The 57,840-nt window shown below is 41.2% G+C and overlaps 3 protein-coding genes across 3 annotated transcripts in view; 1 reads left to right on the forward strand and 2 right to left on the reverse strand.

The window, feature by feature from the left end:
- Nucleotides 1-270: 270 nt before the first annotated feature.
- On the reverse strand, nt 271-30,778 carry LOC143299710 (formylglycine-generating enzyme-like). Its single transcript, XM_076613084.1, has 8 exons — nt 30,285-30,778; nt 29,736-29,810; nt 15,649-15,731; nt 12,980-13,102; nt 11,035-11,149; nt 7,361-7,477; nt 5,118-5,177; nt 271-2,123 (listed from the first exon to the last, which is right to left on the reverse strand). The coding sequence occupies exons 1-8, from the start codon at nt 30,702-30,704 to the stop codon at nt 1,989-1,991; spliced, it is 1,128 nt and encodes a 375-aa protein (XP_076469199.1). The 5' UTR covers nt 30,705-30,778; the 3' UTR covers nt 271-1,988.
- Nucleotides 30,779-31,051: 273 nt separating this feature from the next.
- Nucleotides 31,052-38,900, forward strand: LOC143299521 (U8 snoRNA-decapping enzyme-like). Its single transcript, XM_076612784.1, has 5 exons — nt 31,052-31,262; nt 32,663-32,944; nt 34,648-34,758; nt 35,899-36,054; nt 37,459-38,900. Exons 2-5 carry the CDS (start codon nt 32,738-32,740, stop codon nt 37,672-37,674), a joined length of 690 nt encoding a protein of 229 aa, XP_076468899.1. The 5' UTR covers nt 31,052-31,262; nt 32,663-32,737; the 3' UTR covers nt 37,675-38,900.
- A 4,189-nt stretch (nt 38,901-43,089) lies between these two features.
- LOC143299736 (urocanate hydratase-like) overlaps nt 43,090-57,840 on the reverse strand; it is a 32,499-nt gene continuing 17,748 nt past the window's right edge. The window contains 11 exon segments of the mRNA XM_076613119.1: nt 43,090-44,013; nt 44,015-44,101; nt 45,264-45,314; nt 46,477-46,525; nt 48,677-48,758; nt 50,347-50,446; nt 51,392-51,490; nt 53,986-54,056; nt 54,578-54,666; nt 55,565-55,673; nt 56,821-56,918. Coding sequence (XP_076469234.1) covers nt 43,951-44,013; nt 44,015-44,101; nt 45,264-45,314; nt 46,477-46,525; nt 48,677-48,758; nt 50,347-50,446; nt 51,392-51,490; nt 53,986-54,056; nt 54,578-54,666; nt 55,565-55,673; nt 56,821-56,918 — 898 coding nt within the window. The 3' untranslated portion in view covers nt 43,090-43,950.

Below are 57,840 nucleotides of genomic sequence, written 5' to 3' on the forward strand. Positions count from 1 at the left end.
ATGCGCTGTGTGGGGTGGGGTGGGGAGCTAAGAGACAGAGAGTAGCATAGAAAACAAAACAAGGAAAGCAGCTATGCACATGCTGTAAGAAAAGCCAAAAACCTGTTAACCCGATGCATTGATCAGGCCTTGTGTATCTATCCTGTAAGGATCTGGGACTGTGGATGTTGATGGTATTATTTCACTGCATGGAAGTACTTTTTTGTAGTTGCAGTGAGTCTGTGTAGTACCGTCAAGTTAATTGTTCAGAGGTGCATGTGTGTACAGATGTGTTTTTTTTAGTGTGCACACACAAGTTGTAACTATGATGATAATTTTAGATACATATTTATCAATTAATATATTGCACATTAAAAAATCTTTAAATCCCATACTCTGGGAACAAAAATGATTTGATAACAAAACCATACAATAAACTGTGTAGATGCTTTATATTACCACCACTACCCTCACACACACACACACTCTTACCAATACAGCAGTACACATACATTCTCCCCAACCCATCCACCCTCCCCGCCCCCCCCCCCCCCCCCACCTCCTCCCCAACACACACATGCACACACACACACACACACACACAGAGGTCACCAAAAAAACCTGTAAAACAAAACCCAGGACTCCAGCAGGTTTGGACTGATCACCTCTGTCCCCACATCCAATGGAATATCACTGCTCAGACAGACACAATCTAACCAGCACCTAACAAGCAACACCAGCATAAAAAGAGCGACAAACAAACCTAATTATTACCTTAGGTGCGAACATGATACATAGTCCACATCTGCTACTGACCAACAAAAAATGAATGAATATAAAAGGTTAAAAAGCAACAGAGTAAAAAATTCTCCCCTATCCTTTGAAACCATCATCCTAAAAAAATGCATGTTTTACACAAAAAAACGCTGATGAATACTGGAAGACTGGACACAACAATATTATTTACAGCAGTGTCCAAAGAAAAAAGAAAAAAAAGGGACTTTGTGTGAATATTTCACTTTAAGCAAACATATATCAAATTATGATATATGTATATACATTTTTAATAATTTGCGTCAAAAATATTATTTTCAAAACCTCCACTATCGAACCAACCTTCACTGGTTTGAAGCAGCAGTTATGGACTTGCTTCAGCATCTCAGTAACGAGACATCCGCAAGGTGACAAAATGTACCAACGATGCGATTTGCAATTTTACATGTCTGAATGCATGCTTGTTCACTTGTGTGCAAGTGATGTGTACAACAGTGGTGTTTCTTTGCTTGCAATACATGCAGGTTGTGTGAATGCAAGCGTACAATGATTTAATTACAAATGCATACGTGCACCAGTATACAGGTAACTGTAAAGATAATATGTCAAGAACTGTATTGTTTTTCAAGTTTGGGGGTGGGGGGGGGGGCTTTTCAGGTTTTTGTAGTTGGGCAGTCTGTGTGGTCAGTTGGATTTTTTTTTTGATTTTTTTTTTATTTTATAGCAACATTGACAAATGTCATGCAATCAACTATCTTAAATATTTTTTTAAAATTAAATTAAAAAAAGATGAGAAACTACCAACTGGAAATATAGTCTTTACCGATGGTGATGATTCTCCTTCGCTTAAAAAAAACAAACAACAAAACACCCCAAAAACCTAAACAAATACAACTGAAAATGATGCAATTCATGTCACCAATATACTGAAAAAAAACCCACCCAAAAACAACAACCCATGTCAATGGAGAATTAAACCAAGAGCCAATACAGGTAAAGCATCACAGGCAGTGTCTAGACAATCATTCTATATCTGATTACCAACAATAATGACAGAAACACATTCACCAACATGTCACTAATGTATATAATCAAAAGCACTTTGTACAAAAAAAGGACAAAAAAAAGACACAATAACAGCCTACAGCAGGCAGCAGGAATGTACCTTTCCATCCGTTCACTCATCAAAATAGCTACCGCTCAAGATAATAGAGAGGGGAGGGGCAAAAAAAAGTCTATAATTCATCTTTAGCGTTCTGTTCAAGATACTTGGGCAACTTGGTGGCGGCGCAGCGGAATCCAAGATTGGCGGCCGAACTGTCGGGGGTGTTCTGACTGCGGGCTGCACAGCGGTACCGGTAACAGTATTGCTGAGGAAAGAAAAGGGGTCGTTATAGATGAGTATGCTGGTGACTACTGGTATGGAATGAGTACGGATAATAATAGATATGTATATCGGTGACCATATTGCTGAGGAAAGAAAAGGCATTATAACAGATGTGCAGAACTGCTGTGTCAAGTAAAGGGATCGTTGTAAATGTGTATGTTAGTGACTGTGTTGGTAGGGAATGAGTAGGGATGGTAATAGATATGTATGTCGGTGACAATACTGCTGAGGAAAGAAAAGCCATTATAACAGATGTGCAGAACTGCTGTGGAAAGGAAAGGGGTCAATCATTATAGACGTGTATGCTAATGACAGTTTTGGTAGGGGATGAATAGGGATCAAAACATTCTTATCTTATCTGTCTATTATCTCTCTATTATAATCAATATGCAATATAGTAGGCTATGCTTATAATTATATTCAAAATAATGTTTCTTAATTCTTTCTGTTTTTACATTAAGAATACCAGTTATTACCTGCAGTGTGTGGATGTATGTATGAAACGGTGTATGTGATATTTTTTACTTTTGTGTCTTCATAATATTCGTAAAAGCTGTTGTTGACTTTTACGGTTATGGTCCCCATGTTGTTTACTTGTCTATGTTGTGATAATGCACCTGACCAAATTTCTCCAGTTGGAGATAATAAAGTTATTCTTATTCTTACACACACACACACACACACACACATATATATATATATATAAGGGATCATAATAGATGTGTTGTATTACTGGGAAAAAAGGGATCATAATAGATAACATGTTGGTACAGTATTGCTGGTAAAAGAGAAGGGATAATTATAGATGTGTGGTGTTGCTTGGGAAAGGAAAGGGATAATCATAGATGTGTGGTGTTGCTGGGGAAAGAAAAGGGATAATCATAGATGTGTGGTGTTGCTGGGGAAAGAAAAGGGATAATCACTGCTGGGAAAGAAAAGGGATAATCATGGATGTGTGGTGTTGCTGGGGAAAGAAAAGGGATAATCATAGATGTGTGGTGTTGCTGGGGAAAGGAAAGGGATAATCATAGATGTGTGGTGTTGCTGGGGAAAGAAAAGGGATAATCATAGATGTGTGGTGTTGCTGGGGAAAGGAAAGGGATAATCATGGATGTGTGGTATTGCTTGGGGAAAGAAAAGGGATAATCATGGATGTGTGGTATTGCTTGGGAAAGGAAAGGGATAATCATAGATGTGTGGTGTTGCTGGGGAAAGGAAAGGGATAATCATAGATGTGTGGTGTTGCTGGGGAAAGAAAAGGGATAATCATAGATGTGTGGTGTTGCTGGGGAAAGAAAAGGGATAATCATAGATGTGTGGTGTTGCTGGGGAAAGGAAAGGGATAATCATGGATGTGTGGTGTTGCTTGGGAAAGGAAAGGGATAATCATAGATGTGTGGTGTTGCTGGGTAAAGAAAAGAGATAATCATGGATGTGTACTGTTGCTGGGGAAAGGAAAGGGATAATCATAGATGTGTGGTGTTGCTGGGGAAAGAAAAGGGATAATCATAGATGTGTGGTGTTGCTGGGGAAAGAAAAAGGGATAATCATGGATGTGTGGTATTGCTGGGGAAAGAAAAGGGATAATCATGGATGTGTGGTGTTGCTGGGGAAAGAAAAGGGATAATCATGGATGTATGGTGTCTGGGGAAAGAAAAGGGATAATCATGGATGTGTGGTGTTGCTGGGGAAAGAAAAGGGATAATCATGGATGTGTGGTGTTGCTGGGGAAAGAAAAGGGATAATCATGGATGTGTGGTGTTGCTGGGGAAAGGAAAGGGATAATCATGGATGTATGGTGTCTGGGGAAAGAAAAGAGATAATCATGGATGTGTGGTGTTGCTGGGGAAAGAAAAGGGATAATCATGGATGTGTGGTGTTGCTGGGGAAAGGAAAGGGATAATCATGGATGTATGGTGTCTGGGGAAAGAAAAGGGATAATCATAGATGTGTGGTATTGCTTGGGGAAAGAAAAGGGATAATCATGGATGTGTGGTGTTGCTGGGGAAAGAAAAGGGATAATCATGGATGTGTGGTGTTGCTGGGGAAAGGAAAGGGATAATCATGGATGTGTGGTGTTGCTGGGGAAAGGAAAGGGATAATCATGGATGTGTGGTGTTGCTGGGGAAAGAAAAGGGATAATCATGGATGTGTGGCACTGCTTGGGGAAAGAAAAGGGATAATCATAGATGTGTGGTGTTGCTGGGGAAAGGAAAGGGATAATCATGGATGTGTGGCACTGCTGGGGAAAGAAAAAGGGAAAGGTGGGGGTGATAAAATTGCAAAAATCCACACCAAAAAAAGAAGAAAGGCTGAATAATAGCATACACGTTTTCTTTCTTCTCCAGAATACTGTGACCAATATTGTTGTGCTGCATACTGCATCTGTGTATGCTATTATTCAGCCTTTCTTTTGTGGTATGGATTTTTGCAATTTTATCACCCCCCATACCCCCACCTTTCATTCTTTAATATTCTGACACCAACAATCTTTTCAATCTTGCTTTTGCAATTTGTATCCCCCTCAAATCATGATAATGTTTTACAAAAACCTCATAATTGAAAGTTATATAGACATATTCATTTCAGTTAGCAGTTAATTCAGGGCATGCTTAAAATTAATGAATACTTATCAAATGCTTAACAATACAATTTTAAACATATTTTATTAACAAGTGGAGTCTATCTATAGAAATGAAAAGAAACTGTTTTGTGAAATGAATGCAAAGACATTTCTTTCAGTGATTGAAAAATCCCATCCTCAATGCCACACACTCACATAGCTATTACAATGTACAGTTACTGTGTGTGTGTGTGTGTGTGTGTGTGTGTGTGTGCATGTTTTGCTACTGATTTCATGTCAGTCATAAAAAAAAAAACCAACAAAAAACAAAGAAAAAAGGAAACTCCTCTTAGCACTGAGATCTTCTCATGGCGAATCAGTTACGTAAATGGTCATTCACATAACATCACTTACAATTGTGCACTGGTAAGAACCCCCTTTCTTGACTTTGTCCGTACCAGAGGCTGGTCCTTTCTGCACACAACCAGGAAAATACCATCAGGTAACTTTTAATTCAGATAATCAACAACTGTCAGCTAGGTTAATTCAGGAATTAGCTGAACAACCACTGTCAGATCAATTCATGAATCAGCTAAGAAACCACTAACTTATGCAGGGTTCGTCATTAACATTTTTTCACATGAGCGCCTGCGCTCTAGTTTCAGAATTTTGATGAGCGCAAACTGAAAACTAAGAGCGCACACTAAAAACCATCAGCCTTCCTTTTTGGGATCAAATATTTCAGCATTTTGATTTTGCACGGCCGCGAAATCGATCGTGCGCTCCACTTTTCTACTCTTCAAGTCTGAAGAGCGCTCTTTTGCATAGCCTCCCCTGATTCACTAGGCCTACTTCCGGATGAACTAACAAAACGTAAACAGACGGCTTTCAAACTTCGGTAAATGCAAAACGATCGCGCTTTTGACTCTTGTTTGTGATGGACAATGGAATAACAATTTAGATACAGTAGTGTATGCTTATGTCTTTTCAAAATCAAGAGCGCAAGCGCTCTGAGTCAAGGAATTTTCCAGAGCGCAATTTGTTTTTTCAGAGCGTTCCGCTCAGCGCTCCCGTTAGTGACGAACCCTGTTATGGATTAGCTAAGCAACTACCACCAGGCTGGGTTATAAATAAATATGGTGAGCAACCACTAACTAAGCTAGCATTAGGTTAATTTATAAACTAGCTGAGTAACACCATCAGGTTAACTTATAAACTAGTTAAGCAACCATTATAGATTAACTTATAAATAGCATTCACAACCATGAGAACTGAAGAATACTTCTTCAAAGAAAGGCTGTACATCTGTTGTTAAAACATTTCAATCAAACCACAAATTTTATGAGCAAGTTTAAAGGGATGTCTCTGGCATCTGTTGCGGAGCTTTTTAAGGAAAAAAAAATCAATAATTTTAACTGGATGGTCCTTTACAGTAATGTATGAAATGTACATGTCAATTAAGAATCTCTGTCTGTCTGTCTGTCTGTCTCTCTCTCTCACACGCACACACACACAAACACAACGAACCACACTGCACAGCACCGCACAGCACAGCACAGCACACACACACACACACACACACACAACTAAATATTCTGGACACCCTGCAACACTTTTCGTGCATGTCTTTGTGTGTGTGTGTGTGTGTGTGTGTGTGTGTGTGTGTATGTGCATGTGTCCCATGGATATCCTACAAAGATCCCACTATAAAGAATGATCAAACTGGAGATATTTTCAAGTCAAGAGAAAAAAGAAAGAAGCTGACATAAAGATCTGTATTTCTGACTGCATTTTCTTTGACTCAGTGTCAGGTTACAGTTGTAGATGGCCAGTTGAAGAGTTCAAGCAGATGCTGTCTGTTCTGAGCTATGAATGTAGGGTGTCTTGTAGACTGGAGTGCATGACATAAGCATTTAAGTTATTTCTATCAGGGGATGTGCTACACACATTCAAATCCCCCCCACCCCCACCCCAACACACACACACGTACACCACACACACTACATACAAAAAAAAAAGTAAATGGATCAGGGTTAGGGAAAGGAAACTTTCTGACAAGAATAAAGACATAATATTTGTTGTCTTGTACTCTTATCATAAAGCAGATAAAACAAGAAAGGCAAATTTTAACACACACATACACACCACACACAAGATATATATATAGATAGATAGACAGATAGACATATATAGATATGTATTTAGATATAGATGTATGTACTCACAGTTCAAGCATGTAGTCATACACATACACACACGCACAGCACAACCCCCCCCCCCCCCCATTCCCCCCACCCCTCCCGAATTAAAATCACTTCAATGAATAGATGCTAAATTAATGACCAACCAACACACACACACACACACACACACAAAGAAAACCAGAAACAGGGATGTTGCAACACACTCACACACTGTTCATACATGTAAGCCAACAATCAAATATCGGACTTGCTTCGCAATAACTGAGTTGAGTGTTATTCTGTTATACACCAGTATTATGTTGTACGCCAGATTTTACCGTTTTGCTTGTAATCTGCATGTATGTATGTATCACAGACTTCACCACACTTAATCTCTCTACTCAGATAATACAGGCATTCTGATTCTGATTCTGATTCTGAACACAGCATGAAGAAAGAGAAGTGCAGACTCACAGGGTTGTCCTGGAAGTCAGTGGTGTGCCTGGTGTCCCACCAGTCCTGGGTCCACTCCCACACGTTGCCGATGATGTTCTTCAGGCCGTACTTGTTCTGCTCGGGGAAGGTCGTCACCTGCAACGACACCACCACCACCACACATCACAAACATGTGATCCATCTGTTGTCTCTGTTACAGGCCTGCAAGGGCACAAGACGCACGACTGTTTTTTGTTTGTTTGTTTTTTTTGCGTTGTTTTCTTCTGTTGTTTTTTCTTGGGGGCAGGGGGGAGAGCAGGGGGGATAGGAGGGGCATGAGGGCATTGGAGGATTGCCTCTGGCTTGAAGATTCCCCTCCACCCTCCTCTTCCCCTTCCACCCCCCATCCCACCCCCCACTTCCCTTTGACACAATCATCATCTCAAGAAGAGAAAGAATGAAGTCTTTCTTTTTTCTTTTTCTTTTTTTTTGTTTTTGTTGCAGCAACCTTCGCTTCTGCTCTTTGTTTTGCCTGTCATCATATGTCAGCGGTCATTCTGGGTGACTCCACACCTTACTGGTGAGGGGGTTTTGGGGGGTGAGGGGTGGGAGGGTGAGAAATGGGTCGGCGGGTGGACTTGTTCAGCCTGAGTGGGAGAGGGGGGGCGGGGGGGACATTTTTCTGATAATGGTGGTGGTGGTGGCACAGTTTGTGTGTGTGAACAACATATTTTCAAGCCCAAAACAGATGGGTGGTTTGGCTGAATGGTTAGATCACTGGTTTTTGGCCCAAGATCAAGAGTTTTGGTGCACCTAGTGAGTTAAGGGGGTAGGTTTATTTTGATATCCCAAGTCAACATACATACAGACCTGCTAGTGCCTGAACCCCTTTTGTGTGCATAGGTATACAGAAGATCAAATACGTATGTCAAAGATCCTGTAATCTGTGTCAGAGTTTGGTGGGTTATTGAAACATGAACATACCAAGAATGGACACCCCCCAAAAAAAACAGAATATGGCTGCCTACATGGCAGAGTAAATGTGGCCATACGCATGAAAGTCCACTCATACACACAACTGAGTGGGAAGTGAAGCCTGTGAACAAAGAAAAAGAAGCCCCAAAGACATGGAACAGACTCCCTGACAACCTCACACACTCTGACTCCCTCTCCTCTTTTGGATATCACCTCAAAACTCATCTCTTCTCTCAGCAATTGGTTAGGCTGTGGTATATCCATCTAAACAGTATGCTACTATACATGTGGTATGCTCAACTCTGTGTGTGTGTGTGTGTGTGTGTGTGTGTGTCTGTGTCTGTGTGTGCAGGAGTTAAGCTCTTTGTTAAACATTCTTTGTTGGGTTGCATGCTGTTTGTCTTCAAAATTAAATGATGATCATGTGCACTAACATTTTGTTTGTTTTTTTTAAATCAAAAGCAACACACCTGACAGTAACATATTCTCATTTCATAAGCCAGTCTTGGACACACACTATACATTAGCATACACCCCACATACTTCAAAAGGTTTGCTGTTTTTTAAATGATGGGGAGGGGGAGCTTGTGATGTTGCCTTGATGAAGCAATGTACCATGTTTCAGATGTGGCTAATCACGTGATCAGAAAGGCAAAAGGCAAACTTGTTTTTCTTCTTTTTTCTCTCTCCCCAATTTGTGTGTCATTTCATGCATCACTTTACACCGGCCATTACCTGTGCCTGTATTCTTCCACTACGTACCTTGCTGTAAATATATTGTTTATGGTGTCCATTTTTTCCTCTTTTTTTTTTTTTTCACCAACGACGTGCAGTGTGTGTCACAATAATCACTTGCGTATTTGGGGTTCTGGTTTCTCTCTCTAAACGAGTGCTGCTGTGATGAAACTATGATTACAGAAGGTATTGTATTTCTGTACATGTGATGAGGCCACAGGTGTAAATCTTTTTTTCTTTTTTTTTCATATATGTATTTTTGAAGCATTTATCTTTAATAATGTCAGTCACTGATAAATAAAAACACATGCACACATACTTGCTCTGATTTACAAAGGCATTAGAACAAACTCAGATTTCAATTACAAATTTTTAAGTTTTAAAACTATTTATCTACCTATAGAACTGGCTTATTTAGATTTTATTTTTATATTATACAAATTCCTTTTTTTTCTCATTTCTTGGTACCAGCACACTGTGGTATCAGAGGCAACGAAAAAGCGGACATTCTGGCAAAAGACGAAGCACAGAAGGAGCAGGCCAACAAACTGGTGTCATACGATGAAATCAAGACTATCATCAAGGCACAGCAAGGAATAAAGTGGCGCCTCCAGCACCCCAAATATAACCCAGAAGACAGATACCATTTGCTGGAACAACGGGAACAAGTCAAGATCTTCCGCCTGAGGACTGGACACAACCGCATGCTCCACCACATGCACACAAAATTTGGCATTGGACAGAGTGGAGAGTGCCCTTGTGGTGAGGGACCAATGACAACCGACCACATCCTTCAAGACTGTAGGATGCATGCAGCATCCAGGAGGAAGTATTGGCCAACACTGACAGCAGTGGAAGCCAAACTGTACGGCACCCTGGAGGAGCTGCGATGGACGGCAGCCTTCATCGAGGACACCGGGCTGCTCATCTAATGGGAGGTGAACGAGGAAGAAGAAGAAGAATGTCTTTTGTTGCTGCAACATCTGGCATGCTCTCAGTGCGTTAGGTCTTTGCATAGGTCAGGCATCTGCCTGAATCACCCCCACCACCACCACCCCCACCCACCCACCCCTCACTTTTTCTATATTTCGTTAAAAAGCAGATGTCATGTAGCATATAAGGATCTTCTGTAAGGATCTGCATGCTTTGATGCCTTCTTGACATGGTAATCATAAACTTGATTTTTAAAGCTCAAATATTTTCATACCACCATCACAAACTGGCAAACACTGAAACAAAATCCAGATGACTAAAACACGAGAGAGAGAGAGAGACAGAGAGAGAGAGAGAGAGACAGAGAGAATGTAAAAATGTCTTATTCAGTTTTAATCTATACAGGACAAGAGTGGTTATTATTGCTATGATTTATTAAACCTTTAAAAAAAAAAGTCAACTTTTTAGGTTTGTAATATAAGTTGTAACTATAGCATAAGCAATCTTTTCAGAGCTTTGTAAACACAGAATGGCAGGTTAGAAAGTACAATAATCTTGTTCCTGAAGGACATGAGCAAACTAAATCTATAGTGACTTGGGTTATGAAAATATCTGGGCTGAATACCTTTGATCCTCAAGTCACAAAGAGCAGGACAGCAAAAAGACAAGTGTTTCAACTGTGAAGGCCATCAGCCCATACACAAATCTCCCAACGCACACACACACACACACACACACAGAGCCAAATACACACACACACACACACACACACGCACGCACGCATGCGTGCATGCGTGCGCGCACACACAACATACACACACAGCCAAATACACACACACACACACACACACACACACACGCACGTACGCACGCACACACAGGTACGCACGCACACACACACACACACACGCACGTACGCACGCACACACAGGTACGCACGCACACACACGTATGCACACATACACACACACATACCCATGTGCACACACACACACACACACACACACTCATTCATGCGCACATGTGGCAACATAAGAGGGAGAAAGAGAGAAAAAAGAAAAGGGACTTACAGGGCAGGTATAGTCATAGCCGTCCTCCGCAGTGTTTTCCTCCGGGAACTTGCCCTGCCAGATGTTCATCCAGTGCTCTCCCTTGGGGTTCATGTTGTTGCCCCAGGGAAACAGCCTGCCCACGCAGAGACACACCATGCACCATCCTCGCCACACTGACCACGCCTCTGTGGCAGGAAACCTCACCAACATTATTATTCATCGCTGGTCGTCTCACTCCTGGAGAGGCCCTGTCACTCTAATCAGTCTGGCTCTGCAACTGAGCTACCCAGGAATCCGTCTTGGAAAAATGACAGAACTATTTCAAGGGTGTGTGTGTGTGTGTGTGTGTGTGTGTGTGTGTGTTTGGGACAGTGGTGGTTGGGCAGGGAAGGTTGGGTAGGTAAGAGAGGAGGGGGGGGGGGGGGGGGCGCAACTGTATGGGGGGTTGGGTGAGTGTGTATGTAGGTGTACATGTGTCACGGATGTGTGTAAGTATACCAGCATCATGTACACATTCATAAGAAAATGTGTACAAGCTTGTGTGCAACTGTGTATAAAAATGTATATAGTGTGTGTGTTTGTATACGTATAAAAGGTATACATAAACACACACAGAAAGGCAGTAGATTGGCAAGTACTTAAACGGAAACATCTTGGAAAAATGAAAGGAACTATTTCAAGGGCGTGTGCGTATATGTCCATGTGTATTTTTTTGGTTGGTGTGTGTGTGTGTGTGTGTGTGTGTGTGTGTGTGTGTGTGTGTGTGTGTGTGTGTGTTTGGGGCAGGAAGGGTTGGGGAGGGCAAATGGGAAGGGGGGCATAACTGTGTGGGGTTGGGCGAGTATGTATGTTGGTATACATGAATGATGGATAACTGTACGTACGCCAGCATCATGTATCTATACATAAGAAAATGTCTACATGCTTGTGAGGAGCTGTGTCTAAAAAAATGTTTATGTACGTGTGTATTATAAAAGACGTACATAAACACACAGAATGGCAGTATACTGGCAAGTACCTAAACAGAAATGAAAAATTTTACATGCATGCGCACACTGACTCACAGACACACACAACTATTTATGGGGCAGATTTCATACACACACACACACACACACACACACACAACTATTTATGGGGCAGATTTCATACCTTCAGTGATTGTCAGTTTCAGCTGTCAGGTTAGTGTTTTTTTTGCAGTTGTTTTTTTTTATATATCATACATCCTCTTTTGTCCCCCCGAAACCCCCCTCCACAAGATGGTGCAAGGCACCTGAAAAGGGGCTTCATTGATCAGAGGAGCCGTCCTTTTCCTTCCAATTTCCCTTCTATTGATCCACTGCCTGCTCATCCGCAAACACCTCCACCGCTCCTTTTTCCCACCCAAGTTGCTGTAAATGACATACTGTACTGGCTAGAGCTGCTTATCGCTTGAGCGAGAATCAATAGCTGTTATGACAGTGAGTGGGGCGTCAGGGTATTTCTTTTCCTAGGTTTGTGAGGTCTGTGGCTTGAATCCCGCCAAATGTACACACACACACACACACACACATATGGGAAAATTATCTGTATAAATCTCTCTGTATATATATAGATATATGGATATATAAATGAATATATACATACATACAAAAATACATATACATATGTATATTTGTATACACACATTAACATTCACACTCACACACACACTAATACATACATTGAACAATGATCAATAGGTCAACATAATTTGTGTGTACACACACACACATGCATGAGCAAAAGCTTAAACAAACAAACAACAACAAAAAATCTCACACACACACACAAACACAGACACCCCACACAACATCAGGGATGACACTCACACACAGTGATACGCACACAATACACACACTCACTCGCTCACTCAAAAGCACACACAGAAGCATGCACACAACTACGCCTGCGCACACACAGTTCCCCACCCGAGTGTTTCTACCTGTTTTCCAGCCCCCCGCGGCAGGCAAACTCAAACTCGGCCTCCGTGGGCAGCCTCTTGCCGGCCCACTGGCAGTAGGCCACAGCGTCATTCCACGAAACATGGAGCACTGGGTGGTCCATTCTGCACACACACCATCCCGTGTCTCTTTCATGCACACCTTCCCTCCCTTCTTTCTTTTGGTTTAACTCTCTCTGTACCAACGACAAAAGAGACCACGACAGCAGTGATTCACAGACACTGACGTCATCAGAATGCTACAAACGGAGGGTTCTTGCACTGAAGATGTGGGTGAAGACAAAGGGTACCGCATTTCTCGCAGTGAAAGCTTCAGGCTAGACCCTTCAGACACCCGCTTGGACATCATGACATGGGGTCTCTAGGAAGGCTGGGTGGAGGGGGGGATGAAAATGAGAAAACTGCCAGTCTCCAGTGAGTTAACAGCCTTACTTCTATGACACTGCCCCACGCATGTCAACTCACTTTGCATGCATGGGGTATGAGAGGAAAGTGCTGGGTGGGGGGGGGGGGGGGGGGCAGGGTGTCAGGGGGGAGGGTTGGGTAGCACAGACAAAGAGAGAGAGAGAGAGAGCAAATTAGTTCAGCAGACAGAGAGGCAGAGAGGGCAATTAGTTCAGCAGACAGAGAGGTAGAGAGGGCAATTAGTTCAGCAGACAGAGAGGTAGAGAGGGCAATTAGTTCAGCAGACAGAGAGGTAGAGAGGGCAATTAGTTCAGCAGACAGAGAGGTAGAGAGGGCAATTAGTTCAGCAGACAGAGAGGCAGAGAGGGCAATTAGTTCAGCAGACAGAGAGGTAGAGAGGGCAATTAGTTCAGCAGACAGAGAGGTAGAGAGGGCAATTAGTTCAGCAGACAGAGAGGTAGAGAGGGCAATTAGTTCAGCAGACAGAGAGGCAGAGAGGGCAATTAGTTCAGCAGACAGAGAGGCAGAGAGGGCAATTAGTTCAGCAGACAGAGAGGCAGAGAGGGCAATTAGTTCAGCAGACAGAGAGGCAGAGAGGGCAATTAGTTCAGCAGACAGAGAGGCAGAGGGGGTGGTAAGGGGGGGAGGGGGCAGGGGTGTCGGGGGGGGGGGGGGTGGCTTTGGGGGGAAAGAAAGAGAGAGAGAGAGAGAGAGCGGTCATGAGTGGTTCAGGTAATTTGTTTACATTTTCTTCCATGTAAAGCGCCCTGTGCAGTCAGCTGGGCTATTACATGGTATAAGCAATGATGTCACTCAATCATTCTTTAGTTAAACGTCTTTTGACTGTAACAGATCAGGGGAAAATGGGGGATATGCATAGAACTTTATATGTGAGTGTGACTCAGTGTGTGTGTGTGTGTGTGTGTGTGTGTGTGTGTGGTGTGTGTGTGTGTGTGTGTGGTGTGGTGTGGTGTGGTGTGGTGTGGTGTGGTGTGGTGTGTGTGTGTGTGCGTGCTGTGCTGTGCTGTGCTGTGCTGTGCTGTGGTGGTGGTGGTGGTGGTGGTGGTGTGTGTGTGTGTGTGTGTGTGTGTGTGTGTGGCTGCATTGTACATGCACTGAAGCAGGCTTTGACACACCTACACAGAAAAAGGGGATGGAAACAATGGTTGGATTGGGGAGAGGGGGGTGCAGGGAGGGGGGGGGAGCAGGGGATGACTGAGACAAAAGGAAGAGAGAGAGAGGGAAGACATAAACAGATATTGATGTTTCTTGTTCTAAACATGCATGTCTGAAATTATTAACTGTTTTCTTGCAAGTGAGTGATAGAAGCGTGTGTTTATATTGAAGACCAGCTTAGCAGTCCTATCTTATTCATACTTATATCAAAGCCCCCCTTGCAGCTGAGGGAGTGGAGGTGGGAGCTGTAAAATAAGTGGAGTGGTGGCCTTGTGGTAATGCACCGCTCTACTAGGTACCGAGTATCACTGAGTTCAAATCTCACATGGACCAGGAATTTTTTTACTACCCCCTCTTCTAGACCCTGAGTGGTGGTCTTGGTGCGGTTCTTTCAGATGAGATGATGAACCGAGGTCCTGTTTGCAGCATGCACTTTGCGCACGTAAAAGAACCAATGACGACAAAAGGGCTGCCACTGGCACAATTCTGCAGAACGGTACACTTTGATAGTAAAACAAATATACTTGTAGACAGAACAAGACAAAAAAAACAAGGGGGTGTGGCTGCACTGTGACAAAGTGCTCTCCCTGGGGATGGCAGCCCGAATTTCACACAGGGAAACCTTTTGAGACAAAAAACAAAACAAGAAAAAGCGTGTACCTGTGTTTCTACTCTTCTTCTTTATTCGTGGGCTGCAGTTCCCCACGTTCACTCACATGTACACGAGTGGGCTTTTACGAGTGGGCTTTTATGTGCATGACTGTTTTTACCCCACCATGTAGGCAGCCATACTCTGCTTTTGGGGGTGTGCATGCTGGGTATGTTCTTGTTTCCATAACCCACTGAACGCCGACATGGATTACAGGATCTTTAATGTGCGTATTTGATCTTCTTCTTACGTATACACACGAAGGGGGTTCAGGCACAAGCAGGTCTGCACATATGTTAACCTGGAAGATCGGAACAATCTCCACCCTTTACCCACCAGGCGCCGTTACCGAGATCTGAACCCGGGACCCTCAGAATGAAAGACCAATGCTTTAACCATTCGGCTATTGTGCCCATCGTACCTGTGCTTGAGGTTGCTGCCTTTCCCCTCAGGCTGTCTCCAGTAGGCACCCTCCACTGGCAACCACCATGGGGCTGCTGCCACCTGCACACAGTCGTTTGGGTGGATTATTGTACATGTCGCTTGTTAGTCATTGTGGTGGATTATTGTACATGTCACTTGTTAGTCATTGTGGTGGATTATTGTACATGTCACTTGTTAGTCATTGTGGTGGATTACTGTACATGTCACTTGTTAGTCATTGTGGTGGATTATTGTACATGTCACTTGTTAGTCATTGTGGTGGATTACTGTACATGTCGCTTGTTAGTCATTGTGGTGGATTGTTGTACATGTCGCTTGTTAGTCATTGTGGTGGATTATTGTACATGTCACTTGTTAGTCATTGTGGTGGATTATTGTACAAGTTACTTGTTAGTCATTGTGGTGGATTATTGTACAAGTTACTTGTTAGTCATTGTGGTGGATTATTGTACTTGTCACTTGTTAGTCATTGTGGTGGATTATTGTACATGTCACTTGTTAGTCATTGTGGTGGATTATTGTACTTGTCACTTGTTAGTCATTGTGGTGGATTATTGTACATGTTACTCGTTTGTCATTGTGGTGGATTATTGCACACATTAGTTGGGGGTTTGGCTTTGTTGATGGTGACTGTGATAGTTAAATTAGGGAGTTTGGGCAGTAGGTGTGTGTGTGTATGTGTGATCATGTATGTGTGTGTGTGTGTGTATGTGTGTATATGTGTGTGTGTGTGTGCGACCATGTGTGTGAGTTTTGGTAACTCTGAGTGCCTGCATACTACCTGTGTTGCAAATCTATGTGTCAACACAAACATGTGTTGTTTTGGAGTATGCGTTGGTTACTCTGTGTGTGCCTGCCTGCTAAAGATGTTATATTTGTGTATGCATATAAAGACAGCCATAGGGAATAATAACAATTACAATTATGCACATACTAAAACATTCTCATGAGCACACATTCGCATACACTTGTATGCAAGCACGTGCATATATATATATATGCAAACACATACACTCAAGCATGCACATACACATGCTAATTCATCTATTTTCTACATGCATTCAATTCAGTTCAATTCAAAATACTACACTGTCTGCTTCAAGCAATTAAAAGAGAACAGTTTCTTTGGGTTCATTCAAATGCTAATCCACAAATGTCAAAGCGAAAAACAAAACAAAAACAATGACTAACCGGAACACCCTTCCCTGATCACCATGCACACATTAACTCTCTCCATACGAACGGCGAAAGAGACGACGTTAACAGCGTTTCACCCCAATTACCATCATCAAAATAGTGCAAGCGGAAGGCTCTTATACTGAAGAGGTGAATGTTGACAAAGAATACCACAATTCTGACGATGGAAGCTAAAGGTTGGGTCATTCAGACACCCACTGGACATCCGAGGGGTCTGTGTAGAGCAGAAGAGAGGACTGGCCGTACTGAGTGAGTTAATTTCATTTAAAAAGAAAGCATTCAGGTAAGAAAATAATGCATTTTATGATAAAGTGAAACATTAAAAAAAAAAATTTTTTTAAAGTACATTACTATCATCATTTATAAGGAAAATATTCAGTTAGTTAATCATGACATCTAAAGAACAAATACATTAAAAAAAAACAACCACCAAAAAAACAACAACAAAAACAATACATTTCCCTTACCACTATGCAGACATCAGCCATCATATGAAAGGAAAATAAAAGAATAACTCTGAGACATGAAATCACAGTTGAAAGGTATAAAACCGCCACCAAATACCACAAGCATGCAAAAACTCCATTCACACCCTTTCACAGCAAAACAAAACACCACGCAATGAATAACTTATAGGCGCAAACACACACACACATACACACACACACACACACACGTGCGCTCGCGCACATGCACATGCACAAGTCTGTACCCTGCCTTTCCCCTTTAACCCTTCCCCTACCCTCACTTCTTTCTTTACACACGCATACATACATACAGGAAGAAAGACACCTGTCATCAAAGCAAAAAATAAATCACAGGATACTGAAAAAAAAAACCACACCCATTATTTGAGCATATACACAATACAGCACAACACAGCATATGCAAGCGTTCTTTCTTTCTCTCACATACAGCACAACACAACACATGCATGTTATGGCCTGCAAGTATACACATGCAAGCGCCTATGTGTGGTGGTTCCAGACTTTCCTTCCATCCCTGAAGAAAGAATATGAGCACAGAGAGAGAGCATTAACACTGTTCTTGAATTGTAGCCTAAATAGAATATAGTACCTTGTAAACTAATTCTACGTGAGTTGAGTGTATGTCAGTTTGAATGTGAACATATAAACATGACAATGCACACACTCTTTCTTTCTCTCAACTTCTCTCACTCAAGTCACACTCAACCACACACACACAATTTACATTTCCATCCCTTCCCACAAACTCTCCCCTAAATCCCTCCCAACGCAGAATAACATTTTCAAAGGCTAGGGGTATTTATAAAACATCCCCTTTAAATCACTCAAGACGTATGATCAATTCTGACGTCAATCTCCAGTCCAGAGATACAACAGCAGACAAAGCTGTCTTCTTCTTCTTCTGCGTTCGTGGGCTGCAACTCCCACGTTCACTCGTATGCACACGAGTGGGCTTTTACGTGTATGACTGTTTTTACCCCGCCATGTAGGCAGCCATACTCTGCTTTCGGGGGTGTGCATGCTGGGTATGTTCTTGTTTCCATAACCCACCGAACACTGACATGGATTACAGGATCTTTAACATGCATATTTGATCTTCTGCTTGCGTATACACACGAAGGGGGTTCAGGCACTAGCAGGTCTGCATATATGTTGACCTGGGAGATTGTAAAAATCTCCACCCTTTACCCACCAGGCGCCGTCACCGTGATTCGAACCCGGGACCCTCAGATTGACAGTCCAACGCTTTAAGCACTCGGCTATTGCGCCCGTCCAGACAAAGCTGTCATTGCCTGTGATCCTTCTCTCTCTGGCCCAATGTATGACGGCCACCACCCTAGCAATACCCTGTGCTCAGCTGCTGCTGTCTCCTTTTACTGCACATGGGTCATTAAGTGTTGAGAGCAATTTCCACACACACACACACCTCTCCATCACCTGGGTTTTGGGGTGGTTGTTTGTTTTGTTTTTTTCTCTCATGGCAGAGACTGAAATTGCTATCTAGTATTACCTGCCCATTTTGTGGCAGTTATTGAGTGACATGTTTGTGGGTGAGAGGGGGGGGGGGGGGGGGGAGAGAGAGAGAGAGAGAGAGAGAGAGAGAGCAATTCGTTCAGTAGACAGAGAAAGAGAGAATGACACTTCAGATGCTTTTTATTGACATTGGCCTAACTACAGCCCTAATGAAAGAGAGAATGAGAGAGAGAGAGAGAGAGCAATTAGTTCAGCAGAGAGAGGGAGGGGGGGAGAGCAATTAGTTCAGTAGACAGAGAGAGAGAAAGCAATTAATTCAGCAGAGACAGACAGAGATAGCAATTACTTCAGCACAGAGAGAGAGGGGGTGGGGGGAGCAATTAAGTACATGGAGAGTGAGAGAGCAATTAGTTCAGTATACACAGAGAAGGATGCCAATGATTTATTCATCGAAAGGCCATAGCCTCTCATGAAGGAGTGTATATGGATATAAACAAACAGATCACAGCCATATCAGATGTTACACATACATATCAATGGTCATGTCAAACAAATAAATACATCACACAGAGAGAGGGAGAGAAAGAGCAATTAGTTCAGTAGACAGAGACAGAGAGAGAGAGAGAGAGAGACTCAGAGAGAGAGAGAGAGAGAGAGAGAGAGCAATTAGTTCAGCATAGAGAGCACAGAGTTTGCAATCAAAATGTTGTCTGTTCACAGTGAGCACCCAACATGTCATTTTCTCTGCCCATCAATGTGGCGTCAATGTTCTTGTGGTGTCGGTTTTAGTGCTAGAAAGGTCGCCGTCCCCCACTTTCAAAGGCTGTTATTTCCATCGGACACATCACCTGAAGTGGGTGTCAACATCAGACTCAAATGTAAAGGGTGTATGAACACACATGTATACCAGAGTGTTTGATTCATGTGTGCATGTGGGTTTGTGAGTATCACACATAAAATCTGTGTGTGGGTGAAAAAAAAAAAAAAAGCAGCTTCATTTCATGACTGCCAGACAAAAGAACAGAAAATAACTAATCCAATCCACAGTCTGGTTCACAATATTTTCTGTCATTCCTGCTAGGCATCAACTCCGTTCTCTCCCCAGCTCAAAGAATTTTATGAATGAAGGAGAAATGGTACTTTGAAAGGTCAGGAAGTAGTCTGAAGCCTCTGATAAAAGAGGGGCCAAGTTCAACAGGCAGCTCAGAAACAAACCAAGAGAGTTCTCAGTTTGTCTCAACATGGGTAAAAAAAACAAAAGATCCGACTGGAACACAGAGCAAGAGATGCAAACATGTGCGAATGCACACACACACACACACACACACACACACACATGCACACACACAAATACACACACACACGCATACACACACACACCAGTTTGCCAACAGATTTTCCCCGAGACACACACACACACACACACACATGCAGACGCACACGTACACACACCAGTTTACCAACAGATTTTCCCCAAGACTGACAGATTATGATAATTTCATTCTCCCCTAAGTGAAAAGCTCTGATGAGGAACAATTACCCAGCTGTTAACTGCCTGCAGTATTAGGGAGGCAGGCAGCAGGTGAACAGCTGACATATTTAGGGGGCAGTAGGGAATATATATGATAAATTATGCCATGCTGGCTGTGATGGCTTTGTGTCTTCGGCCACAGCTTGCTCACACTCACAGACATGTGCATATTTTTATCCAGCTTGATGGCTTAATTCATTGATTTATTGATTGTCCGTCCAACCGACTGCTTTATGCTCAGGATTGTTATCTCTAGGTGGATTTATTTATGGGTCTTTTCACAACTTCTTTTTAGTGTCTGTGTAATTAAATAGTCGTGTGGGTGTCATCCTGGAGCAAGATCTGTGGGTTACAGAATGAATGTGATTAGTCTTCAGAAAAGTGCCCTAGAAATGTATACATGTAGTTTCCAGACTACCGTACCATTTTACTCTCTATATATTAGTATATTGCTTATGAAAATTAAAACAGATTATCATGATTAGTTGACAGGATTCAATGAAAAGCAAATACAAGAACTGTTTTTTTAATCATCATATGCCCTTGTCCACTTGTGCAGGGAAGCTTTTAAGTACCTGAACACACATATTTTCTTTTTAAATGTGAGACCTCAAAGCCTTTTTTTTTTTTTAATAATAAGTTTCCCAAAAAATCACATGGGGCTGTTGAGAGTTTTTAGTTTAATATTTGAGTAAGTTTATTTCATAGCCCAGTTGGGTATTTGCATATGAGGTTGGTGTGCGTATGCATGTCTCTCTCTCTGTTGCAGGCTTTAAAAATCTATTTCATTATACCCTGACCCCTCACACTTTTTCTTCTTTTTCTCTGAAGGGCACACACAGACACACACACACACATGCACATACACACACATGCACATACAGACACACACACACACACACACACATCCAATCAAAAGCTGACAAAGCGACAATCAATCAGATGTCCACATGAAAGTGCCAACAAAATGCTGCTCCACAATTAACCACAGCTCAAGAGCCCATAAAAAAAAACACCCAACATAATGGCCAGTCAGTGGCCAGTGGGTGCTTGACTGGCTCAGCTGGTTGAGAGCTCAGGTTAGATCCCACTGCTTTTTTACGGCCATTGGCACATCCATTTCATATACACTGTGTCTGGGGTTTGGCATGGGAAGGTGTTCACAGGGCCCAATGCTCTCCTGAGCACCCAGCTTGCAGTCCAAAATACTGTTCAGTTCAAATCACAGGCACCCAACATAAACACTCATATTTTAGCTGCCCCATCTCAACGTGTCTGTATTCTGATGGTACCTATCAGTGTAATGTTAGACAGGTCCCACGGTTGAGACGCTCATCTGCCGATACAGAATCTGCGAGGGTCTGGATAAGTCGACCCCCTAGGGACCCCCCAAAACAGTCGGACTTATGTGATGGCCAATTTATCCACACTTATGATATGTCAACATCTTCTGACAGAAAGTCGACTTATCCAATGTGTGGAAAGATTATTTTTTAAAACATAAGACTAGCAATTAGTTAACTGGAAAAAAAAAAGGGGGGGATGTGATAAATTTCGCTGTGTCTGTGTGTTGATTTCAAAACCAAAATGTGCAATTTCCATTATCAGTTTACTGGATTATGTGAACTCTTTCAAGCAATATTAGAACCTTTTAATTGGTTCTGACCCCGAGCCACTACTGACCACTGCTGACCACTAAGAACTATCAAAAAGTGTATGGATTATGAGAAATTTCCTCTTTTCTATCACTCTCTTTGTTTCTGCCTTTTTTCTTTCTTCACTGTAGTCTTCTTTTTCTGCCTTCCCAGTCCATTCCCCTTTCTATTTTCAAGCAAGCCTTGACACTTTTTTCTCTTTTCCGCCGTCTATGATATACTAACTGTGCTATTTTGCTCTGGCGATTAGGTAGATCTATGTGAACACTGGGATGGGCACTAGCTTCCCAATCTGCAGTGTTCTTTGCCTATATGGCCTTTTAAAAATATTTTTTGTTTCGCTTTTAAGTATTGTTTTTTCCTTTTTTAAGATCTATTGTAATCTGGGGATAATGAGTTAAGCAGAATGGCTGGCATCCTCAACATGGCCTGATCTTATTTGCCTAAGGAGCTAGATGCTTGGGATACTGTGTCATGAACTGTGTTTTGTGGGTATGTCTTAGTGTTTTGTTTTTGTTGTTGTTGTTGTTGTGACAGTTTTGTGTTGACGTAGTTGAGCATTTGCATGGTTTGACAGTCCTGATATGGCCTGACACCTTGAACAGACTCACCACAGTGAACCTGTGGAACCTGAGACCTTGACACAGGCTCACCACAGTGAACCTGTTGAGCCTAAGACCTTGACGCAGGCTCACTACAGACATGAAAATAAAAGCTGAGCACATGGATGTTTTAAAGTTCAGTAAGAGAGAGCATGGTTGTCGCACTCTATGTTTCCAAACTGCCATATAAATATGTATACATATTTTTCATTTTGCAATCTACAGTTCCAAATTGTCATATATGTCTTTTGTTTTGCACTCTACCGTTCAAATTGCCAATATAATATGTATATCTTTTACCCTGAAATAAACCAGGCCCGAGAGATGCTGACAGCTGTGGGGTCCATCAGGAAATCTGAGCAGCACACTAAAATAAAAGCTGCATCCATCAAGTGGACAGCAAACACTCAACAGTGCGTTTCTCCATCATTACAAGGGATCATGTGGCCCATACACCTCTGGTTTGGAGCAGGTGGGGTCGCAACGTATCTCCACTCTGATATTCAGACGGATGTTGGGTTCAGTTATATGACTCTTTTTTTTTTCCCCCTTTCCACCCATCTGGAATCTCCTTGATAAAATGTGATATTTATATAAATGCATACACAGTATACACAGTCAAATCTGGGCTCAAGCTGTTACAGATCTAACTCTAACAGTCTCCCATGGGAGCTATCAGTGCTGGGTTGCCTTGCAGCCAGACACCAGAGAAGACCCTACACTGCTGATGAATCACTTCAGTGGTGTTCAATGGTACCTGTCTAGATTATATAGATAGATAGATAGACAGACCATTGATAGACTGTGTATGATGTGACCAATTTACTAACAACAAAAGCTGCTTAGTAACAGAGCCAGACCAAGTGAGTGCCACATCAATCCAACAACAGTCCCCATAAATCTGAAAACACAAAAGGCATTTACACAAATTCACCACACGCATGGAAGTGAGAGGCTGTGTGGGAGTGAGGGGGATCTAAAAAAAATGAGCTCATTGTATGAGGATGACATGAGTGCCCCAAAATTTTGGGCAACATCTTAAAAATCATATAAAGCTTCTTTGAGAAGTTTTCTGGATACTTATGTGTAAATATATCCATTCTTCTTCTTCTTTTTCTTCTTCTCTTCTTCATCTTCTTATAATATTATCGTTATCAATTCCTCTGTGTATTTATCTAATGATGAACAATGACAATCTTGTCATGGACTGTGGAAATCCATTCAGGTTTGGTGCATTGTTATTGTTACTTACAAGGATACACTATACACTGTACTATATATCATAATCCATGCTGACATCAGCCAGACCCAAGAGACACAGATACCTGCAGTGTTGGTTGGTGACGCAAGACTTCCATAGCTGCACCAATGACTTCTTCCTACTCCGTTTACGACTCTAACCACTGCGCCACAGGGGGTGGCTGAAACAGTATTTCTTTACAGATGGCTCCGCCACAGAAGCAACAAGGGATGGTGGAGCTGGAATCTTCCTCCGATACAAAGATGGAGATGAAGAAATTGCAATCCCAACAGGAAAATACTCCACCAACTTCCGAGCTGAGCGAGAAGCCCTCTGTGAGGCAGCCACAACAGTCTCGCAGAACTCCACAAGAACAACAGGGCAGGTGGTGGTGTTCTCAGACGCTCTCTCCATACTCCAAGCCCTCAAGAACTCCCGCTGCAAAGAACAGAACCATCTCACTTCAGCCCTTGTTGCCCTGAGTGCCAGAGTGGAGAAAGTGGTGATACAATGGGTACCAGCACACTGTGGCATCAGAGGCAATGAAAAAGCGGACATTCTAGCAAAAGACAGTGCACAGAAGGAGCAGGCCAACAAACTGGTGTCATACAGTGAAATTAAGACAATCATCAAGGCACAGCAAGGAATAAAGTGGCACCTCCAGCAACCAAAATATAAACCAGAAGACAGATACCATTTGCTGGAACAACGGGAACAGGTCAAGATCTTCCGCCTGAGGACTGGACACAACCGCCTACTCCACCACATGCACACAAAATTTGGCATTGGACAGAGTGGAGAGTGCCCTTGTGGTGAGGGACCAATGACAACCGACCACATCCTTCAAAACATCCTTATCACCCTGGAGGAGCTGTGATGGATGGCAGCCTTCATTGAGGACACTGGGCTGCTCATCTAATGGGAGGCGAATAAGGAGGAGGAAGAAGAAAACAGTATTGATTAAACGCTTTTCTTTATCACAGTAGACTGCAGCTTTGCTGGATTTCCATGACAAAATACCATATAATGGTTCCACCATAAAGGAGGATATAAAAGATTTCCTTTCACTCATTGTCTCTTTGAATATATCAATATATGGCTTACTGTCTCTGAATATACATATATATATATATATATATATTTAATGTGGGTGTTTCCTCAGGGGGACACGGTGCAGGTTGTTTCAACCGACGCGGCACGGGAGCGAGCAACTGGCGCTATATCAAAACTAGATCTCGGCCTCTCCAATCAAGGAAAGCCGCAGCTAGACCAGTCTAGCATGGAGAGGGATGGGCTCCGCCATGCTTTTCTGCCCAAGACTCACCGCATGAATGACGACCACTACTCAACCCATACCGGCTCGGTCGTCGCCCGGGTCAACAAGGACCGCGCCTTCCATTGCAAACCAGGGTGGAGGTGACAAATGTGCTACTGGTGGACCACACAACAACAAGCTCCGGGCCAGGAACAACATCTCTATTGGCACGTGGAATGTCAGAACACTAAGGACGCCAGGAAAATTGGAAGAACTGACACATGCAATGAACAAATATCGCTGGCACATCCTAGGACTCTGTGAAACTCGATGGAAAAACATCGGTGAAATACCCACACTTGAAGGCCACAGACTATTTTACAGTGGTAGAGAGGACAAACACGAACATGGAGTAGGGTTCCTGATCCACAAAGACATTGTTAATACTGTCATGGGCTGCCGACCAATATCCAGCAGGCTCACTACCATCCGCCTGAGGGCATCCCCATTCAACATCACCATCATACAAGCATATGCTCCAACATCTGATCACAGCGATTATGAAGTTGAGGAGTTCTACGAACAACTACAAGAAACCCTTGATCAGACACCAAAGAAAGACATCATAGTAGTACAAGGTGACTGGAACGCCAAGATCGGAGAAGACTCCTACAACACCTGGAAGGGCACATGTGGACGATATGGTAACAACGCTACAAATGAAAGAGGTTTGAGACTCCTGGAATTTGCCTGCTTCAACAACCTGAAGATAACAAACACATTTGGACCACACAAAGCATCCAGAAGATGGACATGGCACAGCCCTGGAGGAGATCACCACAACCAAATAGACTACATCATGGTAAAGAAGCGTTTCCAGTCTAGCGTGAACATTGCCAAGACAAGAAGTTTCCCAGGAGCTGACATTGCAAGTGACCACGACTTGGTAATGATGACCTTCAAACTCCAACTGAAGAAAACAAGGAAACAAAGCTTCTCAAGACTGAAGTTCGACCTGGAAAAATTGAAAGATCCTGAAGTACAAGAGGCATTCCAAGCCATGATTGGTGGGAAATTCGCGCCACTCATCACTCTCGATGCAGATGACGCCGACCTGGATACACTCGTAAGCGACTTCAACGCAGCTGTGACTGAAACAGCCCAAACAACTCTTGGAAAACAACGCATCAAAAAGAAGCCCTGGGTCACGGACGACATCCTACAGCTGTGTGACAAACGTAGAGACCTGAAAAAGAAAAAGAATGAAGAAGAAGGGGCAAAACAGTACAAAGCAGTTAACACCGAAATCAAGAGAAGCATGAAGAAGGCAAGGGAGAATTGGATTGAAGGAAAATGCCAGGACATAGAGGAAAACCTGACAAGAAACAACAGCAAGAAAGCCTACCAAGTTGTGAAAGAACTTACCAACACAAGGCAAGGTAGAACTATGTCCAACATCCAGACCAAGGATGGAAAATGTCTAACAGAAGAACAAGACATCCTAAAGCGATGGACAGAATACTGCTCAGAGCTATACAACATACAGACCACAGGTGATCCAGCAATACTGAATGTCCCACCAGCCACTGATAACAGTAATCACCCCATACTCCGTGAAGAAATAGAGGCAGCAATAGCATCGCTGAAAAAAGGGAAATCGGCAGGAGTGGACAACATCCCATCAGAACTGGTCCAAGCAGGGGGTGAAGTTATGATAGATGTGCTACTGAAAATCTGCAACAAGATCTGGCAAACAGGGGAATGGCCCACACCGTGGACACAATCACTGATCATCACCCTTCCCAAAAAGGGCAATCTCCAGCAGTGTCAAAACTACCGCACCATCAGCCTGATTAGTCATCCCAGCAAAGTCATGTTGAAAATCCTGCTTAACAGACTGAAACCACAAGCAGAAAACATCATTGCTGAAGAACAGGCAGGTTTCAGACCAGGAAGGAGCACAACTGAACAAATCTTCAACTTGAGGTTGCTATGTGAGAGGTACCATCAACACCAACAAGACCTCTACCATGTCTTCATTGATTTTAAGAAGGCATTTGACAGGGTCTGGCATGCAGCTTTGTGGGCTACCATGAATCTGTACAACATCAACGCCAACCTGATCAGACTGATACAGCACCTCTATGACAAAGCCACCAGCGCCGTCTACCTCAACAATAGCATCGGGGACTGGTTCAGAACCACAGTCGGAGTGAGACAAGGCTGTCTACTCTCCCCAACACTCTTCAACATCTTCTTAGAAAGAATAATGACTGACGCACTGGAAGAGCATGTAGGAACAGTCAGCATAGGCGGCAGAACAATCACAAACCTACGTTTTGCCGACGACATTGATGGACTGGCTGGAAAAGAAGAAGAACTGGCAAGCCTGGTCAAACATCTAGACAAAGCCTCCACATCGTATGGAATGCAAATCAGTGCGGAGAAAACCAAACTGATGACTAACAACACCAACGGCATCAGCATTGACATCAAAGTCAACGACGAAAAGCTTAAAACAGTCCACAGCTTCAAATATCTGGGAGCAATCGTGTCAGATGAAGGATCTAAACCAGAAGTACTCTCGAGAATTGCCCAAACAACAACGGCACTCAACAAGCTGAACACCATCTGGAACAACAAAAACATCGCTCTCAGCTCAAAAATCAGACTGATGCGTTCCCTGGTTATATCAATATTGCTCTACGCCTGCGAGACTTGGACCCTGACTGCAGACATCGAGAGAAGAATCCAAGCTGTCGAGATGAGATGCTTTCGTAGACTACTTGGCATCTCCTACAGAGACCACATCACTAACACGGAAGTGAAGAACAGAATCCAGCAAAGTATTGGACCCTACGAAGACCTTCTGTCCATAGTGAAAAAACGCAAACTTAGATGGTATGGACACATCTCCCGATCATCTGGTCTTGCCAAAACGTTCCTGCAAGGCACCGTACAAGGAGGCAGAAGGAGAGGACGGCAGAAGAAGAGATGGGAAGACAACATCCGGGGGTGGACAGGCTTGACGCTCGGTGACGCCCTGAGGAAATCAGAAAACCGTGAAGAGTGGAGAGGAGTGGTGGCCAGGTCAGCAGCGGTGCCCCAACGGTCTGAACCCAGACTACGGGAGAGGAGGAGGAGGATATATATATATATATATGTATATATGTATATATATATATATATATATGCATATGTATATATATATATATATATATATATATATATATATATATATATATATGCATATGTATATATATATATATATATATATATATAACCCAAAAAACCAACAACAACAACAACAACAAAAATCCATAGAGCTCAATGTCACTTTGAATATATATTAAATATACAGCTCACCTTCTTATGACTGTTATGCTTGGGTTGAGGTGTCGGATAAATGCCTTATTGATTCTGCAACATCTGTGCCATTTACACTGATCTTCCCAGACTGTATGTATGCATTCCATGATGAAAAGTGAGCATAACTCAGTATGTGTGGGTGTGTGTGTCTGTGCCTTGTGTACATAAACAATATCAGTCACGTTATCTTGGCACTGGACAGTATCATCAGCCAAACAGAACACAGAACAAATCCTTTAATCAGTTTAAATGACAAACCCCCTTTTTCTTTTTTTTGGGGGGGTGGGGGGTGGGGGGGGTGGGGGGGGGGGGGGGGGGGTATATGCTATAGTGATGAGCACAGCAGCTGCATGATTAAAATTTAAAGTGCTGGACTTTAAATTTAAGGGCCATAGATTTGAATCTCCATCATGGTGCCTGTTGGGGGTGGAGATTTTTTTTTTCTTTCTTTCTTTTTTTTTTCTCCCAGGTCAACATTTGTGCAGACATGCTAATACCTGAACTCACTCACTGAATAATACATATGCAGGTCAAATATGCATGTTTAAGATTCCCATATCCTTGTCGGCATTCAGTGGGTTAAGGAAACAACATACACAGCATGACAGAGTAAAACAGTCGTACACGTAAAAGTCCATTAATTGTACATTATACAAGAGAAAAAGGAAGCTACAGCACACAAACACAGAACATGTGACAGTGTCTTTAGCATGTTATACCTCAGCTACGCACCCTCATTAATTTTATATTTCTATTTGAAATATCACAGTTGCAAAATTTTAGAATACTTGTCTTAACACTGATTACAGTTCAGTATCCCAGCTCTGTCACTGTAGTTTCCTATTGCTGTATATCAATATATATAATCCTTAATCAGTTGATGGAACATTAATTGAATTGAAATGGGAATATCATGTCTGCTCTCAGGTTCATAATGGTGCAATACTGATAATCTGTGTATATGTATTATGTCTCAGTAATTCAGTTAATGGATTTGGAAAAAAAAAAATGTTAGAAATTATTAAATTTATACTATTATACTTATAGGCTTCTCTCTCTCTCTCTCTCTAGCCCTCTCATGCATTTGTGAGTGTGCATACAGGACACTCATAACAGACACCAGCAGTAAAAATGAGAAGCTTACTACATAAACATATCCACATGCACGTATGCATAAAGTACACACACACACACACACACACACACACACACACACACACATACATACATACACAGAGCTAATAAATAACAAACCATTTGTGTGATTTCCGCTTTGACTTCTTCATTCAGGTAATTTTCCATGACAAAGGAATTGCCAAACGACTCAGCCTGTAAAAGCAAAGCAGTGAAATATTATATCATTTGTATAAAGTTGAACATCACAAATGTCAAGCATACACATACATGCACACACACACACACACACACACATGCACATATGCACACACACACAAAGACCACCCACTACAAATCCCTCCCACCCCAATGTCACTTGATGATCCACAAGCAGCCACTACCATCACACCCCAACCCCTCAGAAAAGCAAATAAAATGTAAATAAATGATGCATGTTCTCATTTACAATGTTTCTGCTTACATTAGTGTTACTGTTTTGTTGTCAACTGTTGCCATTTTCTCCTGCTTGTGAGTGAGTGTGTGAGTGTGTGTGTGTGTGTGTGTGCATTAAATTTTGTACTGTGTGTCCTCATGCACGTACATGTGTGTGCTCGGTGTGTGTGTGTGTGTGTGTGTGTGTGTGTGTTTAAATGTTCACATGCATGTAGGAACATGTGTTTCTCTCACCTCTGTCTTATACCCCGTCTGGTTGACAAACAGCTCAAACTCGGCGTTGGACACCTCGTGTACGTCCATGTAAAATGGATCCACTTTCACTTTTCTTGCTGGTCCCTCACCATCGGCCACAAACACTTGTTCATCGGTGCCCATAGTGAAGATCCCGCCAGGAATCGGAACCATTTGGTTTGTGCGTGCATACGGGGTGTCCCCTTTTTCTGCCACATAAAACTTGGTTTTTGCGTCGTCTGCTTTCGTTTCCGTTTCGTCTGCATCTTTCTTCTTGCTGTCTTTGTCCCGACTCTGCTGACATCCACAACTTTCTTTGCTCTCTACGCCGCATTTCTCGGTGTCTTTGGGTTTTTCAGCCTCTGATGCAAGGGATGCAGTCATCAGAAAGACCAGCCCAAGCGTGGTCAGGAGCGTCATGGTTTGTCTTCTTCCCGTGGCCGCTTGATAACAACTGAGACCAAGCAGTGTGAAGGCTGAAACTTCTATCACGAGTGGTCGGTGATGCACAGGGAGGATCCATTAGTTATGTTTGTGTTTGTTATTTTTCTATGGATGTGTTTGTTACTTTCTTTAAAAATGACGAACTGTCGCGTGACAATTTAATCTTATGGAATTAGAATTGATAGTGTAGGAACAAAAATGTCTTCGCTGACTTTCTTTTTCATTTTTTTAAATATTTACAAATTAAAGAGAGAAGTGATACAACATCCTCCCAAGGGCACAGCACTGTGATGTATTGTCGCACATACCGGCTACCTTATTGACATGTCATCTGACAAGTCATCCAAGTTTTCCAACCAACATTGGCCTGTCGTTTCCCAGTTATCATAGTGACAGAAACCAAACGCAAAACTTATCACGGTCTACACCACAGAGCGCACTGTTTTACTCGAAGAAAAATTGATGCGGTATCTTTCTGGTGGTTTCTTTTGTTTGGCGGCGACCTTGTTTCGTTTTCTTTCACACACAGATTCGGTGAGTTTCTTTCCATTTCACGTCAGTAGTTTCTGATTGAGTTAGTATAACCGTGGGTCTGTGTGTTTTAATCATTTGTCTGCCAGTTCTTGTGAGACTTTCTGATTCCCAGTTTGATTTGCATGATCATATAATATTGACGTATTAGAACTGAGTAGGACGAATGGATACTCGCGATCCTAGATGTTGTGCAGAATGAAAATATGTGGTAATTCACTTTAAGTTTCATACCACAAAAGTTGCAAATGTTAAAATCATGAACTCATAACCTATTTTATTTTCATCCACAGGTGTAACCTGACATCAAGCATGTCATTACCAGCAGTATTTTGTTTAATGTTTTTCATGTTGTTCTGTTGATGTGGAATTGGAAATAGATATGGACAAAAAAATATTATCTTTATTTGAAATCTGTGATCAGTTATCAAAAATAAAAAATAATTGGGGAAAATGCCAGATTCAGAGTCCTTGTTCATTTTCCTTCACAAAAACAATTACTTTATTCCTGTATCACTTATAATTTTTGACCCGGTGTTCAGTTGTCTGTGGGTGTGTGTGTGTGTGTGGGAAGTGGGGGGAGGGGGGGGGGTCCGTGTGTCTGTGTGTCCATGGTAAACTTTAACATTGACATTTTCTCTGAAAATACTTTGTCAGTTGACACCAAATTTGGCATAAAAATAGGAAAAATTCAGTTCTTTCCAGTCATCTTGTTTAAAACAATATTTCACCTCTGGGATGGGCACAAATTTTTTTTTTAAAAAGAAGCCTAATTATATGCAAACTGCATTTACTGTTATATTTATATTTTTTGTATTCTCTAAACTTGGCACTTTGACCTCTTATTCTGACACAACAACAAGAGGAGTCATTATTATCATTTTTTTTGTTCAAACAGGAACTTCTTTTGCTAAGCATGGAATTTTTATTTATTTTGCAAACGTTTTGGTGCAGATAGCAAAAAAGGGAAATTACTCTGTAATTAATGCTAGGGGACTTAATTTATCACAAGTGAGTCTTGAAGGCCTTGCCTCTCTCTTGTTTGCTAATATTTTTGTGTATATTCATTTCCAATGAATCTTCCTGGCAAGGGGAGAGGACTTTTTCAACACCAAATTCTCTGGCATGAACAGGTTAAGAGCTTTTCACTGGAATAACATAGGGCTGTTGAATTGTTTTCAAAACTAGATTTTGTGATATCATTTTGTTTGTTTGTTGTTGTTTTTGTTTTGTTTTTTTGTTTGGTTGTTGCTGATTTCAGTTGTCCACGGATTCTCTCTCTCTTCCTTTGTGCTGCATGTTTTTTTGTTAAAGTACATTGTGCATCCAGTAAGTGCCAGCTTTGTTTCAATTTACCAATACTGTAGAAGGTATAATTTTTTCCACACCTTTGTTGTCAACAGACTTTCACTCAGCTTGGCACCTGTGGCCTCTTTTGATACAATTTGCCTTTCCTTGGCTGAAGAGATCTGCAAGTCATGGCCACATCACAAGTAAATACAGGAGAGTGTTTGGAATTTGAATACTGTGGACGTCTTGGCGACAAGAAACAAGACTATATACAGATGACTTTTCACCAGTCAAAGTCTCTTGGTACTGAGTACATTCATGCCTGCCATGGCATGATATTTGCCAGAACTAACAGAGTAGTGTGGGAGCAGTTATCGGTGCGAGCCTGTATTCTGGTGAGTAAGATTTAATCAATGAAACGGTCAAGATTTTGTTTGATTGTATTTGATAGTGTTGTTTGGGGTTTTTTGTTTGTTTGTTTGTTTTTTACAGTGGTGCTTTATGACACCTTCTCTCTCTCTCTCTTTCTTTCTGACTCCCTTCCCATTCCCACCCATTCCATCAGTCAGAGCATGCCAATGCAGAGATAAATACACACGCACTTTCACATCTATGACAGTGTGAATAGGCTAGCACCTGATAGTTTTAAATTTATAATCATAATGCAGTATACAAGTACTAACACACATCATAAACAGATGTAAGAAAGTGAACTTGTAGTGAGTGTACGCACATCAGTACACACACACATGTGCGCACACACACAGAATAGGTAATTAGATATATGGATGGATAGATATTAAACAAGTGCACAGATGCACAGACTTTGCATAAATATACACATACAATTATACATCCATTTGCCAAACTTAATCTGAGTATGTTCACATTATGCATGTATACACACACACACAAGCACACACACACACAAAGTACGAAAAATTGTAGTGTATGACTTTTTGTGCTGTCTTCAACGAGGTATTCTGATACTATTATTTCTTTTTTTATCTTCTTTTTTTCTTATTCTGAACTTCATGGGCTGCTTTGGGGAAGTCAGTGGAACGTGACTTTTCCCTGCTCTGATTGAGAACACCACTAAACTATGATTGGTGTCTCTGGATCACTCACTTGCCAGAGGGGATGATGGTTCACTGCCAACACCAAGATCTACAGAGATGCCAACTGTTACGATTTCCCTGTATTTTGTTACGCTTGATCGCTCGCAGTTTCTTCCGACGTTATGCCAATGTCAAAATTGTTCTGAGGAGTTCATATTTGACTGTTTGGCATGGTCATGTGCTTTCCTGTCGTAACATTACCCAGACGCTCTAGACCTATCAATCATGAGACCAGGGCAGTCACTACTAACCTTGGTCTTGCGTGATGATGTTCGGCTAATTACTTGCATGTTTACATTGAAACAGCATTGAGTGGACCAATCAGCTTAATTGTTTGCCCAAACAAGAGAGAACATGGCTAAATTAAGTTGCGTCTCGGTCAAACAGCATCTGTGCCTGTTTGCTGATATGGCTCAGAGTCCGAGTGTTCCTACCAAATTCAGAATGTTCCTACCAAATTTCCTGGTTGTTCCTACAAACACTTGACAGGGGTTGGCATCTCTGGGTATGTGAGGAATGTACAGTGGATGAAATTGCAGTCATAACAGGCATTCAGTTGGCTCTCTTCCACAGAGAGAATTCAAACGGTCTCCAATTGCAGTCTTTGAAAGGTTTCCAGTTTACATTTTCCTTTCTGATCTTTGCAACATTATTTTCAAATAACAGAAGAGTTGTTAAGTTGTAACCTGCACTTGTTTTCTTCCACTGTTATGTTGTGAGAAAAAACAAAGAATAACGAGTACAAAATATCTATATATATCATTCAGATTTTTTTACCTTATAAGTTATACCCAGTACCATGAAAAGTTATGAAATCACAGATTTTAGATTGTAGCCTGGCACAATAACCACAAAAACTAGAAGAGAACAATAACAGATTTTTTAATCATGGCTAGATAACTTGATATATGCTGTGTCTGTTCAAACGCTGCTTTAATATATGCAGCTGATAAAGAATTCTCTTTCCCACGCTGTTTCAGATGCAGATGCGATTTGATGGTGTGATAGGATTCCCTGGAGGTCTGGTTGACAGTGGTGAAGATCTGGTGACTGCACTTAACCGTGAGATGGAGGAGGAGATTGGATTGGAGGTATGTGTCTTAATTCAAGGAAAAACTGTCATCATTATCTTTAAGATTTTAAAATAGATGACATTTATCACAGTGTTATGAGATGTGTATAACACATTTTGATCTTCAGTCAGCTGCTATTATGGTCTCGTGACAAAATGGCTGAACAGTTACACATTTTGACCTTCAATCAGCTGCTGTAGTAGTTCCATAACAAAATGAGCATGAGCATACAGTTACACATTTTGATCTTCAGTCAGCTACTATACTGGTCTCATGATAAAACAGCTACACAGTTACACAATTTGACCCTCAGTCAGCAGCTATAGTAGGTCATGTCGCATGACAAAATGGGTACAGTTTCAGATTTTGACCTTCAGTGAGCTACTACAGTGGTCTCACAACAAAACGGTCACACAGTTTCACATTCTGATCTTCAGTCAGCTACTGTACAGGTGTCATAACAGAACAGCTACACAGTTACTCTTTTTGACCTCGGTCAGCTACTGTGGTTGTCTCATTAGAGAACAGAAACACAGTCACACATCTTGATATTCAGTCAGCTATTTTATTGGTCTTATAACAAAATGGCCACACAGTTAGACATTTTGAACTTCAGTCAGCTACTTTTTTTGGTCTCATGACAAAAAGGGCTTCACAGTTACACATTCAGTCAGCCAGCTAGCTGTGGCTTGGCAACAAAGTGTAGCATGGCCATGTACATGAGGCAGCAGTGATTGTAATTCACAGCCAACACAAGGAAGGGTCTGAAGGGAGTTGGACAGCTGGCATAGATAAGTAAAGGAACAGGGGGTGGAGGGGGAAAGAGTTGAAAGGGTCTGCTGTGAGATAAAAACAGATGGATGGCTATACCTATTTCAGTCACAGGATCTTGAAGCACACACTTTGGATGATAATGCAATCAGATCACAGAAACGGGATTTCACAACAAAAAGCTTTCACTCAGTAAAATGTGTCAAGATTTCAAAGAGAGAGACAGATAGAGAAAAATAAGAAAAGAAATAACAGATCTCATGCTGGGTTTGTTCCAGCACCAACTCAGCCTGTGGTTATTCCTTTAGTTAGTGAGAAAATGTAATGCCCCCCTTTTTCTCTGAGGAGAGAGAGAGTTGATGGTGTTGAGATGGTGGTTGGGGTCAGGTGAGCAAGTACAGCTTCACTGCTGACGATCATGTGGAGACGATGGTGAACCAGGTGAAGAAGCTGGTGCTGCACTTCTTTGTCAAGGAGATCACGGAGGAGGAGTTCTGTCTGGTGGAACAGAGGCAGCTATCGGCGCCAGAGTTTGGCGTAGAGGTACTGGTTGAAATGGTGGCATGTGTGCGTGCATGTGCGTAGGCATGAATGCAGGTTTGATCTCCACCACCACCACCCCATACCCAACACACATGTGCGTGCGCGCACACACACAGACACATGAACACATGCACTTGCTTATAGATTCAAATAATCAATATTATCAATGTTGTGTAAACACAAAGAATGCAGCTAATCCCAAATATTTTCTAATTTCGACACCAGCAGCACATTCAAGACAAATTACAAGTCTAATGTATAGACTTTGTTTAAATGCCTTTTGTACAAAATTTTCTAAAAATATAAAATGTATATGCGGTAAGCAAATAACTGTAAGCCATCTACTCATTCATTGTCCGAGCATAAGACAGTTAATTCCAAAAGATGTAGTTGATGACTTTTCTTCCAATATTTCATTAGCCACTGAAAAGATTTTGAATGATTATTCATTGCTTAGAATGTTTTCAGAAATTTTTAACTCCAGTCCAGTTGGTATCCTCCTTTGATGTATTATAATTAATGTTGTTATATATATATTTACATTGTTGTAGGTTAATACTTGTTGATATGCATGTACATATTCTCCTTCCCATGACACCTCATTCAGTACACACCACAATCTCTTTAGATTTTTTCTTATAATATGCTTTTCCTTTGATACATAACATGAACACTTTTTTACACTAATATTTACATGCATTCCCTTTCCTTTATCCACTACTTTACTCCTTTCCGTCTAAAAACACTTATAGTGTGTAGACGTTAAACTGTAGAAAGCATACACTTGCACAAGCACTTACACACAGAGAGACATGCACGCACACTGGCACATTTACGTAATATATGCCTGTTTATGTGCATAAACATCCATTCCCTCTGCTCACACATATGACTTATTAAAGCTGAACTGATAAAAACAATCCAGAAAAACAAAGAATGTTGTGAACTTTCTTCCCAAGAACAGTACAAAGTTACAACAAAAAAAAAGAAATAAAAGTTCAGTTGCTTATTCACAGCAACTGCAATGAATAATACCGGTAATATGAAAAAAACCTCTTGATAGAATAGTATTGGATAGTTTATATGGTTAACTAAGTTATGGATGATAAACTTAAAGCAAACCTCAGATTATGACAACATATGGCTGCAAATCCCTTTACAAGTAAACTGTTGACCCCTAATGTATTCTGACATGCAAACATACATATCTGTTCTGAGAGAATTCCTCTGTATACATGTATGTGTGCACATGTGTGTGTGTGTGCTTGCATGTGTGAGTGACTGTGTGTGTGTGTGTGTGTGTGAAAAACAAACTAAAAAGTTACATTTTTTCAAAGCAAAAAAAAACCCCAAACAACTCCCCCCCCCCTCCCACTTTTCTCATTGTGATTTTTCTGCTTGCAGACCATGGGTTGTATACGAGTGCCGCTGTACACCATGCCAGACGGTCTGAGGGGCTTCCCAGCATTCCTTGCCAACCAGTTCATCGGCAACGCTCGTCACCAGCTGCTGACAGGGCTGTCTCACTGTAAGATAATGACGCAGGAGGAAATCCAGTCGAGTCTCGCAAAATGCCACCAGCACTTAGCGAGGACTGCGCAGTCTGGCTGTAAAGTCTGACATCTGATATGCATACAGAAGAGAAATGTTTTAGAACTATTTGCCGTGGACACAGGGTCTTTTTGTGGGAAATAATTTCAGGGAAAAGGCTGGCTGTCAGAGTCTGATGTCTGATGTGCATACAGAAGAGAAATGTTTCGGAAATATTTGCTGTAGACACAGGATGGTTTCATGGGAGATTATTTGAGGGGAAAAGGAGTATCCTTTATTGTGGGTAATAAGCTTGGTGCTTTCAGAACCACCTCATTTCTGTTGTTTTAGTACTGAACACTGAATGATTTTAAAGACTTTGGCCAACAGCCCCTATCATAACAGATGCACACAAAACATATTTCCGATAAAATTTGACAACAAACTATAACTGTTAGTATGGATGGTTAATACCAGTATTAATTAACTCAGCACTCAACTCGTATCCATCCCTGTCTCTTTCCTTGGTTTCCCACCACCCAACCCTCAGCATTCCTTTTCACATAATCATTATATGCACATACAGACTTGCCGTCACATCAGCAGAAGGCACATAAAGTACAATAACTATTTGATATGAGTGAAATTATTGACATTTTGTGGATAGCCAAGGCTCTGAAGAGAGAGAGAGAGAGAAATGCTATTAGCTAAACCATAATTTCCGTCTGTTGAACGCATAGTGAGTGAATTTAGCCAAAGATCTGATATCTGTTGGAAAACTTGCTTTAAATATATGCGTGAAGAAAATTGTGAAGAAAAGAACAGAAAATTGTGCTCATTGTCGATGTGATAGAGCAGACAACACAATTCCTGCTGGTAGGACAGTCATTATACCTATGTAAATTGTTGTTAATTGGCAGAACACCAAGACGCAGCTGGGTCAGTGCTACCCTGAAACAATAGATATCAATATCAGAGATATATTTTTCACACTCGAATACAGATTTGAATGAGCGATATACGTCAGAACGGTCTCTGTCTCTGATTGCTGCAAACTAGTCCTGTGTGAATATATCTATCAACCTTGATGTTTTAGTAAGCACTGTGATATGATTTTGTGCACTGTTGATATTATTTGTTGTATGAAATGGATAAATGTTTGTAAAGTAGACAAACAAATCTTTCATGTCATTTTATCAGTAGAAAAAGAAAGCAATATGGCTTCAGTATATTCTCTTGTTCATCACAAATCAACAAGAGAGTGGGTTCCTTTTGATGCATGTCATCATGGCTGGCTAATGTCATGTGATGAGGTGCAAGAATAATGTACCCCTGAAAACGGAGTATGGCTGCCTACGTGGCAGGGTAAAAAAAACGAGCATACGCGTAAAAGCCCAGTCGTGTACATATGAGTGAACGTGGGAGTTGCAGCCCACGAACGAAGAAGAAGCAGAAGCAGAATGATATGAATAACTTTGATGTATTTTACTCTCCACCAGTTTTGCCTTTCACTTTGTCATTGATCGTGTAGACTGTGGGCATAAAACTTCATCGCACACATTTCAAAAGTCAGCACCGAGGGAGCGTCGTTTCATATACACTGTTAAATTGGGTTCTTCATTTGTTTTTTCTTTTCCCTTTAGACTTCTTTCTATTTGGCTGGTTCATTTTATTTGTGGCCTGTTGAGGTGTTGTTGATTTTACATTTTAGTTAGATAAAATACTATGATTAGTACTTGTCATCATAATGACTTTGAAAAGTTAAAATTCAATAGTTTTGAAATTGTCCTCATCATAACACACTTTATTAAACTTGGGAAAAATATAAATGAAAAGCAAGAATCCAAAAACAGAAAATCAAACAAAAACGAAGAAAAGGACAATAACTCAGTTACAGATTCTGATGTAATGAATATATGTTTCATATTGACATATATTGGTTTGATAAAATATTCTTATGTTTGTGATGATTAATTGTGGTGATAAACTTACATCATCATATTTCATAACATATATTTTTTCATGATTTTTTTCTCCTCATTCATTTTGTGGTTGCAAGATCCTTGCAAGATAGTCGACCAATCAAAAATTGAAACGACAGAATAATAATGTTGTTATTTTGTTGGGTTTGTGATATTTCATTGTACAGTAAGTAGTGAGTGGTTGGAATATTGGACATTCAATCCAAGGGTCCTGTTATAATAATTATAATAATCTTCATATATGTAGCCCCTCCCTCTCCCACTCTGCATGCATCCAAAGTGAGCTGACATGCATGGGTGTTGGAGAAGAAGGAAGCTGAGAGTGCTTATAGATGGGGCTTTCAAAAGATGAGTTTTTAGTGAAGAGCAACAATCAGAAATAGAATCAGATGCATGGATATGATGAGGAAAGTTGTTCCAGATATGAGAAGCAACAAATAGCAGTTTTTGATAGTTTTAACGATAGTCTTTAATAATTTTGTTGATTATTTATAGTTATGTTTATATTGAGTCAGCTTCTAGTTTTTAGCTAGTTAGTTTAGCTAGTGTTTTGTCTTTTGTCGAGGGGTGGCAGGGTGGTTGGCTATGGAGGGCATGCCCTGGGTGCATGTACATAAATATGACTCTGTGTGTGTCTAGTTTTCTTTTCCAGGATTTAAAAAATATTTTTTCCACATGCCCTGTTGGATCAAAATGTGCAGTTTTATGCTCTGATATGCGTCTGTTTGGTCAGCTTGGATGTTGCCTGAACTCATTCAGTGGTTTGTCAAATCAAGGGAGGCAATGTGCATATTTCACATTCTGGCAATTTGTTACCTCCCTTAGACTTTTTTTTTTCTTTTTCTTTGACACTTGTCATGATTTTTAAATCCGTAAAGCTTTGTTAATGGCAGTGCTGCCAGAATGATTATGGTTACTAGTTTAGAAATGGATGAAATCGGCAGCAACATGTGCCTACCCCTGTGCCCTTTCGTTAACTAGCTCTGGGATTTGTGTCACTGGGAGTATTTCCATATTAAACACATCCATGGGGAGTGGTGGCCTAGAGGTAATGAGTCTGGCCAGGTGACACGAGGATCTGAGTGTGCAGGATTGAATCCCACACTCGCCAGGATTCCCCCACTCCCCTCACCCCCCTGGACCCCCTCTACTAGACCTTGAGTGGTGATCTGGACACAAAGTCATTCAGATGAGATGTTAAATTGAGGTCCTGTGCATAGCATGCACCTAGCACATGTAAAAGAACCCACAGCAGCAAAAGATTTTCTGTCAAAAAATACACTTTGATAGTGAAACAAATACCCTTGCAGACAAGGGGGTGGGGGCTGCACTGTGGTCACTTTCCCTGGGGAGAGGAGGGCTCCAAATTTCACACAGAGAAATGTATGCATGACAAAAAAAAAAAAAAAAGAAGTAATAATCAATTTACAATATATTTCTGTATTGGGGCATTTTGACTCTATTTGTCACATATATATATATATAAATATATGGTGACAAAACGTGATATACAAAACATTTCCATATGGACATTTTGACTTTATTTATCATCTGTAGATATAGATCTACAGTGACAGAAAGTGATATACAATACAAAACATTTCCATATGGGCATTTGGCTCTTCTTATTATGGTTTTTTGTTTATTTGTTTTTCCTCTTTATTTCACTTTGCTTGACTGTCATGTCACATAAGCCTCTGGATTCTGGTTGCAAACCTTTCAGTTTTACACAAAATCAGTCAAGGGTTTGTTTCTCCTTCACTCGCTTCACCCCATGTTTCACCATCCGTCTGTCCCCAGTGAATCTGAACCTTGTCACAGTTTTCCCACTAGTTCATATGAACAAACAATGGATTCCGTTGCTTTGGAATTCTCTGCCTTCATGTCAGACACTCTACTACCATCTGATCCTTCCAAGTCTAACATGTTAAGTCCATCTGTTTCTGCTATGCTTTGAGTAGTATCTGTTCTTCTTTTCTTCTTCTTCTTCTTCAGTATTGTTCTTTTCCTGTGCATTGATGCCGCATATTAATTCAAACTTTTTCTTTTAAAAGAAAAAACAATTATTAGAAATATTAACAAAATTAGAAAGAGAAAAGAAAAAATACAGCAAACATGACAACAGAAAAATGTAGTGTCAGAATTTAAATATTACACAAAAGGCATATAAAAATAAAGCATTACAATTTAACTCAGCGAGTATGAGTGAATGTATTACATGTATGTGTGCATGAGAGGATGTGCATGGTTTTACCATTTTCCTTGAGGGTGTTACAAATACTCGGTCCATTCATTATTTGATATGTATGAATTATTTTGGATAGTAGATTTAGAAATGTTGAAACTTAAAAAGTTGTTGGTGGGAGATGATGGTTTTATCTTTTTTATTCAGGGATTTGTATTGACCAGATCCATTTACACATGTTGGGGAATGCTTTGTTATTTTGGATAAAATCACTGAGAAAGAATTGATGTCGTGTGTTATGATTTCCATATGAAAATGTGTGTGCGATGCCTGTTCTTGTGTTAAAGCTCTCTCTCTCTCTGAAAAATCTTTGAGGTGCATGGATCAAACTCAATTTCCTAGGATATAATCATAATGTGACAGCATCAGCAGCTTATTGAGTCAAACAGGTGGAAACATTGATGGCCATTTCAATGTGTATAGTTGTACAAGTTAGTGTGCAAGGGTTTGTTGAAAAACATTGGTTTCATTAGAATTATCGATTACCTTTTGATTAGAATTAATGATTATCAGGCAGCACTATGCACATGACTGTAGAATTCACAAAAAACTATGCAGGGATTACTTTCCTTGAAATTTCAGCACCCGAAGAGCTGTTTGTCATGTGTCACACCTCTAAATATTTCCTTGGGCAGTGATGCAGTGAATACTGTGAGTTGGCATGGAGAAGTGAAGCTTGGCTCTCAGTAGTATTGACTGTAATTTTTTTTTTTTTTTTTTTTTTTTTTTTTTTTACCGTTTACCAGCACAAATGGAACTTTTGTTTCATGCCTGTTGCTGGGAACTGCATTCTACACATGTTATCATACACATAATAATATGAAAGTACTTGTACAGTGGTAGAATATTTAGGTAAACTTACGCAATTCGACACTGGCAGACACAAATATCTACACACAAATATCAATAGACGTAAATATCTACACACCTATACATCTCTGCATACAACCACACACACACACACATTCTGACATACATGCACAGATTTTGTGTACCCACATTAAACATATGCCTACATGTGTACACGGGAGCATTGTGCCGACACATGTATACGCATCAACTCACAAATATTGCTGACTTGTGCGCACATGCATTCTTCCACAGTCAGGGGCGCAAGTACACAAATTCACGTTATTACAGATAGATGACTCAAAGACACATCTGAATTTTATTTGAATAAAAACAGTGCTGTGTCAGATATAACATCATAACTGATGAAAACCAACACAGGTGCAAGTCAGACATAAACAGACACTTCAAATAATGTAGGCCCCTCTACATGGTTCTGTTTTCTGATGTTTTATTTCTTTAAAGGAGCTTTGATCACAATCACAACTCCATTTTCAAATACACTTCATTGATTTATCTGTACCTATGACAGCTAATATTCTGGATAATTTACTGAATATTTAACTGGTTGAATATAATTATGGTAAAGACACTGTTTTGTTGTTGTTTGTTTTTTCCAAGGTTCCCACTCCCTTCCCCAGTTATGGTCTTCACATTTCTGCTGCAAGAGTCACTGTAGAACGCCAGTTCTAGGATCTGATGCAAACATTTGGTGTTGTTTGTTTTTTTTTTGGTTGGGTGTTTGGTTTTTGAGGGGTGTCATATTTCATAGATTTTTTTTTTTTTTTGTTTTTTGTATAGATTTGATCTAATAATGAAGAACCTAGTTTTAACTTGCTTGACAACTGGGGGATCACAAAAATGGCCTTTCTGTCAGGTGGATTGTAAACAACATGGTCTTATAGGAATAAAATTCTATGATGGCAGTAGTGCTTCTGTAAAGTGAACGAGTAAAAAGAACAGGGAAAACTGCCTGTTTTAGAAGTTTTAACTTGTTTCTGGAGAGTTTGTTTGGGTCAGGTGGCAATATGCATAGACAAAATGAAAGTAATATGAAGCAGTTCAAGGCATCATGATTTATTTGGTCTCACTGCTGCACAAACGAAGAAGGATACAGAGGGAGGGACTAAAAGAAACTTGGACAAATGAAAATATTAAGAAATCATTCACATGATGTAAAAAACAAATCCTATCATGATTTTTATGGGGTAACACCGGTGCACAAAAATGAAGAACAGAAGGAGGGGGTACCAAAGCGCAATCTTGATACAGTCCATCCCCTGACGTAGGTCACTGGTCCTGAGGGTTCAGTGCATGATGGATGATGCCCAGGTCTTGCACACGGTGCGGCACCTGTGACCTTGAGGCGGGGGTCATCATCCATGGAGCGGCAGACTGTCTCGTATGCAAGCTGGTTCCCTGCCCAGCAGCGCCTCGCCACCTGCAGGCAGTGGACCAGTTCAGTTAACAGTAATGATAAGAATAATAATATGATAATTAGTTTATTTATATAGCGTAGGCCCAACACTCAGCTTTATATCACAGATTGACATAAGCTTACAGTCAGGCCAACAGCAAAGTGAGAGCTGTATGATCCAACGGTATCTCCGTTGCAATGGGAAGTCATTTACAGCTTAGTCTTCTGTGAAGGATTTATGACTCATAAAGTAGGAGGCAAGATTGCACTGACTCTTAGTGGTGCAGCCTTGGGGGCTAGTTGGCCTTTGGGAACGATCCCAACGTTGACTGTTCTAAAACCCTCTTGGCTGAGAGAGTGGGGGTGTAACTTTGGCAATACGCTCTCCACTATAATCAAATTCTAGCCCATAGAGTTGGGACAGCAGCTGACTCCTCTGCTGTTCTGATGGTCGTAGTCAAACACAACTGACTATCATACAACAGCACCTAATCAAATGAATTCTGCTGAAAGTGCTCTCCGATACAATATTTCCAGTAAGAATACATCATAATATGTTACATCAACCCTGCAGTCCAACTATGAGAAAAACAGTTTATTGCAAGACTTTGCATCAAAAGTACAATTAGTGAACAGCTGCCGTGAAGTGATGATATGACTCGAGAGAGGAGTCCCTGCAGTATTTAGCTGCTGTATTTGTCTTTTTGATAGTATTTCTTCCAAATATATTAAATCCTATACCAACAATTCACAAAGTTTTTGAAGATTATTTTTTCTGTCGGGATTTTCTTTTTTCTTTTTTTTTTTGTCTTCTATCTTATTTTGCTATAGCAAATTGTGTTATGATTATTTTCCCCTCATATATGATAGACCTGACAGAAGGTAAAAAAAAGAAAAGGTAAGCTTTTCTCTTTTTCACAAGGATGGAAAGTGAGTTTGTCATGTAGCTGAAGATAGAAACATGACATAAGTTTTCATTACTGCACCCTCCGGCCAAAAAAAAAAAAAAGGTGTCAAATACTGTACCACGTCAAATTGATGCAAACTGGGGGGGTCAATAGGTTTGCTCTGTTGGCCAAATTTTGTGGCTATCCCAGTACAAAGATGCCTCTTCCAAACCCATTGGTCAACAATTCTGCATTACACACAAGAGGATACATAAACATTTACATTAATGATGACTCACCCCATTGCCGACGTCCCAGCTCAGCATGAGTTTGGCTCGCTGTCCAGCCTCCTGTGTCACAGACATGGATGCAACATTCATATAAACAGGATGCCAAATGTCTACAGATTGCTAGAGATATATGAATGTGGCTCATGATGTGCATGGGCAAAGAAGACGCATTTTAAAACAAGAGAGGCAAGACCTTCAAGACTCACTTGTGATACACTTTTAAAAAAAATCCAAGCTTTTTATGTATTGAGTATAATTTCAAAATGTAATGTTTAAGATGAGAAAGATCAGTTTAAAGCAAATTAAGTCCCCTAGCATTAATTACAGAGTAATTTCCCTTCTTTACTATCTGCACCAAAACGTTTGCAAAATAAATAAAACTTCCATGCTTAGCAAAAGAAGTTCCTGTTTGAACAAAAAATGATAATAATGACTGCTCTTGTTGTTGGGTCAGAATATCAGATCACAGTGCCAAGTTTAGAGAATACAAAAAATATAAATATAACAGTAAATGCAGTTTGCATATAATTAGGCTTCATTTTTTTTTTTTTTTTTTTGTTTTGTGCCCATCCCAGAGGTGCAATATTGTTTTAAACAAGATGACTGGAAAGAACTGATTTTTTCCTATTTTTATGCCTAATTTGGTGTCAACTGACAAAGTATTTGCAGAGAAAATGTCAATGTTAAAGTTTACCACGGACACACAGACACACACAGACAACCGAACACCGGGTTAAAACATAGACTCACTTTGTTTACACAAGTAAGTCAATGATTAAATCGTAATGTTTCTTCTTTTTTTTTTTACATTGTAGTGGAGGAAACCCAAGTGCAGGTCAACAATTCTTCTGGTGTTTTTTTTTTATGACTAAAAAGATGATTAAGGAAATATAGAGACAGTTTGCAAGTGAGAAATGCAAGGCACTTTTGTGTGTTTATTATGAACATCAAGACCAGTATGATAACAAACCTTTGAATTTGTTTCTTGATGAATTCTATCACAAGGTTGACAGATGATTTGAGAACATTGGAATGGCATGTGGTCTTGATTTTATGGTAGAAATTAATGATTGAATGTCTTTTTTGAATAATTGTAAGGTTTCCAAATATTTTTGTACATTCAGTTTTTTTTTGTTTTGTTTTTTACAATATTCAAAAACATAATACTTAATGAGACAGCTATGATATGTAATATTAGAATAACATATTTCATTTATTTTACCTGACTGCCATCCAGCACAAGGCCAAATCCACCGTTCATGACTTCACCCCTGAAAGAAAAGACAGACAACAAAACATACAACATGCTATCCTCCAATCCAATGCACTTTGAAAGACTTTAAAACTGAAGGCTGATTTTCATTTAATGTTAACACTGTTATCAGTTTATCAGTCACTTCCAGACTGTAATGTATGTCTTTTGTATATTTGTTGCTTCTGAGAACAAGACATTTTGAATGTTTGGTGCTATCCACCAGAAACTGCATTTTATCAACGAAAACTGTACAAACAGTTATGCTGCAAAAGTATTCAACTCCCAGTTCTTTCCTTTCAAGTGCTGATTAGGTAGTGAGATAAAGAGCTCATCTGCTACTGTTATCCAATGTTCATGCATACGTCTCATCTAGTCTAGTCTTCATTCATGGGCTGCAACTCCCACGTTCACTCATATGTACACGAGTGGGCTTTTTTACATGTATGACCGATTTTTCCCCCGCCATGTAGGCAGCCATATTCTGTTTTTGGGGGTGTGCATGCTGGGTATGTTCTTGTTTCCATAACCCACCAAACGCTGACATGGATTACAGGATATTTAACGTGCTTATTTGATCTTCTGCTTGCATATACACATGAAGGGGGTTCAGGCACTTGCAGGTCTGTGCGTATGTTGACCTGGGAGATCGGAAAAATCTCCACCCTTTACCCACCAGGTGCCGCTACCGAGATTCGAACCCGTGACCCTCAGATTGAAAGTCCAACGCTTTAAACACTCGGCTATTGCACCCGTCGTTCATGCATACATTTTCCAGTCAACTGTAATTTCATTTTACACAATGTGATATTCATTATAACATGCTGAAGACTGGTTACATTATGATATATAGTATAATTACGATGTAGTTATTCCCTGGACTCACTTTGCTTTTGTGTGGTCACATGCAAGAATGCCGAGTGCATGCATGCACACACACACACACAAAGCATGCGTGCACACATGCACTCAGAGATACACACATGTACTCATGCATGTATGCCACACGCATATGCGAACAAACTCAGTATGATCTTTCCCCAAGCACATAGATTCTAGAGATAGTGATTATATATAATATGCTCAGTGTCTTTCAGCTAGACACCTTTATTTGAGATGTGTTCACTGAAGCTTTTAGTTGTCCTCAAAGTTAAGTTACAGGTATTATAACTGTTAGTTAATTAACTAGTCAGTATTGTTGTATTTGTTAGATGGGTAGTTTGTGTCAGTGACTCAGTTACAGTTATTACAGTTGTTAGTTGATTAACTAGTCAGTATCGTTTATTTGTTACATGGGTAGTTAGTGTCAGTTACAGTTATCATAATTGTTACTTAATTAACTAGTCAGTATCGTTGTATTTGTTAGATCGGTAGTTAATGTCTGTTAGAACTGACGGTATGATATGACTACAGAGTCAGGTTGTTGATGATGATAAGAAGGGTTAATTCTTTCACTCCTTATTCGTTTTATCAACATAATAATAATAATAATAATAATAATGGTATTTATATAGTGCTGAATCTTGTGCAGAGACAAATCAAAGCGCTTTCGCACCAGTCATTTACAAGCATGCATAACTCTAAAACTGTAGAAACCAAAGACAAGGAAGAGGCAGGCAAGGGAGGCTATTTTGGGAAGAGGTGGGTTTTAAGGACAGACTTGAAAGAGCTGAGTGTGGAGACTTGACGAAGCGAAAGAGGAAGTTCATTCCAATTGCAAGGTCCAGAGATAGAGAAAGATCATCATCATCATCTAATCTTCTTCCTCCTTCTCTTCCTCTGATGAGAATGTCACATCTTTCACTTGATCCCCTGCTCTCCCCCCTTTCCCAACCCCTTTCTCTACTAACATCCAACTCTATAATAGGAATCACATATGAAGCATACTGTGTGTGTGTGTGTGTGTGTGTGTGTGTGTGTGTGTGAGTATGCACAAGTTTGTATATTGATATGCACTTGTATGTATCCTAATTTCTACTGTATCTGTGTTTGTGTATGATTTTCGATATATGTTCGTGTTTGTTTATGATTTTCGATTTATGTTCGTACCTTGTTATGTACTATCCCCCCCAATATTCCTTGTGACCCTGGTACACTTGGTAATAAAGACATATCCTATTCTATTCAATTCTACTGTAATTTACAACAGTTTCCACAGCGACTAACTCACCATCCCACACCACCGCCATTGTGAATGGCTACCCATGTGGCACCACGGAAGCTGTCTCCGATGACATTCTGTATGGCCATGTCTGCAGATATGAAAAACAAGATTCAGCTATTTCAAGGTTGTTTGGGTTTTGTTCCTGGTTTTTGTTGTTGTTGTTTTTTTTTTGTTTGTTTGTTTTCAAACTTCTGCACTACTTATGGGTGTATTTGTTTTACGACATTCTGTATTGCTGTATGAGTGAGACAAATAAGATTCAAACTCACACCCCACCCCCCCCCCCCTTTCAGAATTACTCATGGGTATTATTTGTTAAGCTGCTTCATTCCTGTTGTAAACCACATAGATGGGAGTCTGAGGGAGTAATATCCCTTGGAGGAGGGGAGGGGGGTTGGGTACCAGAGATATTGATGACATATGATAAGTATATATAAGGTATCTTTCACGTGGTACTGACCAGCACAGAACGCAGTGCCATCATAGATATTTGATGTTTCTTGGGAGGGGGTGGGAGCAGGGGGTAATAATTCTAGGAGAGTGGGGAGTCGGGTGCCAGAGATGCTGAGAGATGATACATACATATGAAACTATATATGGTACCTTTCACAAGGTACTGACCAGCACAGAGTGCACTTCACAGATAATTGATGTCTCTTAGGAGGGGGTGGGGGTGAGTGGAGGAAGGGGGTAATAATTCCAGGAGAGTGAGGGGTCAGGTACCAGAGATGCAGATGAGAGATGACATACATAGATATGATACTATATAAGGTATCTTCAAGTGGTGCTGACCAGCACAGAACGCAGTACCATCATAGATGCTGGAGGTCTCTTGGGAGGGGGTGGGGGTGAGTGGAGGAAGGGGGTAATAATTCCAGGAGAGTGGGGGGTGAGGGGTCTTCAAGTGGTGCTGACCAGCACAGAACGCAGTGCCATCATAGATGCTGGAGGTCTCTTGGGAGGGGGTGGGGGTGGGGGTGAGTGGAGGCAAGGGGTAATAATTCTAGGAGAGTGGTGGAGTTGGGTACCAGAGATGTTGATGAGAGATGATACATATATATGATACTATGTATGGCATCTATGAAGTGGTACTGACAAGTGCAGAGCACAGTGCCATCATATGGATACTGGATGTCTCTTGGCAGGTGGTGGGAAAAGGGGGGTAATAATTCTAGGAGAGTTGGGGGGGTTGGGTACCAAAGATATTGATGAGATATGATATCAACTCGTACATGTGGACTGATGGCCTAGAGGTAACGCATCCGCCTAGGAAGCGAGAGAATCTGAGCGCGCTGGTTCGAATCACAGCTCAGCCACCGATATTTTCTCCCCCTCCACTAGACCTTCAGTGGTGGTCTGGATGCTAGTCATTCGGATGAGATGATAAACTGAGGTGCCGTGTGCAGCATGCACTTAGCGCACGTAAAAGAACCCACGGCAACAAAAGGGTTGTTTCTGGCAAAATTCTGTAGAAAAATCCACTTTGATAGGAAAAACAAATAAAACTGCACGCAGGAAAAAAAAAAAAAGGGTGGTGCTGTAGTATCGCTACGTGCTCTCCCTGGGGAGAGCAACCCGAATTTCACTCAGAGAAATCTGTTGTGATAAAAAGAAATACAAAATAGAAAAAATACAAAATAGGATACTACATATGGCATCTGACAAGTGGTACTGACCGGCGCAGAAAGCAGTGCCATCGTAGATGTTGGAGGTCTCCCGGAAGGGGCTGTCTGTACCACTGACGTCATGGTGGTCACGACTGATCACTACTGGACCCTGTGTACATGTCATAGTTCACGTTATTTCTGTTGGTATTACAGCTATTTAGAATAGAATATGTCTTTATTACCAAGTGTACCGGGGTCACAAAGAATATTGGGGGGGTGGGGGGGGGGATAGTACATAACAAGATACGAACATAAATCGAAAATCATACACAAACACAGACACAGTAGAAATAAGATACATACAAGTGCATATCAATATAAAAACTTGTGCATACTCACGCATGCACGCACTGCATACACACACACATACACATGCACGCACACACACACGCGCGCACACACACACACACATACATGCGTGCGCGCGCGCGCGTTTGAACAGAAGCTGCATATTACATGTGGATGGGGCTGATGACTAGATATTCAGGTAGATGGTTTCTGATCACTATTGATATCATCACTGTAATAATTCGATTCCTGGTCTTGCACACCTGGAGGGTTAAGTGTAGTGATTTTTTTATTTTTTTATATCTCCCATGTCAACATATGTGCAAACCTGCTAGTGCCTGAATTCACTTCGCAACCAGAAGATCAAAAACAGGCGTCAAAGATCCTGTAATCCATGTCAGCGTTCAGTGGGTTATGGAAACAAGAACATACTCAGCATGCACACCCCCGATCAGACAGCAAAACACAATGCAGTACAACACAGCACAGCAGAACTATGCAATACAGTAATGCACAGAATGCACAATAGTATTGTACAGAATGGTATATCATGCAATACAGCATAACACAGCTGATTACAGTGTTCAGCAACACACACAACTGAGACAAGTTTATCAAATACTACACACTATCACACTGCAGTCACACACATACACACACACACACACACTGTGACACACAAACCATGACACATACACTGTCACACACACACACACACACACACACACACACACACACACACACACAGTGATAGTAATTAGATCACCTGTAGCTGACCATCAGCGATGGCCTTGTTGAAGGCGACAGCAATGGCTGACCGCCCAGTCTGGTCAGCATACAGGATGCGTGCCTGTGACCCCACCACCTGTGTGTACAGAGCATGCAATCCTTTGTTAACAACAGGTCTCAAAGGCGTTCATATTTTTTGCTAGATAAAAAAAAGTGCTATTGTCCCAGTGATCATGTCTGTAATATATTTTGTACGGTGGTATAACACACGTGTACATGTGCATCTGTGCATGCATACACATACAGGCACGTGCACGTGCACAAACACGCACACACATGCACACACACACACACACACACACACACACACACAAGTGCACACACTGTACTCACGCACAAACTCACTGACACATGAATGCATGCACACAGAGACAAATGCATTCAAAACACTCACAATTATTTTTACAAAAAAAAAAAAACACCCACAGTGAACATAACGTAGACCTATACCAAGAAATACAACCTTGCATTGTCTGTGGATGTATGTGATTTCAGTTCTGTTCACAATATTTAGATCCGTCTGTTTTGCAAATCCTTTAGTTATAGCATACATTTCTGGGTGAAAACATACTTCATTATTAGCAAAATACAGACCTCTTGGTCCCAACGAATGAGAGGCATTGCTTTGATGTATGCTCTACTTCATATGAAGTATGCAATAACTGTGCACTCAAACATAGTTTAATATCTGGGTATGCGTTCGTCTCTCTCTCTGTGTCTCTCTGTCTCTTTTAGTATTGCAATGAAACGGTTTCTCAATGTATACAGTCGAACTCCAAATGATCTTGTTTATGGTGAGTTGGGGAGATATCCGATTTATTTGAATTCATATATTAAATGTATCAAATATTGGCTGAAATTGACTAGAATGGATGAAAACAGATTTCCATTTAAAGCTTATAATATGTTATATTCTTTAGATAATAATGGCAAAAAGACGTGGGCAACGAGTGTTAGACAGTGTTTGAATTCTTATGGTTTTGTATTTGTGTGGGACAATCAGGGGGTTGAAGATATTGCCGGTTTTTTAAAGTGATTTGGACAACGAATTATTGATTGCAGGTGGCAAGACTGGCATGATCATATACAAAGCAGTGATAGATTTGTACAGTTTAAACTCTTCAAGACATCGCATGTCATTGAACCATACATTGAGTTGGTATTCAACAGATTTATAAAATGTGCATTGACAAAATTTTGATTTGGTGTTTCTGATATTGCTACTCATTGTTTTAGATACGGAAATTTAAGGGAATCTGTGTTTACTTGTCGTTTATGTAATCTGGGTAAGGTGGCAGAATGGTTAAGACGCTCAGCTGCCAATACAGAGAGTCCGTGAGGGTGTGGGTTCGAATCCCGCTCTCGCCCTTTCTCCTAAGTTTGACTGGAAAATCAAACTGAGCGTCTAGTCTTTCGGATGAGACGATAAACCGAGGTCCCGTGTGCAGCACGCACTTGGCGCACTGAAAAAGAACCCATGGCAACGAGAGTGTTGTCCTCTGGCGAAATTACGTAAAATGAAATCCACTTTCATAGGTACACAAATATGTAAGCATGCACTCAAGGCCTGACTAAGCGCGTTGGGTTATGCTGCTGGTCAGGCATCTGCTCAACAGATGTGGTGTAGCGTGTATGGATTTGTCCGAACGCAGTGACGCCTCCTTGAGAAAGTGAAAGTGAAACTGAAACTGGGTAAGGAAGACGAGCTACATTTTGTATTATGTTGCCCTGCTTCAGTGACCTCAGACAAAAACTAATCCAGCCAAAGTATTATAAAGATCCATCTAACTTCAGATTTAATTTGCTCATGTCGTCAAGACATGAGTCTACTCTGTGCAACTTGGCCATTTATAAATATGAGACATTGAAGAGATTGAGAATTGTTACGACGTGAATGTTGTTGAACATCTGTGTCAGCTATTTTTTTGGTTGGTTTGTGTTGCAGATGCATAGTATGTCATGTAAAATCTTATTTATCTTTCTTTAATGTCACCCCCTTCAGTAAGGGGCTTTGGCCTTTATCTGAATAAAAAATTGTTATCGTTATCGTTATCTGTCTCTTTTAGAAAGTGCCAAAGTGGCCCCCCACCCCCACCCCCTCTCTCTGTATCTCTCCATCTCTGTCTCTTTTAGAAAGTGCTAAAGTGTCCCCCCCACCCCCTCTGTCTCTCTCCCTCTCTCAGAAAGCGCCAAAGTGCCCCCCCCCCTCTCTCTCTCTCAGAAAGTACCAAAGTGCCCCCATCTCTGTCTCTCTCTCTCTCAGAAAGTACCAAAGTGCCCCCATCTCTCTCTCTCTCTCTCTCTCTCTCTCTCTCTCAGAAAGTGCCAAACTGCCTATATCTCTCTCTCTCTCAGAAAGTGCCAAAGTGCACCCCCCCAACCCCCTCTCATTCAGAAAGTGCCAAAGTGCCTCTTGGGGGGAAAAAAGAAGCATTTTTAATACTTAGGTCTTAGGTGCCACAGAGAAACAGAAAGAGAAGCAGACTCAGTGAGAAAGATAGAAAGAAAGAAAGGTCTACAGCGGGAAGAACGAGAAAGACAGGGAGAGAGAGAAAAAGTTTGACTGCCTACCATTTTGTGTGACCCAGCCTCCTTTATCCATCGGATGTTGTCTGTGTACTGCTGTCTCACACTTGCTGGCACTGCAGGGTGTGATCAATAAGTCAACGGTAAATACACGAAACAAGCTGGCAAACCTAGACACACGTCAAGAAACACACTAATGGGTTCACACACACACACACACACACACACACACACACACGCGAACGCACACGCATGCAAGCACACTTGCACGCACGCGCATGTTGCGTATGTGCACACGCGTGCCTGCAAACACACGCATACACACAGATAAACATACATGCTGAAACACACACATGCAGACATGCATCCTGTCTCGGTCGGTCTTCTTTTCTCCCTCAGTCACCATCCTCTCTCTCTATCTCTCTCTTTCTCTCTGTCACACACACACACACACACACACACACACACACACACACACACACACACATGCGCACTGTAATCTACAGAAAGTACCGCTTGTCAAGTTCACACAAAGTGACAACCAGGCCCCCAAACACATGCAGCAGAGACTGAAACAAAATGAGTCAACACAGAAAGCCATTAATTTTGATTGATACAACAAGCAAATTCAGCACACCTTCTCCTTTCATGATGTCTTCCAAAACTGAGGTGGCGATCTCGTCTGTCTTTTCCAGGTCACTTTGCTGCCCTGATGTGCACACCCATCTGCGACATGACGTCATGGGGACCATGTAAAATATACGTCATAAAGACCCAACCATTTGCAACATGACGCCAGATTTTTTTTTAATGTACGTCATTAAGTCTCACCCATCTGCAACATGACGTCATCGTTGCATTTCAAATTTTCGTCATAAAGACTCACGACAGTTCAGTTTGGCATTGGTTTAATTGGTTTAAACGTATCACATGGCTGATGGCCTTGGAGATAAACGCACGCAATCTGTTATAGATTAACAAATATAGGCCTGACTATCAAACACACAGGACTATTCGTCTCACACCGGTGATTATTCATTATGGAACATAGGCCTACATGCATTCTTCTATGTGTGATGGAGCGTGCCTTTTGTTGTTTGTTTGTTTTTTGGAAAGCCGCTTGTGACAGACCAGTCCGACCGACCATAGACACACATATCTCTGGGAATTCTAGTGTCTATCCTGGTTGTTTGCATGCAGTGGGGTCAGGAATAGTAGTTTTCGGGGGTCGTATAGGTGAAGTTGTTTACATGTAGGGTTCGGGCTTGTTCTAGGAGTCGTATGGGTATCATGGTAGTTATCTGCATGTAGGATCCGGGTTTGTTGATACAGTAAAGGTTAGTATGGGTACCATAGTAGTTGTTTCCATGTTGGTCGGGATTTGTTGGTATAGGGGGTCATATGGGTATCATAGTAGTTCTTTGCATTTGGAGCCGGGGTTTGGTGTTACAGGGGGGTCGTATGGGTATAGTGGTTCGCATGTAGAGCCGGGGCTGGTTGTTCTGTAAGGAGGTGGGGATGGGATGGTTATTGTTTGAGCAGTGGTTCCCTCGTGAGATGAGGGGTGTGGGGGCGGGGCCAGGACGTAGGTATGGCCAGCACATTGCAATCCCCGATGCCTCACCTGAAGGGCCCGAAGCCCAGAGAGAAGATGTCCCCCATGATGTCCTGCACATAGGACGGGTAGCGGAACCGGGTACCGTGCATCCCCTCCTCCTTCCCCACGTCGGCACCTGGGGGTGGTGTACATTGAAATTCATTCGTTAAAATTGGGGTTGGAGGGGGGGCGGGGGAGGGGGGGGTAGGAGGAAGTTGTACACGGCTGGAGAAGTATGAATATGGGCAGGACAAGGAGGAAGATGAAGGAAGAGGACGGTGTTGTTAGGAAGAAGGGATGAGCGAGGAAGGGAATGAGGAGGGGAGGGGGAGATGAGGAGGGTGAAGAAGGGAAGAAGAATGAGAGTGGAAGGAAAAAGGAAGTGAGAAATGGGATTTTTAAACTACGGCGGAGGAAGAGAGAAGAACGAGCATAAGAGAAAGGGGGAGGGGGATGGAGAATGACGAAGGAGTAAGAAAAACAAAACAAGGATAGGAAGAGAATGGGGGGGATGGGGGATTCAAACCGGATAATGCAAAACGGCAAATGAAAAAAAAAAAGAAAAAAAGAATGAATGAATAAATAAATAAATAAGTGACCATCACCCCAAAGAAACGAAAAACACACACATAGAGGAATAAATGAATGACCATAATCCTACACAAATAAATGAATGGATGATCCTGTACCTAAACAAACAGACAGATGAATAAATAAATAAATGACCACAATCCTAAACAAACAAACAGATAGATAAATAAAGGACTGGCTTCTCATAAATAAATAAATTATCCTGAACCCAAACAAACGAACAAACTGACTAATAAATATAATGATAAATGACCACAATCTTGAACCCCAAAAAACCCAAAAAAAACACACAAAACAAAACAACAATAACAACAAAAACCAGGTAGGCATAAATGAATTAAATGACTTGACTTTCAGTCAACAAATAAATAGCTAAATGATCCTGAACCTATACAAAAAAACGAACAAACAAAATCAGTAAATAAATTACCACCAACGTAAAGAAACAAAGACCAAACCACGATCTTGAACAAAAAAACAAACAAAAAAACAAAAAAAAACACACAAAACACAAAAACAACAACAACAACAACAAAAACCAGGTAGGTATAAATGAATGAAATGACTTGACTTTTAATCAACAAATACATAGCTAAATGATCCTGAACCTATACAAACAAACAAAATCAGTAAATAAATGACCACCAACGTAAAGAAACAAAGACCAAGCACATAATATACAAATGACTGACCAGCCCGTCCCGCCTCCAGCAGAAAGGCGTTGCCATAGTCCCAGAAGAACATGCCCCGCTTGGCCAGACGGTTGATGGCGGCGATCTGACGTCGAAGGCTGTCACATACGACCAGTAACGCTCAGGGTGACGTCATTCATTCCAATGTCCAGTGTCATCATATTGAATCACTTGAAGATTGTCAATGACAGCGGTAGCAGTAGTGGTATGACAGCAGCAATGGTAGTGGTAACATTAGTAGTATAGCAGCAGCAATGGTAGTGGTAACATTAGTAGTATAGCAGCAGCAATGGTAGTGGTAACATTAGTAGTATAGCAGCAGCAATGGTAGTGGTAGCAGTAGTAGTATAGCAGCAGCAATGATAGTGGTAACATTAGTAGTATAGCAGCAGCAATGGTAGTGGTAACAGTAGTAGTATAGCAGCAGCAATGGTAGTGGTAGCAGTAGTAGTATAGCAGCAACAATGGTAGTGGTAGCAGTAGTAGTATAGCAGCAGCAATGGTAGTGGTAGCAGTAGTAGTATAGCAGCAGCAATGGTAGTGGTAACAGTAGTAGTATAGCAGCAGCAATGGTAGTGGTAGCAGTAGTAGTATAGCAGCAGCAATGATAGTGGTAACAGTAGTATAGCAGCAGCAATGGTAGTGGTAGCAGTAGTAGTATAGCAGCAGCAATGATAGTGGTAACGTTAGTAGTATAGCAGCAGCAATTGTAGTGGTAGCAGTAGTAGTATAGCAGCAGCAATGGTAGTGGTAACAGTAGTAGTATAGCAGCAGCAATGGTAGTGGTAACATTAGTAGTATAGCAGCAGCAATGGTAGTGGTAGCAGTAGTAGTATAGCAGCAGCAATGGTAGTGGTAACAGTAGTAGTATAGCAGCAACAATGCTAGTGGTAACAGTAGTAGTATAGCAGCAGCAATGGTAGTGGTAACAGTAGTAGTATAGCAGCAGCAAGGGTAGCCTGATGGTAACAGCAGTAGTGTAGCAGCGGCAACTGCTGCTGCAGTAGTCATGGTAGTAGC

Source organism: Babylonia areolata, chromosome 25 (assembly GCF_041734735.1).
Source record: "Babylonia areolata isolate BAREFJ2019XMU chromosome 25, ASM4173473v1, whole genome shotgun sequence".
Lineage (NCBI taxonomy): Eukaryota > Metazoa > Mollusca > Gastropoda > Neogastropoda > Buccinidae > Babylonia > Babylonia areolata.

Bases quoted from the DNA above. Each gene is read 5' to 3' on its own strand.
- LOC143299710 (XM_076613084.1), bottom strand. From the start codon at position 30,704: ATGACGCTCCTGACCACGCTTGGGCTGGTCTTTCTGATGACTGCATCC. The intron at 7,478-11,034 runs GTAAGTCCCTTT...GTGTCGTTGCAG, and splicing joins GCTATGACTATACCTGCCCT to GTGACGACCTTCCCCGAGCA. The intron at 2,124-5,117 runs GTAAGTGATGTT...TTCTTTCCTCAG, and splicing joins GTTCTTACCAGTGCACAATT to CAATACTGTTACCGGTACCG.
- LOC143299521 (XM_076612784.1), top strand. From the start codon at position 32,738: ATGGCCACATCACAAGTAAATACAGGAGAGTGTTTGGAATTTGAATAC. The intron at 32,945-34,647 runs GTGAGTAAGATT...ACGCTGTTTCAG, and splicing joins CGGTGCGAGCCTGTATTCTG to ATGCAGATGCGATTTGATGG. The intron at 36,055-37,458 runs GTACTGGTTGAA...TTCTGCTTGCAG, and splicing joins CGCCAGAGTTTGGCGTAGAG to ACCATGGGTTGTATACGAGT.